Source organism: Corvus kubaryi, unplaced genomic scaffold, assembly GCF_017639235.1.
Source record: "Corvus kubaryi isolate FWS band 111438036 unplaced genomic scaffold, C.kubaryi_AGA036_p1.0 37334, whole genome shotgun sequence".
NCBI lineage: Eukaryota > Metazoa > Chordata > Aves > Passeriformes > Corvidae > Corvus > Corvus kubaryi.
This window is the reverse complement of record NW_024581108.1, coordinates 20,996,693-21,068,781: the sequence shown is the minus strand read 5'-3', so window position 1 is coordinate 21,068,781 and position 72,089 is coordinate 20,996,693. Positions and strand designations below refer to the sequence as shown.

Below are 72,089 nucleotides of genomic sequence, written 5' to 3'. Positions count from 1 at the left end.
TAGAATCCCACTTGACTGCAGGAGTTGCTGTGGGAAGGGCTGTGGAGCTGGGTATTTTCAGGCAGTGTTGGTGCAGGAATGTGTTCAGTGCCATAGACAAGGTGGTTACTCAGTTAGGCTCAGTAATTCCCAAAGTTTCTTTTTGGTTGTGTGTATGAATCACGTTAGATTTTTCTGAGTAGTCCTTTTCCTTGATTGCCTGCTGATGCCCCTCAGAGGAAGTGTTGGCCCTGCAATCCCACCTGAAATCAGACAGGAATTCCATCTCCGGCACCATCCTACAGTGGTGCTTCAGGGGAAACTGGAAAAGGCCCCCAGTGCATGGTCAGTCACCCTGAGCTGTGTGGTGAGTGAAGAGAGCAGAATTCCTCTCTGCCTCCCTGGGCAATCACTTCACATCCTGAAGCACAAGATGTGATTACCCCTCGCTTAGCGTGGAGATGTTGGTTTTGGCCATTAAATTATTCAGTCCCTTTGTAAAAAAATAGGTATTTTGTTTGATTCTATGGCTCCTGTGGCTGTGGATGGTACAGGCCAGGGCATGCTGTGTGAGCAAAATGTTCCTTTTGTTTCCAGCCAAGCTCCTTCTCTCCGGGGTGCGTGTCCTGTTGCTCCCGTGTCTTGGACAGGGTGGAGAGGAGGCTGGCTCCCCCATCACACCCTTGTATGGCCCTGAACAGAAATATTACATAGAGCCAGGAGCCCTCAAATGTAATGAATTAAGGAAGGATAAGGATTTTTTTTTCATGCCTGTGAGAGTATTTATATCTTTATATATAGCTATATATAGGCACAGATATATATTAAAAGGCCCCAAAGGACCTGCAAATTTACTGAATTATGCAAGTTACAATTAAGGTAAAATATATGGTATATATTTATTATTACTATCCAAACCAAAGCAAACTGTGGTTGTAGTACAGTATTAACAGGAAATGTGCAGGCTATTAGTTATTGAAACACACATGCCTGAGCTACTGCCTGGGAATTTTAGTGTATCCAGCTGAGTTCCTGCTGTAAGTTGTTCAGTGTTTCACCTTCCACACAGAAGGCATCACCTTTTAGGCTCTAATGCATTATCTGTTTAATTTGTATCAGGAATGATTCCCCCTCTCTTTTAACAACCTGAGTATCACAGCAACCTAATCAGCAGGCAGATATTTAGGAGAACTAAAAACACAGCTCTGGGGACTGGACAGTTTCGCTGACGAAAATCTCCCCTTGAGCGTGCCAGAGCACATTCACACATGCACACACACACAGAGGGTAATATTTTAGGGACCAGCTTGAGCTGTGAGGATTGTGATGAATATTTTAAGGACACAGATCCCCATGTTGGCCACTTGTGCTAACATAGCCAGATCTTTCTGCTGAGCAAAGTTCTTTCCTAGCTGAAAACTGTGTCTTAACTTACAGGAAACACATTAAATTCCCCGTTTGGGGGAGATGGAGCAGAACGTAGCGGATTTTTACGGTGAAGTGCTCAACTTTGTGAAACTCTCTTGATGCAGAGGAGGCAGCAATGCTCAAGTGTTCCCCGGAGCTGTCAGGGTTTCAGCTCAGGTTCCTGCTCCTAGGATACTGCTGCCCACAGCCAGCAATGTTTGCTGAGCTCCAGCACCGGGGCAGCCGTGCCCAGCGGGAGCAGCGAGCTGGCAGCTCCACACACTGCTCAGCATTCCCAGCTGGAGCAGGGCCTGCACCCCTCTGGCCTTGCAGGGGACCTCACCGCCCTTAACCACTCATCTCAAAGGTTTCGAAGCACGAACCCTCTCACAACTGTTGAGCTCACACACAGGAAAAACAGGAATGCAAGAGTGTGAGTGGGGACAAGCACTGCTTTAAAAATAACAATAAAAACTTAAAATTCTTCTCCCATGGTTAAGATTTAAGTAGCCTCTGGGAGTAGTTAAACTGGGTAGGGAAGCTGGGGTTTTCAGTATTCCCTCAGCTGGATACCTAAGTGTACCATTTTTGTTTGACAAGCAACATGGTTGCATAGAATTTAGAAACACGATGGCCCATCCTGACAAAGCACTCGGAGCAGCCCGGCAGGTCTCTATGGGGTGCTGCGTTTCCCAGCAGTAGCCACGACAAGACATTCCAAGAGCAGGCAGAGGAAACCCAACACAGGCAATTGCATAGGACTCGCTCCCCAGAAGCATTTCCCTCCCCTATTCAGAGTGGTTTCTGGCTCATCCCGGCATTGGAGTTTTTAGTACGTCTTTTGTTTCTCTTTTAAATATGTGTGTGGTCATTACCCATATAAATGTCACTATCATGAGCTCTTTAGTTATTATCTTTCCAACGAAAACAACTGCAATCTTTTTAATCTCTTCAGATAGAAGCATTTCCAGGCTTCTAAGAGCGTTGCTGGCGCGTGGAGGACGCTGTCTCTGTCCCTGTGTGCCGGAGGAGGGGCCGGTGGCTGGGCTGCAGTCCCTGCTCGTGGCCGGGCTGTGCCGCAGCCTCGGCAGAGCCGGAGCGAGGGCTCCCGTGTGCTGGGGCAGCCTTGGCTGGGAGCCGCCGCTCGGCACAGGCGGGCCCGCAGAGCGCCCGCAGGGAACGCGGCTCACGACGGCTTCCTGAGCCCGACCGCGGCCCCACTGAGCCCTCTGAGGAAAAGCTGCGGCCTCAGGGGAGCTGGGCCTGGCGTTTGGCTGCTGCTGAGCAAATAAACTCGGTGTTTCCTCCTGCATCTGCTCCTCAGCAGCGCGGGCTCCAGAGAGCGTTTTGTCCCTGACCTGAAGGGACCACAGGTCGCCCCAGCACCCCCCGGTCCCTTTTTGGCACCCCTGCAGCCCCAGGCCTTTTCCAAACCAGAACAAATAAGATATTTTTCTCTTTACATGTTGGTTCTTAGAATTCGACTTTAGTCCTCCTTATTTTACATATTACTGGTCAGCACTTCCTGGGGGTGGGTATCTTTCTCAGAAAAAAAATTGTTTTCTGGTTCTTGTGTATTTGAGTCAAAAACATCCTTGCCTTCACCCGTCCAGCAATACTAGTTTAATTTTTCAGTTTAGTTTGGGGATATTCAGTCTCTGTGGTTTGTATTATAGGTCGTTTCCTTCTTTTGGGACATAGAATTACTTCAGATTAGGCTAGGCTTAGATCAGTTGATTTAAACCCCTTTTAATATTTAGAGCATCACTGTGACAGCTTTCGGCAGTGTTTCTCTGCCTCCCGTGTTAAATTTGGCTAAGCTGTTGTCACCATTAATTCACAGTTCCCTGTGTTTACTTCTTGCACACTCCCATGTAGTGCTTAGCCCTCAGTCGAGCACAGCCTCACTCCCAAGGTCAATCCAACTGCTCCAAGACGTAGTTGTGCGAAATGATGGTTTATGGTGTTTGAACAGCTTGTGCAGGGGTAGAGGAGACACAAGTGAGAGACTGAAGTTTTTATTTAGTTAATTCTTTGTCTGCCTCCAGTGGTTTGTACTTGGTATTTTTTTCCAGTTTGGTGACATCTATTACAACCTGCAGAGGTTGTTTATTTCTCTGCCTCGGGGCCTGTAGCTGGGAAGTTTCCGCAGGGTGGCTGTCAGACAGTGAGGTGGATTTTGCATCATCTGAAGGTTCTGGTGCTGCTCAAAGAGATGCTTCTTAGGTTTAGTAAAAGTTCCAGAGGCGGCAGAGTGTATTGAGAACTCCCTATGCTGCCTGTGCTATTTGACAGGGCACCACTGGGCTGTGGAGCACAGGGCCCCTTGTCACAGCTGTACGAGAAGCACTCTTTGCTCATCTTCAGAGTGAAACTAAGGCTTTTCTTTGTCTTGGCTGCAGCTTGACCCTGTTACAGCTTTACCCTGTTACAGCTACGAAGGCACTTAAACAATTTACTTGCATTTACTCATTCTGACTACATTTTCCACTTCTGTTTCTGGACATGCATCTCAGCTCACAAAATTCTAAATTAAACTGAGCTGTGTTTAGGTTGTTCACTGAGGAGTGTTGTCATTCTGATCCTGTCATTATGACGCGTACAGGAAGTCAGTATAAAGGAAAAGAATTCCTTGTCTAACTCTCTTTCCTCCTAGCAAATATCTGAAGGTAGCACTGCATTGTTGTCCTTTTTTTTTTTCCAATATAATTTGTACCTGCAAAACAGACTTCTCTATAATTTGGCCATTATAGAAATAGTTCATTCAATATTTCATTTTCCCATGTTATGATGTGATATGTGAAGTTTTTCTGTTTTTTCTTTTTCTAGGCTTGCTCCCAACATAATCTCTCCACTTGTCAGCCCCCTGAAAGCTTTAGTTTCACCCTCCCTCTTGCAGAAACATGGCTCTCCATCATCCCACAGCCAGTCACCCAACGGGCAGCAGTTTTCTGGGATACCAAATGCACCATACACCCCATTTCCCAACCAGTCTGTACAGCAGGGATCTCAAGGTAACTCTTCCCTCTTCCTGTTTTTTGCAACTTTTCTAATTCCTAGCTGGAGAGAAAGAGTTAATTTTCGTTTTTCATATTTGGCTAATACTAATTGCAGTGGGAACTCCAGTTTTTAAACTGGATTGGTGTACATACAGATGGAAATTTTCAGACAGGTCCATGCTGTGATACGTTGTCATAATGGGGAAAGCTGTCCCAACAGCAGATTTATTGCATTTATGCAGGTTCTTCAGTAGAAGGCTGCTGGCCATGCACCTCTCCTGGCTGGTCATCCAGCCTGGAGAGTGACCCTGTAAGAGCCATCCAGTCCCAAAATACATGGGCTGAGGCACACCTTGGCAGTGTCCTGCTCAGTCCACTCATAGAAATGCACAAGACATGAAATTAGACAAAGAAAAAAACGCACTTTTCTATTTATTATTTGGCTTTTTGGTTTGTGTTACATTATATAATAATATGTAAATGCACTCTGTACAACTGTAGAGTGCCTGTGGGATTTGAGGACAGGAATGGGAGCAGTAAGCAGCTGTCCCACAGCTTAATTTAAAACATTTTTTGTTCTAAATTGCTCAGCCTTTTTAATTGGGAGCTTAAATACCTATTCTGGAGTTCTGCTGTGGGAACTAATTAATGTTCCTGAAATTTTTGAGGCACAAATTAGCAAGAGATGTTATTATCACAGATTCTTCCAGTAACAGGAGCTTGCATATTTCAGAAATCTGTTATGCAATCCAGATGGTGAGCTGCTAAAGGGTGGTAAATATTCCCAATAAAGAAGTGTGCAGGACATCTGTCTGCTTGCAAGAGCCTGAGCACAAACCCATGAGCAGCTCTCAGCTGGAATGGGGTTGGGTATCCCAGCAGTTCCCTCTGTCCCCCGTTCTCTGAGTAGTGCTTTTGCTCTTTGGTTGGACAGGCTTAGTCTGAAAAGTTAAAGCATATTATATTTAATGATTTGTGCTGAAGGAAAAACTAACTCAACCTGATGCTCAACAGATTATTCAATTTAAAAAGATTAACTCTGTAAGGGAAAAGTGGCAGATTTATGATAGCATATAATGATATATGATTATGTTGCTATAATGAGCTAAATAACTACAAGCCACAAGAGGAAAGTTTAGCAGCTCATTACTATGGCAGAAACAAATGCATAGACAGAACAAGTTTTGAACCACTTAAATAAATTGACTTTATTCCTTAAGAAAACCACATTTCCCTTTGAATGAATTGTTGCTTTCTAAGTGTTATGTCATGTGGTTTTGAAAAAGCAATAATTTTCCACTTTGGCCAAATGTTGAAGTATTATTATAAATTCATTATGGAAATGGTCATTCCAAAATCAGTTTTTATTAGCAGCCTTTGAAACCAATTATCTGTAACCTGTACTTAGCTGTACTTGCTCTACATTTTTTTTTGCCTCGCAGTTCATTAATAGCACATTTTTCTAATGGAATCTGTAATAATTTGGGAGTTTTGAGTTTTTGCCAAAAAAAGGTACACCACATAAGGCTAGTGTAGAACCAGGCATCTGTACAGAAGCACATAAACATTGTGGAATTTTTAGGAGATGGCAGCTTTGTCAGGCTGGTAGCAGAAATATTGATAATGAAAGAACAAGCTGACATTATTTATATGTTTAAACCTAGCTGTAGTAAGATCACATGGAAATTATTACATGCTGAAAGAATTTGGCAGGCAATGGAATCCTGTAGTTATTTATACCTGACATGATTTCTTGTCAGAAATTTTATGGAATTTGAAAAGCTGAGATTTATTTGCAAATACATGTAAATGACATGACATAACAAGATGGCATTTATTAGGCATATTCCAATTATTTGCTCATTACATCATTCATTTTAAAGCTGCTTGAAGTTTTCTAGGCTGTGCCTTAGAGAAGCAGAGGCAGCCAGTGCACTGTGTGAAGTGGCTAAGTGCAGCTTTTCTGCCACAAATTATTTCAAAGCAAAATTTAACTAAATGTTATGTTTGGAACTCAGTTTATTCCTTTATGAACTGTTATATTTCTACATCTACTGTACATAAAACACTTAACAGTGATCATTTAAACTGACAGGGCATTTAGTAAATTCTTCATGTGAAAATAACCCCAGAAAATTTTTGATTTAAATCAAAACTGAAGGAAAACCTGAAATCCATGTGGCAAAAAAAATATTGGTGAAACACTTATTGCCAAGTTGGTACTACAGATTTGCACTCTAGAAGGAGAAGGGATGTCTGCACTGGACCAGCCTCCTTGCCTACTTTGTATTTTAACCCCTGAAGGGACTCTTTTTTAAGAACTTGTAAAAAATGTTCCCTGTTTAGTTTACTCTGATCAACCATATGTGGTTGTTAATTGAACACTTGGTTATGGGATTTTAATAATATTTTAATTCCTCATATTTTCTCTTTGAAGCATTTCAAGAAATCTAAAGGAACCACAACTAAATGCCATGAACCCAAAGGGTCAGAAATCCCATTTTTAGTGTCCTGATTTGTTCTGCCTGACCTGTGTTCCTGCTGTACCCTTTCCCTTCCTCACTCCATGTTTCTTCTTTAGTTTTCTACCCGCATTTATCCCACCTGCAGGCATATTACAACAGGGAAGGTGCATTTCTCTGTATTTTCTTTGGGAAGCACTTGGCAGAAATCAGGTCCCAGTGAACTCAGTGGTGCAGTAACACCAGGATTTTCCTACATCCATCTCTTCACTGGGTGGTTCCAGGAACACTTTTTCCTCTGCCTTCTCAGATTATCACACAGTGGTGCTGAGGCATAGATACTGCAATCCAAAAAGAGGATTTCATTGCTTATGGCAGTTCTTTTCCAGACTCTGATTCTGAGGCAGTTCTCTGCTTCAGGTATTTCCAGACAGTGTAACTTAAAATACTTCAAAATAACCTTTCCCCACAGGTCTTGGGAAAACCCTGGATCCAACTACTCTCAATCCAGTTCTGTCATGCTTGGCTGCGCTCTGCTTTTCTAAGCCACTGTGCCAGCCCTGTAGATCATGAAAATATTTAATTGATGTTACAAAGGCAAGCCTGGGAGAACAAGTGAAGGACAGCAGTTACAGGGACAGAGAAAATACCTGTCATGCCTTCCCTAGGAGTGATGTCTATAGCAGGCATTCTGGAAAAAGTTCATTTTTTTTTCTCTAGCAATGCATCTGAGTGCTCTCTGCAACCAGTTGTGCCTCCTTTGAAGCCAAGTGTCTCTTTTTTTCACTGCTCATCTCAAAAGGATGTATTTTTAGAAGGCTTACAGCAAGGAGTTTGTGTTTTGTAAACAGAAAGTCAGGATAATTATCAGAGCCGATCAGTAAAGCACTGTACCTAAAACCACATCAAAAGAGGGCTGTGCTACCTCTCATAAGAGCTCCTTGGTTCTTTGAGCCAGACTCTCCAGGCAGTAAATAGAGATGGCTGTCTGTTTATTCCAAGGAAGGACATGCATCATTTAATGCTCAGATTTCCAAATTTTTGGGCCACCTTCTCCATAGTAGCAAATATGAGCAGCCATAGTACAGTACAGAGTGTGTAGTGTCTTTATCTAAGAGTCATCCATTAGGACTTCACTAATCATAGACTTCAACAATTTAGGTATTTTGTAGTGCATCATACGGTCTCAAGAAATTAATCATCTAATCCTTGCAGATTCTGCCAAAGCACATATTAAACTGGGAAACTTCAAAGCAAATCTTTCACCACTCAGTGAGTTTATTGCATTTCTACTCAACAATTGCCTCACTTGGCCTTACTTACTGCCACTTGAGGAAATATGAAGTGACCAGACCCCAAGTTTTGCCTGGTATTGCTTGGTCAGACTTCAGTAGTGGAGGGAAAACGTAGAGAAGTATGGGAGATCTTACTGAACAGGAGAGGGCTTGTACATGGCATAAATTGTAAGGGACACATTCCACCCCATACAGCCCCAGGTACTCTGGGGACAGGCACAGGGATTTAATTTCTGAACAAACAGACTGAAGAGCTGCACAAGCAGCCCAGCAGGGCAAGTCTCTGCTGTGAGTGGGGCCAAGCTGTCAGCTGGAAACGGGGAAATGCGGCTGTGACTGGGATACACTGAACTGCTGCAGGAGTTCCTGAGGAAATGTTTCAGTCTGAGTAGGACTGAGGGAAGAAAGACAACAGCTCCGTATTTTTTCTGGCAGTTAGAGGAAAATCCTGAAGCACTTTCTGCTAGAGTTTAAGCCTAATTTGGTTGACTTCAGCTGCCTTTAAGGGAAGGAGCATTATTCCAGGGAAGGTAGGAAAAGGGGTAGCTGATAGAAATGTGCCGTTAGTGTGCAATGCACCTGCAATCAGGAAGAGGTTATTGAGGCAGGAGGAAGAAAGAGAATTAAATCAGGCCATGGTTGGTTTAAATATTGATATACTTTGAGGTCATCCTTATGGGAACAAATTACAATTTCTTTTAGGATGTTGGCACAACTTGTAAAATTACTTCCTCAGCAATTCATATGTCCTTTACTCTTAAATACCTTCTTTTGTTGTCTACAACTCATTCACAACCTTTGATGGCAAAACCCAAACGGATACCAAACTGGGTACTGATAATACAATACTTGGGGAAAAAAAAGTAGGATCTAAGAAATGTTCAGTATGTGGGGGACGGAAGTCAAAAATGCCCCAAAAGCAGAATGACTGAGGCAAGCAGAGACCATACAGATCTATGTCAGCACTTTCCAGAAGCAGAAGAGCCTCTGGCTGAGCTCAGTCTTCACCTGACATCCATCTGGAGTCAGTCCTGCACTTCCAGGTCAACTTTACCTGCACACCAACTTTACCTGGCCCCCTGTGTCCAGTGAAAGGGGGTTCATTTGAATCAAGAGCAGTCTGGGAAAGAAGTTTGAGGAACCTGCGAAGGTATTTTGGATAAACAGCGCTGTCTCCAGCAGTGCACAGCACACACCGAATGGGAAAAGACTCAACTGAAAACAAAGCAGTGCTATTCATTTAAATACTGCATTCTTGTATTTAACAGTGATTCATTACAGAGACATTCCCTTAGGAGCTGAGCATACTGGACCTGATCCAGTGGACAGCTTTCTACTTAGCTTGGAACCAAGGGTGCTGTTGACTGTGTTCAGCTGATCTATTGCTTGAAACAAAGCCCATCCTTGAGATTTTAGCTTGATGGGGATCACAGTCCACAGCACCTTGTGGGACGGAGTCTGATGCAGCTCTTCTGTTACTGCAGTTGATAGAACAGCATGATCATTTTTCCAAAGTTAAAATGGAGGAACTAAACCCCTCCAACAGTAATGAAATGCTGTGGCAGAAGTGGAGGTAATACCATTGCAGGAGGGTTAAATTGTGTGCAATATCTGCTTTCAGGTTACCAAGGCAGCTTTCACTCCATACAAAACTGTTTCCACTATGGAGATTGCTACAGAACAATGGACCAGTCTGTCAGCAGTGATGTGCTCACAGGGGAATCCCATTGCTTCAATCCTCTGAGGCAGAATGGCTATCACATACTCAATGCACCTTTAGCTTCAACAGGTAATTTATTCCACCTATAAAGAATTATCCATATGATATTTGTAGCAGGAGGGGGAAAGAACACATTTAATACTCAGTGTTAAGACAAAAATGTGTTTGTATAAAAAATAGCCCTGAAATTCATTTTCATCTATAAAAACCCCAGAAAGAAAGCAATTTTTTTTATTTAATCCTGCTGTATTTGACTGATAGACAAAGTCTTTTCCATTCTGCTGGATGTCATAGGCAACACCTGCCTTCAAGAGAGCTGACAAAACACTTCCCACATTTTTTGTATGGTCTGTTCATTGCACATCTCAGGTGTGCTCAGCAGGCTTTTAAAATCTGGTCAAAGTTATAATGGCAACATTACTATAGTACTGCAATATTTTGGTATTCATTTTTTTTCTACCTTTAAAATTAAGAATTGACAGAATTGCTGAAATCAAACAAAACATGAGTATTGTCAGAGCCATGAAACACAACCATTTGCTGCAATCTTTACTTACATATGTCCAAGAAAGTTCTCTTCATGTCTGCACTCAGGAGGGCACCTCGGTTAAGAACGATACTGAAAACATATGTTTAAGTGCTTTTTGAATTGGGGCGTGAGTCAGACCACAAAATTAGAGTTGACTTTCCTGTTTGTTTTCTATTAAAGGAGACTCTGTTCAGAGTGAGTGTGCACGCATTTGTCTGCTGTTCCATTCTGGGAAGTGCATGCATCAGTAACCAACACAAGGGAAATGTTTAAGATGAAGTTTCAGCTTCAACTTTGAATTCTTTAGTGTTACTCATAAGTTTGATGTTACTAAAACATAGGTTTTTTTCATGTTAACATCAAATTTCAAGTTTAGATTGACAGCCTGCAATATTTAAAGAACAGACTAAATAAACTTTCCAAAAGAAATTGCAGTAAAAGAATAATACTGTGGCAAGACACCAACTTCAACAACAGTTGATTTTTCTGTCTAGGCCTAAACTATCATGAAATGTTTCTGTTTAGTATTTTTGTTTTTAGAGTGGTTATTGAGCCATGCAAATACTTAAAAGGCTGAAACATAAACATATATGAAATATATAAATCTCATCTCATCTCATCTTTTAGTGGGTAAAATAGAACCATTCAGGTTTGTAAAATTCATCAAGGCTGTGCATTAATTTTTTTCAGGCTTTTATAGCACCATTAATATTAAATGAGATCTCATCTCACAGGAATGCCAAATGTGACTGGCAAACAGCTGTTCCATGAATCACATTAACAGTCAATAAATTTTTATTTTCTGTTCAGGACTTTGGATAGTTTACTCTATCTGGAATCTAATAATGATTTCTGGGGTGTATGCTTATCTTGGGTTTTACCCATCTGTGGTTGTGTATCCACCCTGTATACAGGCTCATCAAATAGAAATTAGCATAACATAAACACTTGCAAAACTTACCAAAATACTGGTCACTCCACTTGGCCCGACATAGATAAACACGCCGAGGTCGTCCTCCAGAACCTCTGGACATTCACTGTGTGCCAGATTTCTGCAGACAGCAGAATCTGACCTGTAAACCAACAGTAAATTAATAAGTCTTGGAAAATGCAGAAATGTAAGTAAGTAGAGAATTTGATCTCAAATAATAAAAACATACCTAACAGTAAAGTAGCCACAATTAAGTGGACAGGTTTTCCTGCAGCCAGGACTGGCTGTGTAGGAGGCATCTGTCCCTGGCTGCTGGTGTGGTGCCACATGGCCTTGAGGCCCCTGTGGAGCCTGGGCAGTGTTTGGCTCAGCCCCACCCAGATGTGTTGGCTCAGCCCCACCTTGCAGAGGTGTGGGCAGGTGGAAGAGACAAGGGGAAAGCTAAAGAGAAGGAATTGCCTCATTTTCCACTGAGGCACAGAAAAGCAGTGATTTCCCAATAGCCCCACAGACCCCTCTGTGGAGCAGAGAATGGAGCCAGGTCCAGTGCTTCAACCATGAGGATCGGCCATCCCCACATGGAGTTGCCACTCTGTGTAAGGGCTTGACTTTCTATGTGAGGCACACAGGCAGAGGCATTTGCTAAACTGCATCTTTTTCCATGTGCTCCCTCAGCTGACGATGCTGCTGCTGCTGCTTATTCCAGTTGTGGTAGGTGGGCTTTGGCATCCCTGGGAGCTCAGTCCAAGGGTCAGAACGTTGTGCTGAAGTTCACACAGATGCTTTTCTAAAGACAAAACCCAAATCAGGTTGTACAAGGGAAATCAGAATATATATAAAGGGTGTGAAGGTAAGGGGGCAAACACAGCAGAGGAGAAGTAAGGAGGAGCTGGACTGCAGTAAAATGACCATGTGCATGACTGGCCAGTTGCAAAAGCTGGTTATAGTGGGTCATAATTTTCATGTCCTTTGGGGTACACAAATCTTTGTTTTAGACTCCAGCTGCCATAGCATCTGGTAGCACAGCAAACCTGCTCATTTCCACAGGGATGTACAGCTCAGGAGGTTTGTAATAGCTGTGGAGGTTTGGCATTATGAAAGAAAGAGAAATTCTTCCTCACCACCATGGCTTTGTGGTAGCCTGGCAAGCAGCAGCCAGCTTGGCCTGGGAAGGGGCTGGTGGGCTTTGATGGGCTGAGGTTCACAGCTCCTTCCATGTGTCCTGTGAGCCTGACCTGCCCCAGCCATGCTTCCTCAGGCCTGCACTATGTGGAGAGCCAGTAAATGTAGGATCCAGATTTCTTCTGGGTCTTAAGAGCATCTGGGAGACACATGGAATATTTTTTCGGAGTGCTATTAGAAGGAAGGACACAAACCAAGAGGACTGCGTCACTTTAGTGCACACTTAGAAGGATCGTTGCCCTCTCACTGTTTTGATGTCCTATTCAGATAATGACTGTGAGTCCCAAGAGAGCCATGCTCTGATACTTGCACTTCACTTGCAAGTGCACAGCTTTCCACAGAAATGAATGGGAGCACCAGCCACGATGACACAAACACCCACTGAAGTTTGTGCATCTCCTGGGCAAGGCTTTGATGCTGACCACTGTTGTCTTCCCTTAATGCTGTGCTTAATGCTGAAAGCATTAATGCTAATGCTTTCCTTAATGTCCTGTCCCGTGTGATCCCAGGCCAAAGCTGTGTTGCCCTCCTCACATGCACCGTGGCACTAACTCATGTCCATGCCCTTGTCACTCTTCCAGGCTATGAGGGGATCTCTGAAGCACAGTGTGTATCTGAAGACATGGTCTCCAATGGAACGGATGAAAATGGATTCTTCCAGAACAGCGCCTTTGATCACTGCTTGAATCACATTCCTTCCATCTACACAGATACCTAAGAGCAGTGCTGGCCTTGTTTCCTTTATTGTACCTATAACTGCGTATGTAATAACAAAGGTGTTGTTCAAGTACTTTTATTTAGTCTGTATCCCTATGTGTGCTCATTTAAATGAACACCTCACATTTACCAAACCATTTTATACATGAATAGTCTGTATAAAATAATATTGGAACCTGTTCCTTTGCTGTGGCACTTTGAAATTCATGCTTTAAGGGAATGAGGAGCATTTCAAGCAGCTTGTTTTGTAAGTTCTCTCAGTAAAGTGTAAATGTAAGTTATATAATAAACTTGTAAAGAAGAGGTTTTTCTTCTTGGAAAGTATGTTTCAATTTGAGAATGTTGTTCCCTTTAATCAGTTTTCATTTAACTTGTTGGCTCAGTCTTCTCTTTTTTCTTTTTTTTTTTTTTTAACTAAAAGGATTTTTTTAATCACAGACCTCATGTATATAAAGATCTACATTTGCTCAGCTGGTTTTGTATTTTCAGTTTTACAAGAAAGCATTAAAAACTGGAAACAAGTGTACTGTCATTTCTTAACACCATTGGGCTCCCTGATACTGCATTCTTAACATGCCTGAGAGGGATTTTAACAAAGCAGTGACATCTCAGTCACTGTGACATTAAAATAGCCCACGTGTAAGTGAAGAAAACCAAGCAGCTTCCAGTGGAACAGGGGTCATATGCAGCAGTTTGGTTCCTGTCACTGTGGCCTTGGCCCCACTGGGCTGCACTTCCCAGTGTAGTGATGATTCCTGGGAGAGACACATCCTGCAAGGGGCCCGGTGCTCCTAGTTTGTGCCAAGCAGGCCTGTTGGAGCTGAGCTCCTGAAAAGTGTCCCATGGAGGTCTGGGAGAACAGTAAGGAAAAACTAACTAAAAAAAAAAAGTCTCATTTACAAACCATTGCAAGTTAGGCTTAAAGAGCGGTGTACAGACTGTGCATCAGTCCATGTCTGCTCACTTACAGAGCTACCCAGGCTGCCACAGGGCACCACTGAAAAGCCCAAACTGGGCTGAAGCCAGTCTGTGGCTGAGGATGGTGCTTTCGTTTTTTCGTCTTTTCTCTCCCCAGAAACGTGGAACACAGCTCAGGTCCAACAGGGCACCTGTGTCCCAGTGCCAGAACCCTACAGCTTTGCTGCTATGGGAGCATCAGGATCCCTGGTGTTCTGTGCCTCTCCTCAGCCCCCACAGCCTCTGCAAACACAGAAACCCTCCCTGTGCCAAGATTGATCCAGGGTAACCACAGAGCCTACACGGTGCACTTGCATCTCCAGGGCCAGGTTGCACCTAGTTAGTGCACTTGAAGGGGCCTCTGTATCCAATTTAGCTTTCTGTCCTCTAGAAATTTGAATGAAACTTAGACATTCAGGAAGTTTTAGTCACTACAGAACAAGGTTTGTGGGGTTACGTGACCGGACCCCCCCTGTTTTAGTAAGGGTTCCTCAAGCTCTCTGGCTCTCAAGGACACCCAGTGCCAGCTGCAAACCCATTAATTGTGGCCAAGCAGCCCTGGCAGCACTGACTCATCATTCCTCTCCTAGAACTGAAATGCAGAAAGGCTCCAAATTGAGCTCTAAGCCTGCACACGTGGCTTTGCTTCTGATCATGGCCACATTTGGCTTTCTGTCCTGTTTATTTATTCTGATGCATCAGAGTTTGGGGTTTTTTTGGTCTCGGACATAAGTGGGCAGAACTGTCTCCCAGAACATTAAACAAGGAGGCAGGTAGTTTAACAACTGCCAAGAAGGAAAAACTAGGGCTTTTGAAGGAACACTTTGAAAAATATCCAAAGCCCAACAAAGCTGTAATGTCTGAGAGAAAAATCAAAATAATTCCTGTGCTGCAATTAGTTGGAAATACAAAAAGGAAATCATGACTTAAAAACAAGATTAATTCAATTTCCTAAAAATTAAATAAATTCTTCTTAAAACGACTTTTTTTTTGTTAAAAATATAAACCAACCAATCCTAAACATATTTGATCAATTACAAAAATACTTACGTCACAACAACCAAGCTGTTCAAAACCACACAATGATTCACAAAGGTTTGGGAAACTTAAAGCATCGCAGCTGGGGTGATGATTTAATTCCACAATCTGTGTGAATCAGGTTTTCTGTAAATTAAAGGATAGATTCAGAGAAATGCAAAGGCACTTGTTTGAGTCTGTATGGTTTGGAAAGTTATCCATAATAAAGCCATTAAAATACACAATAGCACAAGTTAATGGTTACTCATGTGCTGTGTACCTCATTATTTCCTTTTATTACATGTAAGTAGGGAAGTATCTCATGTAAGCTTTTCCTAAAGACACAAAGAAACCTTTCAATAGAATTTATTGCTTGGCAAGTTTCTCGTCGTGGTGCTGTAAAAACCCCAACAACTAATATGTATAATAACTGGAGTAAGGCTTTATATATAATAGTAGAAAATTATTACCCTGTGGAATTAAAATGGAACTGCTGGTTCCAGATACTTTTTCAATCTAAGCAATAGAATTCAACTAATAAATTACACTACTACTTTATAAATAGCTACAAATCATTTCCCCAGTGAATGCAAACCCCATTTACCCCGTGCATGTACTCTGTGTATGCAGGACGCTTTAGGAACAACTGAAATAAGATGACCTTCAGTGGCTGATCAAGCTGGGAGAGAGAAAATTAATTTCAAGTTGACACTGAAGCAGCAAAGGCACTTCTCTGCACTCTCCACCAGCTGGGCTGGAAGCCAAACGTTCAGCAGGACTTCGAAGCTTTTAATACAATCAAGCTCAGGCTTTTCATTGTATAGAAAACCAAAATGCTTGTTCTGTTCCTGTCGTGCTGCAGCACCTCACAAGCTACAGAAGTGATGGTCCTGCCGTGCTCCAGAGGGGCCTTTGCAGGTGAGCTAATGAGATGTGCACACAGAATCACAGCATCGTTTAAGCTGGCAAACACCTCCGTGATCATTGAGTCCAACATGTGGCATATAATGAGAACACTCTTGTAATGCCCTCATTTCGATGTGGCAACAGGGCACAGGAATGTTCAAGCCCAAAGGCTCAGGTCTGCAGCAGGAATGGCTACAGCCTGCAGCAGGGATCGGATGTGCTCCCAGGGAAAGGATACAGGCAGTGAGTACATTTTCAGATCATATTCTCTACTTACGTGCACACCCAACAGCAGGAACAGCAGCTGCTGCTTGTGGAAAGGCTCCCCTGTTTCTGAGACTGTCCTTTCAACTGGATACATTTTCTAAATGGTAAAAGTCCAAAAAGCCAAATTCCAGAGCACATTAAGAGCACCGGTTTGATACTGCAATAGCTCTAAGTTACGCAAGCAGTGCAAAAAAACCCCAGTGCTTAAAACAACAACCAAGTATGTGAAAATAAACAGCGACTGTAAATTGAATTTAAATTGCATAAGAGAGAAAGATTTCAATGGGTTTTGTTATGATCTTATTAAAACCTACATGATTTTAGTTCAGCTCTCCAGTAATGTATTTGTATTAAATTAGGTCAGTGCAACAGAAGATGAAAAAACAGCCATCCTATATAATTTAATTCACTGACAGCACAAAGCCATCAGAATATTCCCTCCTGAGATAAGCCCTTCTGAGATCTGCAGAGTTACACTAAAAGCTCCTCTCTGCTTAAATTTCAAAGCAAACTGCAAATTCCCTGAGGTGATTTGGAAGTCCATGGTCCAGAGTCAGCAGAAGGAGGGCTGTAGCCATAGATTGTCACAGCCTTGCAAGGCAGCCTGTCTCGGTTCCATGGGCTGAAAACCACTCAGCCATGACAGAACTTTTCTTTAAACCATCAAAACTGTACAAAGTCCCAATGTAGCTAAAGGCCTTACAAGACTGAGCTTTTTACTGGATTCCTACTGCGGTGAAATTTGCCCACTCCTTTGGCAAAAAGATTTTTGTAGTGGTAGTGAAGCCAGAAAAAAATAAAACAATTCTTCAAATACAGATTTGCTGGCCAGAGCCAGTTACTCTCATTCAAAACCAAGTGACTCAACTTTAAAAGTGCATTTCTGGCCCTGTATTACATAGAACTTCTCTTCAATTCATCAAGGACACCAAGAAAAGGATTATGCTAATTTTCAAAACTTTTGCAAGTTTGGGCCTTCTTGATTTGAAAGAGTTTCTCCCTCCTTTCTGAGAGTCTGCAACTCTGAACCCTCCAAGTGTGCCTGTGTGGCAGACACTGGACTAGAACGAGCTGTTGGGCACAGGGACAATACAGAGACATGGCCTGTGGAGACACTGGCCTGGGACTGGGCTAGAAAGGGAGTGCTCTACTCTGCTTTATTGGAGGATTAGACCCATCTTCCCATGCTTTAAGATTCCCTTCATTTCAGAAGGGCAGCAAGACATCTCCCATCCCCAGGGCAATGGTAACCCAGAGAGCCCCAGAGCAGCTCTTCCCCTCCCAGCGCCTGGGATCAAGTGTGTGGGTCGGACAGCAGAGCCAGGGTTTTCAGTAACTAAGGGAAGGCTTCCTTTCACCCTACTCCAAGTGTCCATGAGTGGTCAGACCAGCACCTTGGCTTCCCCTCAGGTGCTCAGAAGGAAAAGATGCCTCCAAAGGGGGAGTCAGCCTGTCCCAGGAAGGTGTTGAGGAGCCACTGTCTCCACTGATGGACATCAAAATGCAGACCTAATAAATACCTCCCAGCACATCTCCTGTGATAAGGAAGGCTGAGCCTGTGCTGTGCCAGTATCCTCCATCCTTTCCAAAACAGCCAGTGCTCCTCTCCGAAACAGAGCATGCCCCACACAGCAATCTGAGCAAACCTGGACACCACTGGGACCAAAAGAAATCCCTCTAAATCAGAGTTTGACCTGAATAAGTGATATTGCTGAATTGCAATGGACTGAGGAACAGATTTTTAAAGGTGTCTGAATGCCTAAAAACGAAAAAAGAGGGACTAATTGGTTTGGGTTTGTTTGTTTGCTTGTTTTTAACACAACTGCCTTAAATTGCTTTAATTTCATGTTCAGGGTTTTATTTCCTTCTGAGAAATCCTCTTAGGTTCCTATTTGCATCTTCAGGCATATTCTTCAAATCTGGGCTATATTGCATAATGAGTTTTCCTTCCTATCTCTTTGAATTGAGAATCACACATTTGCCTAAGAAATTCTCTGTGGAGCTGAAATCTGTTAGGATTATAAGTACAGGCTGAGCTGGGAACAGGCACTGGAAACTGCCATGAAGACCATGTACAGAAAACAGGGATTCTAGTCACACAAGATACCTGATACAGTTGGCAGGAAGGCAAAGCTAAACAAATGCAGGTTTACATTTTACTATTTAAAGAATAAAATATTCAACTTGAGTTCCATTAACACCTGTCAGGACTTTGGTACATACTCAAATCCACATTTCTAATTTTACTGCTAAATAATCCCAAACTTGGCAGTTAGAAGGTAAAGCAAAATACCCAAGCTAAACATCTGAAGCAAATTGTAGCTCTCTGGAAGAGCCCTTCTGCTGTATAAATGAAGGTCACATGTATAAATGATCAGAAGCTTAAGGAAATATGTCTTCTGCTTTCCTAAATTGATAGCATACATATTGCATTAATATTCCCATATCAATTATTGGACATGCTCCCTGCTGTAAGAAAAACTATAATTTTTTTAAGTAATCCTGTGGAATAAAATTCTTATACTAGCACAATTAACTCTTGCCAAGCAGAGGGAAAAGAGGTTGGTTTAATAAACTACATCCCAGAAAAGGAGTGTGTCAGTCCCTGGAGATGCCACCACCTGGGTGCACCCTGGTTTTAGGGGATGGTCTACAAAATGCAAGAGCTGTCCTTTGCCTGGTGACAAAGGGACAGAGGTGACAGCACCTGGTGGGGATGCGGTGGGAGGAAGCAACCCAAACACTTCGGCTTTGGTGTTAAAAGTCATGGCAGCTGGACCAATGGCAAACCCAGGAGCTCTGGTTATTTATCATCAGCAAAATAAACCCAACAAATGTTGTAGAAGACTCTTTAAACACTTGTTTCCTCTCTGTAAGGAGCAGCTCCTCCTTGGCAGTGGGCATGGGGCAAGGTGTGACCCCAGCAGGAAGGTGGGAGGACCCCCAGTTCCCAGGCTCTTATGATGGATGGGCTGTCCAGGCCCTGCCACAGCTCTCCCCAATGAAGTCACGCAACTGGTGACTGTCACCCCTTTGGCTGTCACTAAATCACACCTGCCAGAAAGAACTTAATCCTAAGGCTCATAAAAATACTTCTGAGACACAGTTTTTCCCCTCTGAAGTGTACCAGATCTCATGAAATACCAAGTATTTTCCATAAATGTTCCCAAGCTAAAATACACCTAAAGACATCTATAAGGTCTCCAATTTCATTCTACTGGATAATATATCCCATTATAACCTGAGCACCCACTGCATGTCCAGAGACCCCCCTTTCCCAAGGGAGATGGTCTTGGCATGGACATGAGGGAGCCCAGCTCTGGTGCTCCGTGCTGAGGATGGCAGCAGAGTCACCAATTCATCACAGCTGATGCTGAGCGCAGCGAGCACAAAAATGCAAACAGTATTTATCACTTCTGACAGATTCCTTTATTTTCTGCTTTTTATTAGCTGACATAAAGTTAGGCTCTTTTTGCCAGAGACAAAAGTCACTGGGGGGTGTGGAACTGGGGAATTTTTTCCATTGAAAAATACCCCTGTATTTTTATCATGCATCAGAACTCTGTGACAGATCACAGCTAAGTACAAATTATGGCACCACTTTCCAATTTTGCAGGCTGGTAGCTTCAAATCCCCTGTTTTCTTGTCCCAGTGGATGGAGGTGTGTGCAGACTTACAGGAAAGGCTACCAGGAATTGCTTCCCTGCTGAACACCACCTTCACTGCACGCTTCCAGCTGACAATCCTGGACTTTTCCGATATTTCTCACAAGAGGGAGCTCTGGCTCTGGCATAATAGTATGAAAATGTCCTGCCCAGGCCCTGCTGCCTCTGGAAAAACACCCATCTCTTATTCAAGGTGAGGCTTGCAGGGCTCCTTTGGCAGTTAAACACCCTTCAGTAAGAGCTTGAAAATCAACATGAATATCAATGATGAAAAAAGCTGCCATTGTTATAAATTTTCCAAGTGAATTTAATAATTTTGAACAGTGCCAGAAAGAGTAGTGATTGTATAACAATTTTTTTCCTCAAAAAACAGATGGGTGTTTTGGCTGAGCAATGAAATCTCATCAGTCAGAAGTAATAAAATGGAGCTATTGAACAAGAATACCAATAATCCTTATAATCTCCATTTTAGTATTTTTCTGATGTTAAGACCTCACAACAAATCACAGCTAAAGTAACATTTTTTACAGTTTAGCTTAACCCCTCCCTCTATCCAAGTCCAATCCTGCCTCTTACCCAGACTTATGGACAGGTCTGTGGTCAGCCAAACTGGTGCACCAGAGGGTCATGTTGGCACACCTTGGATTTTTGTGCTGATCTCATTATTAATAATACTAAGAAAGAAGTCTCTTCCCAAAGAGATTCCTATCAGTAACAACTCTGCCTCTAAGCCCTCCTCCTTCCAGCACAACCCAGGTGGCCCCACGCAGCAGCTGCACAGTTTGGGGGCTTAAAAATAAGTTATTGCAACACTCAAAGGCAGAGAGTTTATGTCAGGAACACTTCAGCACCCAGAAAACTGCATTGGTCCGAAATCCTCAATTGAGACTGCGTGTCCTTGGGCTCCCTCTGCTGATCCCAAGCTTATTTGTAGATCCAAACCCATGAAGTGCGCTGCCACCACAGTGACGTCTCGAGTATCTGCAGTACCACAGAAAGGCATCCCCAGGCTGGAACCAGGTGCACAGGGCTCCTCTGGGGCAGGGAGAAGGGAGATGTGCCGGAGGCTCCTACTTTTTACGGAAACCGAACATGATGGGCCCTACACATGACCCAGGCAGGGGCCAATGCCCCTCAGGAGCTGCAGGCAGCAGTGACAGGGGAAGAAGGTCGTGCAGCCCAAGGCACTGTGCCCTCCTGCAGAACGTGCTGGATCAGGCACCGGCAACTGGGCGTCCCACAGGAATTGACAGGCAAAGCACGGACGGGCTGCAAATCCTTCTGATTTATTCTAAACAACAGATCTGTCTTGAAAATGTAAGTCTGCTAGGATTTTCTGCGACCAGCAACCCAAAGAATTCCGTATTTGCCTAAGCCTGAGGTAGAGAAGGTGTAAGGGGGTCGGCTCGGCAATTGAAGAGCCACATCCCCGTCTTGCGTTCACCACCGCACACGAGCCGAGTCGCGGTAATTAAATGCAGCACAGATCTGTGACAGAGTGTGAACAGAAATATAAAAAAGATTAAAAGGCGACTGTGGAAAGCTAGCGTGCTCCTCACATAATTAAAACAAGTTGTTCAAAGGCTGCTGCTCGCCTGCTAGCACAGAGGCTCGGGCAGGTTTGCAGGCCGGAGGGCGGTGCTGGGCTCGGCGGCTCGAGCGGAGGCAGCGCGGGCTCCTGGGGCCGGAGCAGCTCTGCCTTGTCCTTAGCACAGCGCCAGGGAATTGACAGTCTGGGCCTGCCTCAGTTTCCCTGCATGTAACACATGTTAACATGCTCACTCCCGATTTTAGAAAATGATTTTATATCCGTGGATTAAGGATTTATATCCATGGATTAAGGGTCTAAACTTATCTCACTGCCTTCCTATTCAGCTCGGCTTTGTTTAATTAAGACTATGATTAACTGAGAGAGGGAGTACAAATTCGGTGCTGGCTAAAGGCTTCTTCAGACAATGATAAAGTCTGTCTTTAAAAATACCCATTTTGTTCACAGTCTATGGCAAATACAAATGCAATAGAGTCTATTTAATACAAAATGGGTTTTGAAGTACTATTAGCACAACATAACAGCTTTAGCCATGCAATAGAGTCCCTCTAATCCTATTTTATTTTTTCTAAACATTATACACTATTTCTGTGGAACATTTATTATACAATAAATACAGAATATTTCACTGCAGCAGTATTTCCCAACTGGCATTTACATTATGCAGCATCAAACACTCTAATCAACATAAATACATTTTTCTATATTATGTAAGAAAAACATTGGTTTAAAGGAACTTTTAAAATATTTTTTCTCTTTTTCCCAATAAAATTAATACCCTACTTCCTTTCTCAGATCTATTTTAAACACCCAGCAGATTCCAACAGTTACAAGTTAAATATTTGAAAACGACAGAATTCACCATCTCTCTAAATTTAAGAATATAAAAACCACATGTCGACATCTAAATAAAAACTGTCAAATGTTGAACTTTTTGCCAAAGTGGTTCTAGCAGTTACAGAAAATCAAAGTTTATAGGAAAGGGTAAAGCTCACTTTGGGGAAAGGAAAAATAAAAGGAAATTCTGCAGCTCATATTGAGTCACTTTATTTCCCTCCCAATTTGAAATTTTAGGGAAAGGCTCAGCTGGCTGATCGCATGTGATGAAGCAGCTACCTGAATTCCAGTCAGCTCCAAGCTGAAGTTTCAGTGTATTTTAGCCAGAAAAATTCCCTAGTCAAGAGACCTTTGTGTCCCTACCCCAGAAGTTTGCAGCGGTGCCCAGGCTGTATCTGAACTCACATCCCTGATCTGAGCTGGCCGTTCCCAGCACTGCCTGTGCTCCCAGCACACCCTGATCCATGGAAACTGCCCGAGCAGCTGCAGGCTCAGGTAGAGCTGCAACGTGGCCAAGCAAATTGCACCATTGTTTACTTAATGATGCAATGAAAATCAAAGGACAACTGAAAAATCCAGATGCGTTACGGTGGGAAATTCATTATTTTCTAGCATGGCTGAAAGGACCTCAATTTTTATTTAGGGATTACATTGGTGAAAACAACTGCTCCCCAGGAGCAATGAGCAAACCCGCCTGGCCACCTCTGTGAACTTTGTAAGTGGCAGAGCCTGTTGTGTTGGGTCTCCATTTTTTGCTTTTCCAGAGGCAGAAATTCATCTGCAGGGAATGTCAATAGAAAACTATCCTTTGAAACACAGCTACCACCTCTCTGCCATTAGAGCCACTAGCCTTCATTTTTACAGCAAGAAGGAGAAAAGAGGCTGAAATGCACAGGTAGGTGATGGATTCGAATGTTGTGCTTTCAGGATTAGACTTCTTCATGCTAATGTGCAGTTTCCCATCTTGCAAGCTGGCTCGGACTTGACTGCACAATGAGTAACAGGAGGCAGCACCAAGCATTTCCCTTCCAACCACCACCCTGTGACAGCAACACTCAACATTTGCACTGGAATTCAGTATTACAGCAAGAATGGAAAAAACCTCGTCAGGGAACAAATTAGCCTAACTGGAGAAATGTCCCTGACCCATTCACTGCACCAAAACAACACAACTTTCCCTCTGATCCTGTGTATACCCAGTCCTCTCACGGAATTTTGTTTGAAAATCAGCCCAAGTGGGACACTGAAGTTTTGATGCTGACGTTTTGCTCTTGAATTGCTTAGCAAAGTAGTTGCTTTTGAGAAACTGGTGGAGCAGAGATTAAATCAAACACAGAGGCAAAGTATTTTTAGTGAGAGAAGTAATTAAAATCGTGAATGTACCTTACTGCACATGTGCACTTCTGTATTTATGTTCATTTTTGTAGCATCTAAAAATTATGCCTGCCACGTGTATCTTAAAATTAAATGCTGTATTATTTCTCCAAAAGAAACCATAATGGTCTTTTGTAAATAATTTTATCTACTGGTCAACCTTTTACTAGTCTTGCTATGTTATACTATAGCATTTATTGTTTTACAAGTGTTAGCATTCTCTGGTGGGAAATGCTGTATAAAACAGAGAAACTGAAATCATTTATTTCATCTCCTGGATTTATAATAAACATGGGACTCAACAGACAGTTCCTCAAGCTGGAAGCCATTTGGTTTGTGTCAGGGGAAACGCTGGGTAATCAGGACAGCCTGCTGCTCTGCACTGGCTAAACTAAGGGAAACATGCACAAAGTTAAACCTCTTTCCCTCTCTATTTGGGATTTTACAGCTAATGCAGCTTAGCAGATTGCCCAATGCTCGCCCAAACCTCCTAGCTGAGCCTTTATGGATCATGTCCTAGGAGAACAAGGGCAACATGCCTGGACAAAAGCAATTCTCAGTTCTGGGCATTTGCTCCCAAAGTCTCTGTGAACTGTTTGGAAGTCAGTCTGGCTCTGCCCCATCCTGCACTGGCTGTGCCATGGGATTTTCCAGGACTCTGTGACATCCCTCCCCTTGCCCAGGATGGCCCAGGTTGAACAGTTCATGGCACTGAATGAGCTCCTGGCACAAAATCCCACTCCCAGTCTGATGGAGGTGTATGGCAATGGGTCACAGCTCAGTGTCAGCGAAATGAGGTTTCACTTTTTCACGCACTTTTAGAGTATTTCAGTCCTAGGCTTTTCTCTTCTTTAAAAAGCAACAGATACTTAAATTCTTGGATTTATGAACTGCAGTTCCTTTCCCTGGTATTTTTGGCGTTTCTGTATGCTGTACACAGTCAGATGGCTTCCTACTGTTATTTCATCTTTTATTTTCTCATTTCCTCTGGGGTTTTTGGGAATTTTTTTTTTACCCTTTCCCCTGCACTGTGAAGCCACCCACAGGGTCCTAATATTGCTTCACCTTTTCAGCATTTTCTGCCCGTAAGGTGCTGGTGCTTTAAGCTGTAGATCAGCAGCAAATGTTGCTCTCTGAATTGTTCATAGACTCTAACAAATGCCTTTAGTAGGAGCATGAGTTTTGTTATTAGCACTTTTAAAGTTCATTGTGCCAGTCACAGTGAACAAAACCAAAAAACCTCACAGCCCATCTCTGCCAGAGTGAAGGATACCTGGAGATACCTGGACATCCCACTTGGGGACACTCATTAACAACCAGGAAAGCACATTTTAATTTTGGAAGGCTTTTTTCCTTCCAAAATCATTACTGGATCTTGTAATGAATGAATTTGGTGAGACATCTGCCTTGCCTGGGGGCAAGGAATAGCAGACCAGGGCCAGAGGAGGGCTCATTCCCAAACCCAGGGCCCAGCATACCAGGACAAGCAAATGAGGGACAGGGATTTGGGTAGAGAGCCTGAGGCACAGCCCCAAGCTAGGATTCATTTTTAATCTGGCTCTTTGAAAATCATTTCTAGTCACTATGCTGCCACAGGGGGATACATCCCCCCCTCTCAGCAGCACATATTTTCCAACATTTCATCAACTTCTTTCTGAAATAGAAACTGTCATTTTTATATGATTTCTCCCAGTATTGTTAATGAATTACCAACACTGATGTGGTATTTTACCGGTTATGGTGCTCATTACTAAAGATTTCAGATCTCATTTTCAACTGCCTGCTTATGTTTATTTAATTAAAAATATGATTGATTTGAGGGCAATAATTGTTAAATGTTATTTTCCAGTTCACTTTTAGATATTTTGCTAATGAAAACCACATTACATTCATGGTGGCACTACAGCCTTTGCTTATCCCATACAATATACTACATTTACTTCATGTTCATTGTATTTAATCTTCATGTGGCCCCTACCTGAAGCAGAGGTGGCATTTTGGAAGGTTAAAAACTTGTAATGTGAATAAGTCTCCTTCTCTACAGCAGCAGATTTGTGGGGGTTTTAGTGAGAAATGGGTAACACTGCAGAGATTGCTTTTCCACATACAATTATTATCAATATAGACAGTAACTATTAACAGAATGAATCGCTTCAGATCAGCTGACCACATCTTTAAACAACCCCTTAAAAATGACAGGTAAAGTCACTAACTATTCAAAATATCAGAAATACCAAATTTTGAATGCTCATCTGAGAAGAGACAAGATTGGCACTGGAGGTAATGCAAGAGGCAATTAAAGGTAATGCAAGAGAGATGGAGGAAAAAAAGGATTATGGATATGTGGAAGGAAGCCAGAACTGGTATGTGGGTGTTTATGCTGTCTAGCTAATAGCTTTCTTTAATGAATATATTATTAGATGACATTTAAACACAACTTAATAATGGCTGTATGTCAGAAATTATCCTAAAATTAATTGCTTCTGATCTAGTAAGTTAATATTAATTTAAGGCCAAAACAATGATGCCAGAAGATTCCTAGAAATGTTGTGGAAAGAAAAACAATCAGAAACTCTTCTAAGTTTCTCATCACTGGAGAGTCTTTGAAACAGTCAGAAATACAATATGACAGCTTAGAAATGCTGTTGTCAGACCATGCTCCTTCAAATAGAAAGCAAAAGACACAAAGACACCTTAAAAAAGGTGACAGATGCCTTTGATATTTGTGTCTGTTTTCACACTGGCTTCTCAAACTACCTCAGCAATAATCACTGGATTAAGTAAAGCCTTACAAGTGCTAGAACTGGAAGGTATAGAAACCAAAAGGAAAGGGAAGACAGTTTATGTCCTCCAGGCAGAGTTAAATTCTGGCAGATTAAATTGGAGTGAAAACATCTTGTCAATTAATTAGTGCCTTTATTATTTTAACTGACGCTCTGCTGGCCCTGAAAGGTTGTAGCTTTTAAACACCAAAACTGAAAAGTGAAGCTCCTCCCTGAAAACCCAGTGGGCAAATTCAGAAGAGAAAATGTGATCTGACATAAAGCCACAGAGGCTGCTGAGCACCAGTGATTGACTGGGAAAGGACGGGACAGTGCAGGATGTGGAGGGACTGGAAGGAGTGGGACTTGCCAGAGGAGTTGTCCTAGAAAGGAGCTGCTCATCACAGGCAGGGGAAGCTCAAAGCAGCTATGCTGGTGCAGGAAGGTGAGTGGGAAAGTAAACTGGAGCAATTGGAGGGAGCCAGAACAAGCAGAAAGGCAGGATCTGAATGTGAATTCAGGTCCAAAACCTGTAGGTAACAGAATTAACACTGAGCCATATTGTGCATGATTGGAAGAACAAGAGCCAGTGTAGCAGCAAGAAAGATACTCCTACAAAGTGGGCATCTGAGGAACCATCCAGAATGACCCATCCCTGCTTCCCAGTCAGCCTGCAACAGAGGGCTGTGAGCTAAGACTAGGGATTGGGGCTTTTAAAGTTTCTTTAGACAAAAGCCAAGTTTTCTTAAGTTTATTCAGAATGTGCACAAATGCACCCAACTCTGTAACACGCCAGAAAAGAAAAGGCAGGTTCTGCAGGCAGCTTTTCAGAATATGACACTCTCCTCCTATGTTTGTGTTGAACTAATTCCCAGTTTGGTGCTGGGGAAATTGAGCTGCTGGAAAGACAATCTTTCTTTTAAAAAATACAACCACAATCTTGACCATTTATTTTTCAGCAATTACATCATGGTACTTTAAAAGAAAGTAAGAAAGATGAATTTTAATCTTAAGGTCTTGGCCAGCTTGAAATTTCTTCCTCACCAGAAATTTCAACAGAAGTGATTCCTCATGGGCTGTTGGATGTGTCAGGAGGAGAGAGCAGCCAGATTCTGGCTGGCAGTGATGCTCCCCTCCCCATGGCTGACGGCAATTTGCCCCATGCTCAGCAGTTTTAGGCCTCTAAAACGAAATTAATCAGCTGTAAAACTGGTTTAATAAACTGGATAAACCAGGCTTAGGGCTGCACAGACACCAGCAGCTCCAGCAGAGTCATCAGGTGATGACAATGCTGGTAACAGGCTGAGAACTGAATGGGATGAAAGAAAAAGAGAGGCATCTGAGAGCCAAAGAGAAAACGTAGGTTCTCTGCTGGCACCAGTTCTCCCTGGGATGAGTAATCTGGATGCAGCACTGGTGTTTGGAGTCAGGGAAAAGCAGGAACACAATCACAAGCTGCACCAAATGGCTGCAATGCTGTGAGAAGCTTGGGAGGAAAGCTGGGGAAAGAGATAGAGAAGCCTCACAGAGGGAAAATTCAAAGGGGTAAAACCAAAATACAGGGAAATGCAGTATTGGTTCTCTGACCAAGGGTGGCAACAGCTTACTGTGTGCATGCTGCCAAAAGGAGAAAATGAACTGTTTTCCATTAAAAACAAACTGATGAACAACACTAAGGAAGCCTTAGCTCCTTCTTCCCAAAGCAGACTCCACAGAACTACATGCAGAACAAAGCCCGAGGTGATATCCAGGCTGCCAATGAGCTGCCCTGGCTCTCAGCATCCTGCTCGGATTTGTGTGTTTCCAGTTCCTTTCTTCAGTCTTCTGCTGGTTTTGTTCATTTTGCCAATAGAATTTTTAGAGCAAAAGGATGATGGTGTTGCAGCTGTGGCTTAACTGAGTCTTAGATTTGCTCTCAGTGCACACTCCTATAGCACAAATAAAAATCTATGATAATGACATGCAAGTGTCTTATAGATGATCCATTCCTGGCCACAAATGAGGTGCAAATCTCCATTTTCAGGCTTCCAGATTTCTTCATAGTATCTGGTAACACTGAGTGATGCAATTGTCTTGCCTTCCATATCCCAGAGGGACAATCTCTAGAAAGCCCACAACTAACTCCACTTTTTATCATCCGAAAGGGGTTTTGTTTTCTATTTTGGGGGTTTTTTACTGTACCTATTGGAGAGCTGGGCACATAAGCAGGATGTGCATAAAGGCTGGGCTGCACAATGATATATATGAAGTCAGAAACTGAAAGAAGCTTCAGTACATTCAATATCTGAGCCTGGGCTCGTTCAGTGTCTGGTACAGTTGTTACACAAGCAGACAGCCAAGTGTAAACATTAAGCTGTGAAGTGTCTCACTACTTGCCAGGTCTTCCCACTATGCATGAGTTTGCATTACAGAACATTTAATTACAGTGTTTTGACTAGAACCAGCTTTTTCCTTTCAGCCAAGCAGAAAAGTAACAGAGTAATTAAAAAAGTAATGAAAACTCAGTAAAAATTCCTTAAACCAAGGACCCACATTCAGTTGTGATTTCAAAGAGCATATGTCAAGGAAGACTCCTGCTAACTGTCATTTAGCAGGTTGTTAAAAAGTTTCAAAAATGAAATAAAAGTTAATCCAAGTTATGAGGTTTATTCTTTTGTCTGAATTTTTAACTATCTTTCCTATATGGAGCACAAGTAGAAAGCACAAAACACAGTCAAAGTAGTAACTTAGAGAATTTCATCCTGTGGCTCACAAGGTTGTTTTATGCAAAAAGCCATGTTGGCTTCAGTGGAAGAATTTGCACAGCCAGTACATGTAGGTGGCAGAATTTAGGCCCAAAGCTTTGGAATATTGATTACACTTACAGGTAGCTGCTTTGCAGGAAAATCTTCCTAGGAAGTGTGGCTGATATTTCGGTATGCCAGACTTGCATTGAAAAGCAGTGAAGAAAGCTTCCTTTCATGGCATCGGGAGGTGCTGAAAAGATGATGGTAATTGAAACCATCATCACAAAAGGTATCCAGCCTTATGCAGATAGTCATGTCAATTTACTTTTGTTGTCAAAAGCTTGCTTTTAAAATAAGCCTTGACTTAGGATAGCATGTAAAATAACATTTTAGACTGAATTTTTAGGCAATAACCAAAGTCCTATTCCTCATTTGCAGTCAAAGTCATAGTACTTCAAAACATTAATTTAGTTTAGTGTTTCTTTCTTTTATGGGAATTTATAAAATATTATATAGGAAAAACACAGCAATCAGGCTTAGCCCAGAATACAAGGAGCTTTTAGGTCCTCTAATGAGTTGTGTAAGAACAGTGTACTACAAAAAGGCCTGCATGTCATATATCTCTCCCTCATTGTAAAACATTGTTCTAAGCTTTTACTGCAGCCAAAACAACTTCATCTTTTTAATTAAAAAAAAAAGGTATCCAATTTCACTATGCTTGTGCACGACAAATACGTTCTGAGTTCTTGAAATCACACTGCAGCACCAGTGAATTGAAAGAGTCAGGAGTGCAAGAGTATGGAAGGGACAGCGTGAGCAAAGCCACTCTGATGCTCACTGGTGCCAAGTGATGCTTTCCCACACATCACGAAGTCTCAAAATAAAATACTATGTAAAATGTAAAAATCTCACCTTTTCTGGAAAAGTAAGCACCATTCCATTCCCTTCCTCCCAGAGCTCCTGGAGGAGCGTGCTGTGTCCTCAGCATACTGCCCATGCCTGCCTTTCCCTCCCAGTGCTGAGCATCACTGGAGATGTGGAGCTGCCTTTGGCCTTTAGGCATTATTAGAGCACAAAAAGAGCACAAAAAGTTGCTTTACTCTCACAACACAGGAGAGCTGCCCAGCTTTAGGTAACGAAGCCACCTCAGTGTTAAACACTTCATGCTAAAGATGTCTCAGCTATCTGGGACACAGGGCAGAGAAGTGGCATAAAATAAACAGGATGTGTTTAGGGCTGTAAGACTCCAATTCTAGTAACCACCAAATAAAGAATAATTTTAGGGTTTGGGTTTGCATGTGTTTTCAGAAAATGTGAATTTCTGCCCATTTAGTTGTGATTCGTTCTGTTTTGACTTTCTTAAGATTAAGTGATGGAGGTCAGAGGTCAGCAGGTCAGAGTCTGAAGATACCCCCACACTATTTCACAAAAATGCTATTTCAGTCACTGCAGTGAACAGCCTTTTCAAGCAGTGCTGGATTCAAACACTCCATTCTTGTAACAGGCTAAATCCCACCATTAAGAGGTTTAGGCCAGCTATGATTGTCAAAAGCTGTCAATCACAAAGGCTCTTTCTCCACCATTCAGAGAATTAACAACAAATACACTTTTTGACATGCTAAATGAGATTTTGGGACACTTTACAAGACTTGGCTCAAAAGTGCTACATCAAGAAATATAAAATGCCAGCAATGTTGACACTGTATGACAAATTATATGTTCCTTAATATACTGTGTCACTCCATTCAGTTTTATAATTGGCACTGACTGTAGCTGAAATCTGATCCAGAGTATACAGAATTAACTGGCATTTGTTTTGTCCCTCAGCATTTTCTAGACTACAGATCTTTGTAAATATTTACTTAACAGGGTAGCATACTAATTTTTCCCATAAAATATACATGTCCAGATTAATGGTATAATTATTTTTTTTCTGTCAGATGATGGGCTAGCTGTGTACAGCCAGCCCAGACTGCAAGTGATGCCTATAGAGTACAAGCAAAGACAAACCTATATAATAAAGATTTTTGTACCATTTGACTTCTGCCCACTTCATTAAAAACATTGAAATTACAGAGGTTAATAGCCAGCCCATACTTGCCCAGCAGAAAGACTTTCAGGGAACCACTGTTCCAGGGAGAAGCACCATCAGCATTAAGTCCAGGGTCACATCAATTAAACTCCTATTCAGCGTTCTGTTCTGGTGCCCTGGATATTGTTGTGTAATAGCTCTCATGGGCCTCTCCCTGTTATTTTGTCCAATTCCCACTGAAATAATTTCATCTTTTTGGCCTTGGTAGGATCCTGCCACCTAACACCATGTACCCTGGGGTCTCCTGACTTTTTGCAACTGAGTGTGTTTTGCATTTGCTGGCTCCCTGGTGATTAGGGTTCTGTAAGCCTCTGTTACATCCATTCCCACATCTCTGACAGCTCAAGTCCTAACCAGCTCAATCCCTCCTAGCATGGAAACACCTCCATTACACTGCCTGCCTCTGCCCTCTCTCTGGGTCAGCCTCAAGTGGATCAATCCCAGGAACTGCCCCGGCTCTCTCCAGCTCCCTGTGCTTCAGGAAGAGTTGCAAGGATGGGCAACAAAGTGCTGAAAATTCTCATGGATGTTGGGAGGACCTGAAGTCAGGACACCACCTCCTCACTCCACCCCCATTCCCTTTCCCCAAACAAAGCCACATCTGGACACAAATGACTCACTAATCCTATTAGAAAACAGCATTTCAGACCTGTGCTGTAGTCCAAGCTCCATCTGCATTCACAGCAATGTAATTCAGGAGTGACCCAGATTTAGAACAGATAAAACAGTGATGTAATGCTAATATGAGCTAAGAATTATATCCTCATATATATATATACACACAAATAATTAAATAAAATATATACATTTCTTAGAGAACATTGCAAACTCCAATAGCCTCTCAGTAGCAAAATCAAAGCATGTAGTTTGCACTTTTCTGGAACATTAGAACACCATTTCCTTCCTAACAGAAGAAATTCAGACTATGGTTGGCTTTATTTTCCCCAGAGCTGGTCAGAGTCATTGTGGAGATTTCCAGAAGTTTTGGAAGTGCAGAGCTCTCCCTGGCACACCAACCAGGATCACTGCTCAACAGGTTTGTATTTGGACATTACTTTTAGAACCATTTCCAAGGATTTTTAACTGGGCCTGAGGATGTGCCAAACAAGTGAAACTTATTATAGACTCAAGCTCCTAGCATGAGAATTGTTTGAAAGGGAGAAAATCTGCACTGGTTTTAATTTACAAAGAACAGAAACAGCCTTTTGGTTTCATTTTGGTTGCAGATATTTTCAGGAATTAGAATTATTCATATATATATATCTGACCTCTAAATGATGCTGGTCTTGTCGATGCAAATGTTTCTTAAATATCATTTTCTAAGCCAATGTCTGCTTACTTCCTCAACTCTTTCCCATGCAGTTATTTGGTTCACACTTTTTGGTGCTGCCCAATGCAGTAACATTTTGGGCAGCAGCACACAGTGATCAGCAAAAAGGCAGGGATTATTCAGGCTGCATTATATGACACCCAGCATGTGCATCAAGCCACTTCCAGGACATCTACCCTGACATAAAAGAACCAGTGGAAGATTCCTGAGCTGTGCTGAATGCTCACCTCATTCCTACAGCCACACCATGCCATCACTATCTTTATTTATTCATTTTTTATCATAATCACTTGGGCCTCTGGGTAATTGGAACAATTAGGGTGATTAATTGCATGTTTGCAATAAAAACAGAAGACCAGGGAGGGTTACATTACAGGCTAAATATTTTCAGAAAACTCTATCAGCTGGTAGACATAACAAATGCGATCAGTTCAGTGCAACATGAAGCTGAGCACATTGTGCAAACTGGTTTGCTCTGGAACTCGAATCTCCTCAAAAGAAGCCAAAGTGTTTAAAAAAATAAACGAAGTCAGAGTGCACAGGGGGAAAAGAAATATTGACATGTGAGGCTGCTGTACTTCTAACATAAAGAAACATTGTTTTCCCTTCGGTCCTTTTATTGTCTAAATAGAAAGTGCAAAGAACTGGGAAAGCGCACAACAAGGCAGAGTGCACAAGTGAAGGTCAGGAGCTTGTGCTTGGAAGCAATGAGTTACACTGAAAGGAAAACTGGAAAAGCACACAGCGGGGTATCTACAGAACCAACACATTCCTCACTGACAGCAAGAGGGCAAACTAATCTGCCTGCCACTACACTCAGACACCAAGGGCTTTGGAGAGGGAGGTTAAACACAAGAACAGAAGATACTCCCACTGAAAGTTTCATTTGTTGAATCCTCTCTTACAAATCTGGGCTCTCTTGTCTCCTCAACAAGATGCTACTGAAAGGCAGCTTCAACCCATGCCTCTTTCTGGATTTCTTTGCAACCACCTGGTCCCCAAAGATCCACTTGAACTAAATGGGGCGTGAATGCTTGCTTACACACACTGCCCAAAGGAGAAACAAGAGTCAAGAACAGGCATTGCCCATCCCTGCCATTAAAGCTGTGCCAGTATATGGCAAAATACCAAATTCCCTGTTCCAGAGGGAATCTCCCACAGCAGTGCCAGACATGGCTCAGCTATCACAATGTTGTTATCGTGGCCATCACCTTCCTGCCTGTCTCCTGAAGAATGTGACCACTGCCAGGGTTGTGCAGCTCAGGTGTGCCCTGCAGGAAGGTGCAGGGCCTACAAGCCAGGGGATGGCTGCACACTGAGGCAGGCAGAACCACGTCAGCTCAGCAGCCACAGCTCTGCCCATCACCCACAGAGAGATGCCTGCCCCATGCTCCAAACCAGTCTTGGACACCAGTGACTCTACAGGATCTGCTCCATGGTGCTCATCAGTTAAGAGTCTTATCTTTGGCTGAGCCTTCACCAGGCTCCTCTGTGAGGCGCACTATCAAATTTCTACATAAATAAAAAGCCAGCTTCTTATATTGCCCACACTCCCACATACCTGCCTGGTTACATGGAGAAAGTGAATAGTGAAAGGTTTTATGTTCCACTTGTATGATTGGACACTTTGTGCTTTAACACAAGCACAGGGTCATAGGTCAGGAACAAGGTGTTTTCTTTCCAGTCAGCATGAACCTGACATTTATTACATGAGGGTTTTGTTCTACTTGTTTTAAGTCAATTACATTTTAACTCAGTTCAACAATGCTGGAAAACCTGACAAAATATTCCAGAGTGTTTAATCAGCATGAATGGACAAACATCCAAAAGTTAAAAGAAGAGCATATTGCAATTTGTTCTTTACACCAAAAGGTCTTTCTTTTTCCAGTCCCTGACAAGCATTTGTGTCTCTGGGACATCTGTCTTAAACATTTCTCTTTAGTTGGGAAAAGACTTTTCAGAGAAATGCCAATATTTCTTGTGATTAATTATTGAAGAAATTGGCTTTTATTTTCAATTTAACTGTGGAATTTTTGTCAGGCTCATTAAACTGCCAAGTCCTCACATGTTTAAGAGAATAAGCCACATGAACGTGTAAAAGGAGTGGAGGGCAGTGGAAGAGAGCTACACATCAGCATTATTTCTGTACATACCCTTCAGAAGGGGCCTGTATTTTCCATATGTGTTTTAAGGTATCATCACATTCAAGTCAAAAAAACAAACAAGGCAAAATTAAAGGACTGGCTTCTCTGCAGTCAAATGTACATCTACTATCAATCCGAAACAGGTTAAACTCCAAATTTCTGAAGGCATTTTCTTGCATTCTCCCTGGGAGTCTCACTTCCTACACAAGGGTAAAGAGAGGTAAACTACATACTAAAGCTTTGAATTTCCTTAGCCACAGGTTGTTACTTTTCAACACAAATAAATCTGTAGATGGGAAGAAACATCCTTCTCTAGCTCAGACCAAACTTTGCATTCAAATATCCAGTTTGTTATGGGGATATTGACTTTGGTTTGCTCACTGCAGGAAGGGGAGAGAGTACCAAGAGAAATGCTTAGTCCTTTAATGTTTCAGCACTTAATTCACAGTTACAGAGAAAAGTGTTCTGAAGGCCATGGAGCTCTGGCTTCATGTAAAACCAAGGTCCAGAAAAATCAATATAATCAACAACAACCAATTCAGTCAGAACTTCTGCAAACATTAGAATCATTCATGAATATTTGATTAAAATGGTTATTTCTAAAAAATGCAAAGCCATTTCAATTCACTTCTCACTTATTATTCAGTACACTACTCCTAACACATTTTTATCTTGTAAAATGCTCCTCAGCAAGGAATAGAAAGCTAAAAATTCTGCTTTTCTGACAAGACAGTTTTGTAACCTGTAAAATATACAGTCTCTCTGTTTAATGGGTAGCATTCTAAAATAGTGAATAAAATTTGCTACTTGATGTTGCTCACGTGCACGTAAAATTAACCACCTGTTGGAAAAGATCTTATTTTCCCAATCAGGGCACTAAAACCAGCCTCTCAAACATGAGCTTGATTATGTAAATATACACGGTGCCTATTCACACAGGTAGTGTTACCTGAGGATACAGCACTTCGTGGAGAATTAAATTTAACTTTTGATGATCCAAAAATTATCCTTAGAGAAGATACCAATCTGGCCTCTTTATTTCCATCACTGCTCAGATTGAACAATTCTATCACCAGTCACTCAAAAACCTATAGATTATCCACATTAAACACAGTTTAATTATTCTACTTGCTCAGCAACCTGCTCTAGTGGAAGACGTCTCTGCCCATGGCAGGCGGGTTGGACTAGATGACCTTTAAAAGGTCCCTTCCAACCCAAACCATTCTGTGATTCTGTGGCAAGACGCAGCTCACCCAAAGTCAGACACTTCTGACTGTATCAGTTCTGCACGTGTTCTCCAAACAGTGACTCATTCCTGCTCCTACTGAGAAACTGCCCCTCACCATCATCGTGCAGGTGTGTTTTATGCTTTTAGCAAGGATTCTACTGAAAATGGTAAATTCTGCTTTGGAATTTCCATTTCAGAGTAACACTGCTGGGATATTCCAGCTAAACATCACACACTGTCGTTTGCCAGAGATATTTACAGCTTTGCTTTCGGGATCACATGTTGCTTTTCTCCCAGGGAACAAACATCTTGTAAGGCTCTGAGCCTGTGTTCTGGTTGTAGTTCAATGTATAGTTTTCCTTACATTTTTTGAGAGCTAGCCTATGTTTTTCTTGCCTCTTACTGCACATCTCTCCAAAAGGCACTGAACTCACTGGATGAAACACTGGCCCTCCAACCACAGTAATTTGCTTTGCAAGTTTCTGGTTTCTTCACCAAATTTATTCCTCTCAACTGCGGCTCTCATTTAGTCAAATGTAAAAGATTTGTGTTTGAGGGGAGAAAGTCTTGTGTCTGGTATGGATGAAGGCAATCTTCCAGAACTGCTGTGCTTGAATGTATCAGAAGACATAATGTAGGAAATCGCACTTGAAATACATTAAGTTGAGAAGTGAACTGTGGCCAATAGTAAATACATTTGTGTGACTGCTGCAAGGTCCCCATTAGCTCCTTGTAGACTCTGAGTCCTATTTTCTCTACTACACTGTGATACATTCTAGCTCTGTTTCTGCAAAGATTCTTCATTTCCTCATTCTCTCACTCAACTTTGACAACAGAATGCCTTTTTCTTGGAAGGGAGGTTTATACTCTAGGAGAAAAAAAAAACTTTAAAACTGCCTTTAATTACAACCCGCTGCTCTAGAACACTAGCACAAAGGACACCATGCACAACAAGTCTGTACACAAGCTGTGCTTCCACAGGTTTATATAATTTAAACAGCTCTCAGACATCATTTTTCTGCAAACATTTCAAGTCCAAAAAGGTTAAGACCATTGATCTGACAAAACCAGGACAAGAAGAGAATTAACTGCCTGACTTTACTCAGTGGGACTGAGGTCAGGTATTGAACAAAGCTTTCCTGACTCAGCTTCAACTACTACAGCACCCTGCCTCATGAATCACCCACTAAGAGCTAGCTTATTTAACATCTACTTAGAATCTGTATGATTTAAACACTGTAATAATCACTAATCAATTTGACAAGCTTGAGCTTAGAGGGGGAAAGCCTGAAACTTGGTATAAAAATATCTTTGACCAATTCTTTTCCTACAGTTACACAAAGAAGGTAATTTCTTTATATTGCTATACAAATATATGTAACTCTCATGCAGAGAAGTCCTCAAAAACAGAGACTTGAACTGAAAGTAACACAATCACACTGAAACAAATGGACAGTCCTGAAGGCACAGCACTCTCCTCCTTACAGTGCCCTTTCTTACAGCACTGGATCCTTTCAGCAGGCAGATTGAAAATTGCTTACCCCAGAAGGCAAGTGCCTTCCTGAGCTTCCAGTCCTTTCTGTGGCTCTAAGAACAGTTTGGATTATCTACTGCATGAAACACACATTTCACAGAACCCACCTGCATGTTTTCTAGAGAAACTTGCTTGCTTGGTTTACACTTAAGAGAAAAGGAAAATTCACACCACCGTGTTGGCAATCTGTTCCCCTGGTTAACTCTCTTCCTCTAAAATTTTACTTTTGAACTTGGAAACTGGTGTCAACAAACCAAATTAGTTTAGCCAGTATGAAGCACTGTAAAGACATAAATTGGTCTGAAAGAGTCAGATTTCATTTGACCTTGAATCTTAGACTGAAGTTCAACGTGAATCAGCACAAGTCTCATTAGGGTTAAATGTCCATTATTAGCTAACTTTAGGTCCACAGAATCCAAAGCCACAAATAATTGTGTTGAATTACTTAAAACATAAAGGTATTCTAGGTTAGGTTTTAAATGTTTTCCTTTGCTGTTTTTATGCTACAGGTGTGGTGTTTTCTGTATTAAGACTTCTCAAATTGTAGTAATAGTCTGAAAGCAAGAAGTTTTTAAATGGGCGTCAAATGCAAAGCTGTATCAAGTATGGGTAATGTCTTTTGGGCTTGATTTATACTGTGAAAGTCCAATACCATAACTGCCTTCCAAAACTTGGTTATAACTGTAGGCTTGGCCTGGGTGCACCCCTTCCCTGGAGCACTGTCAGAGGGCTGTTTGCTCTGCGCTAGGTAACAAACACCAGTGTAGCACGGAATAACCTTCTCCATGGAAATTCTCTCCTCAGAATCGCCAAGGCTGTAGAATCACAGAATATTCCGAGTTGGAAGGGGCCCACAAGGACCATGGAGTCCAGCTCTGAAGACACTGGCCCATGCGGGGACAGACCCCCCAGTCTCGGTGCTGGCAGCACCGCGCTCTACAGCAGCTGAGCTGACAGAAGGGCAGGTGCTTGCCCAGCTGCGAACCAGCAACTCCACCCCAGCACGAAGCCATCGCTGCGCTCTACCCGAACCTCTGCCCACACTGAGGAATTGGGCACCATGTGTGACTACCGCGGCAGCAAAACTCCACGGGACTCAAGACTCAACCCCCGAGCCTATACCTGTTTGCCCAGTGGCGTGAATGAACAGTCCATTGCCGCAGAGCAGGGGCGGGAGCCCGACACCCACGGGTAGCAGGGGCAGGACCCGGGGAGGGGCCGTTCGCTCATGAGGTGAGAGCGCCATGGCTGAGGCCTCGCCAGCGCCCCCTAGCGGAGGGCCGCCCCTTTTCCCTCTCCGCCATGACTCGCTCCCCAAACTCCAAGGAAACGAATCGGTATTCTGATTTTCCATCTCCCTCCGCAGCGTTCCCTTGGAGTACGCCAGGTGATTTGCGTCTTAAGGTGAATATTGTTATTCCTCTTAATTTTTTTTTTTTGGAGGGTTGGCTCTCTGATTCATTTGTTGCACTGGCCATGCAAAAATACCGTGAGGTGTTTTGAGGGAAAACAAAGCGCAGCTGCCGGCTGGGACAGCAAGGAAGGTGACCCAGGTTGGTGTGGGCTCTGTACATCCCTGAAACTCCACACCCTGAGATCTCCAGCCCTGTGTGTGCCTTTGGAGACAGGCAGGAAGGATTTGTAATCCCAGGATTGAGGAACATTGGGAAGCGAACAGCCATTTCACAACATGAGGGGGTACGTGAGGAAGGGGATGTAACAAATCAGCCATCTGCAGGTACACGAGGTTTTTGAATTTCTGGAATTTAAGTGTATATTTACTGTTGGAAGAACATGAGAAACAGTCGATTTGCACCTTGATCAAAGAATACAAGTCTTAATGAAAAACAGACTTTTGTGAAAAAAATGGTAAGGTTCTCCCAGGGAACTATGTATGTGACTGTTATTTAAACCACATTTTCTGGAAAAAAAGGACAATTTTTTAAAAAGAAATGTTTCATATTTGCTGTAGCTTATGTGGCTTGGGCACTTTTGAATACTCTGTACCAGTAAGGTTATAAAACCCTGACAGTAATTAGTAAATGAAACCAGACATGCCTCCAGTGAAGGTGGTTGTGTAAAACAAAATAAACCTGTGTGAAATCACAACTAGATCTATAGGGGATGACCCTATGGAATCAGAAGCAAGGTCACCACTAATGTTGCCTGGCTGAGGACAATATCCAAAGAGCCAGCAAGAAGAAATGAGAAAAATGTTACCCATTGTAATTAAAGGTAATACCAAAATAAATCTGGTTTTTGTGGGGAATCTTTCAGAATTGTTGAAGCCAAGCTTACTTGTGTATAATAAGATGTACCTGTAAGGATATAGAAAAGTCAAATGCACAAGGTGGTTGTGTGGACATGTCACTGCCTGGGCATCTGGGGTGGATCTGGAGCTCTCCCTAGGCTGCAGTAAAACAGGCAGTCAGTCCTTCTCTGATTTCAGGAATAGTTTCCACAAAGTCTCTCTTTACGTTTGGATTTCTCCCTCACATTCTGGCAAGCTAAGCAGAGACATAACTCTGTGACTAATGCTAATGTTGCAGTAGTAAAATACTGGGCAAAAAAATGGGAAAAGCAGACCCACTTGCCTATAAGAATGATTTAATTAAAGTTTTCACTGTTCTAAAATAGTTATGTTTCACATCATAAGGAATTTTTCTGTCATGAAAACTATTTTCTTAAGGGGAAGGAGATTTTTCTTTGCAGCAAGCTGACTTTATTGGTAAGCAATTAAATATTTCTTTGGATTGCAGTTTAAAATTAACTGCTCATTAATGTGGAAAAACCAGCTATAGTCTTGCTATGGATTCAGAGGTTTCCAAATGGGTGCATCTAATTCCAAGAAGAAAAAAACCTAGAAGGAGTATTATAATTACTGTCATATGAAAACCTGCTTCAGTCCAGATGTAGAAGCCGATAGCCTGAGAGTGTTAACATTGAGCAGTCTGCTGCAGGGAAGTGACAGATGAATCCTACATATGTTTGCAGAATGGACATATTATACTATCCTTGTAGAATCTCTTGGGTTTGTTTTCATTTTTTCAGAAGCTCCTACAAAAAAATATGCAGATCTTCAATAATCTGAGGGTTTTGAGTGTCACAGACACCTCTGTATAAAATCTGGATCCTAAACTTGCGTATCTAACCAATGCTGTCCACTCTCTACCCTCACAAGGAATTCCACTGAAAGTAAGGAAATTAGTGCTGGGAGTAAATGTTCAAGAACTGCCTCCTCATTCCAGGTTTTCTTCTTCAAGGAACAAACAAGAGCTTGTGGCTCTGTGATGACCCAGGGACTTGCAGCAAGGACAGAGAATTGACAGAAGGGTCAGGTGTTAGGAGTCCCATCTTCAGAAGTTCAGCTCAAGGGAGTAAATCCTCAGAAATCTGAAAATAGTGATGATGACAACTGCATATATGCAGATTTCCTACTGCAACCAGTAGCAGCTTGCATGCAGAAAGATTTCAGAAGCAAAAGGAATCCTTTCCTTCACAAATTTTATTATTTCAACCAAAGTCTGTGTGGCTTCAGCCTTAATAAAAAACAAAAAAATTCTGGGATGATTTAGGCTGGAACAACCTCTGAGTGACTTGTCTAATCCAAATCATTCCATTTCAATCCAAACTGATTTCATTATCCCTAAGTCATTTATTTAAATAAATGGAGTCAGAAGAGATCACAGAGTTTAATTATTGGAAACACTGGTTGGCACTAAGTTTGGAATTAAAATTACTCACTTTGAAGTATGACAACACCAGTTGTCAAGGAATTTTTTTTCCTTGGTTAAAGAGGACAAGCTGAGCACAAAGTGGAAGAATGAAACCTTGAATTACCCACTTAAGATAGTTCATGCTGTCAGCTGGAGAGTTACCCACTTTCAATTCTCTTAGCAAATCATTTACTTTTCTAGGCAGGGATAGGTGCAAGAACATGGGGACAAGTTTCCTGAAATGTACAAGTCTGAAATGACACCACACGGAGTTTGACTGATGATATGATTAAGCATATTAAACAGGATTGGCCTGTTTACCTACAGCTGTAGGAAAACCAGTTGACTCTTTGCCCCTGGTCACCTTCTTGTCCTTCAGTGTATAAAGCAGCAAGGTTTGGTAATGGTTTTACAGCTACTCAGCCACACCTGACATGTTCTAAAACTGAGTCTCCTCCCCAGACTGAAGAATCTTTTTTAGGATTCCCCCAGTGATCAACTTCTCCATCCTTTTAGTTTAGTTGACTTTCTCTGGCTCTTCCTTAAACTCACTACATCCCTCTGGAGATGCCCATTTATCTGCAGCAAAGCAGTGAGAGAGACCCTCCTGGAGTGCCAGACCATCCTTCAAACAGCCAAAGTAAAGGCTTTGGTTCACTTGATGATAGTTCAGAAAGATGGAGGAAAAGGAAAATAAGGAGTTTGGCTTGGCAATCTGGAAGCAGTCACCAGCCCAGTAGAACAGAGAGCAAACAGTGCTGTTTGTGCAGTATATCTACAGTGTGTTAGAGTCAGTGAAATAGGCTGGAATCCACCTTACTTTGAGATTTAAGGAGTAATACAACACTGAATGTGACTTTCCAAAAATACGTGGGAAGGAGCCGGTTCAAGTATTCATCCTGGACCTTAGTATTTTCTTAAATCATTATGTTATAAAAACCAAACCCTCCATCCACAGAGGAACTTGTGGGCACTTACAGTATTTCTATTTGTAGATTATTCTGTTTTGAAAACAAAGAGGTATCCAGACTTTTCCAAGCAGACAGCAGTTCTGGGACATTCCTGGAAGCAAAGATCCTATTGTGAATCTGATCTATAACAAGCTGTACATCAGATTCTTTGCTATAGAGAAACGTGTTTCTCTTTTTTTTCTCTTGGCAGTTCTAAATTTGCCACTTTCACTTTTGCCCCAAAACACAGTGCTGCAAAGCATTCCAGCAGATCATCTACTACTTTAAAGAAAAGATAAATGTTCAGCCTAGCAGAACTTCTTTACTTCTTGCATTGAGCAGGGAATTATTAATACAAGTATCAGAAAAGAAGTCTGTTTATTTTACTGTGCTCACCTCTACAGAAGCAGACAGACTAGAAAAAAAATACTGAGGCCTAAATCTCTCTCCAGACAAGTCTGTTATACAGAGCTGTTCAGGACAACATCTTGACATTTGGCTAGAAAAATTACATGCAGACACACATCCAACCATAACAACAGTTTAATGATCTTTTTTAATTATACAAAAGTCCCACCCCAATTATTCAAACATTAACAACTGATCCACTTGATACAAAACCAATTCGTCCAGGCAAAACAGTAATGTCCCATTCATTTTTAATTAAAGATTATCATTGACAATCATAGTATGGATGGATTTGACTAATGATTATTCTAACTGGTGTTTTGTCCTGGGCAAATCTCTCCACACCTTGGCTACGCCACAGTGCACTTCCAGTACACACGTGTAAAGCTGTCTACAGGAGCCCTTTAGAAACAAACAGTACTGCTTAGTTTCAGCTGTCATGAGTTAAACAACATTGAAATCACATGTAAATCATCAAGGACATTCAAAATGTCAGATGTGAAGCCTGTGTGACAAGAGGTGATTCCAAATAACTTTGTCCCCAACCTACACACTACACAGAAGGTGCCTTGAAGGACCCAGAAAACAACGTGGAGGCACCAGGCCGTTCCACGAGTTCCTGCCATGCCCTTCCAGACCAGCACCTACCCTTCCCTTGCCCTGCTGAATCACGTTCTTAGGCAGCCAAGTGCATCAGCAACCCAGGCTGTCTTCACATCCCCTCTCAATCAGTCATCAGGCTCCACATCACTTAACTCTTCTGTAACATTCAGAACCAGACTTCCTTTACAGCAAACTGATACAAACAACATCTTTCTGACTACTGTCATAAACATGAAAATGCTGCAGAATGCACCTGGCTCAGAGACCATGTTCTGGGAGCCAGGTAACCTCAGCAGAGGAACAAATCTGGAGTCATAATCATTTGTTGCTTCCACTGGAAAACCTTTTAGGAACATGGGCTTTGTAGTGCTTGGGAGGCAGAGCTGTGAGCCTGGTAGTTTGAACATTGATCATAAAGTAAGGCAGGGGACTAATCCCTTTCTAGCTGTTGTGACTGCTCAGTGATTAAGGTTATTCTACCCTCATTAACTAACACTGAGAAATGAAAACAGTGCTGCCTGCTCTCAGCTCTTCTCCAGCCCATTTACTGTGTATAATATACAGATTGGTCTCTTCGTGTTTATTCTGGGGAAGAAGGAGGTAGGTCACGTTCATGAACCACCCCTGAATCCTCACTGTCAGCTTCAGTAGCTAAAATGAAGAATAGAAGAATGTCAGAGTTAAACTCAAACAAAGAACCCAAAACCCCAAACCCTGTTTCAGTTCTTGTTACACCTGGAATCAATCACATTTCCACATTTGAAGCTGCACTGGAATAGAAGTATGAGGCAGACACTTCTGCCCACTTACCCACAGTGAACCTGTGCCATGCCTTTTTAACACTCTGTGAATTCTCAAAGGCCTTGACAGACTGATTCATAGTCCCTTTTTCAAATTCAACTAGGGAATTTCATTTTATAAAGTATTTACTTGCCAATTTGCATGAAAAGCTCCCTCATCTCCTCACAGGCAAGTTGGGTTTTGGTTTTCTGTGGCTTGCTCTTTTAGAAAACCAACCATTTGCAATCAGTCTACCATCAGATGCTTTACTGGCTGTTTTACTGGACATACCCTGTGTTTGTCAAATCTCTGTAACATGACCAGTCAATACAGCATGAAATTGTGTAACAACATGGTCTATACTTCACACCACCCCTGCCCTCATATTAACTCAAATCCTTCAGGAAGCAGCTTCTAGCCTAGGAACGGCATTTTCAGGTAAGCCTTCAGGTTTTTTTATTTTTTATTTGTCTTCATCTGAGATTTCCTTTCAGGCAGAGATCACAGACATTTCTCCTCACCAGCTGTCACCGTGGTAGGGCTTTCTATATCCATTTTCCTGCAAGAGTTTTCCAGAAAGCCCAATTCACCTCAGTTCTGGAGGCTTCTGGAGAAAGGATGTTCCCAAGTTTAACTGCAGGTTGGAGCCAGTTCCATTTTGGAAAAAAAAGACATTATGCAATCCTAACACATCCTTATGCACTACACATTACAGCTTTTCTCTTTTTTCAAGCATCTTGAATTCCAGAAAGAATTATTCGCTTCACTCTTCCCTTTACATCTGCATCTTCTGCTGCCAGACTGTTTTGTATGACCTCATGCAGAATTATCCCCCCTCACTGGGTTACAATTGCAAATTCCTACATATCCTGGAGCACAAATGCTATGCAGTAGAATTAATTTCTACTTTCTCCATAGCACGAAGGAAACTGGATTGTTCTTTGAGCAACACAATCCATGATGCATTGTTTCCTATGGCACTGCGCCTGGGCTGTGATTTCCCTGGTGTGTGTTAAGGGCTGAGGTCATTAGATGGCATTTTGCTCCCTGGGGGAGGCTGCTCTCCTGGTGTTTCTTTATCCAGTTGCCTGTTGTCATCAATTTTTGGCCAGTACAACTTCACTCTACCAATGCAGGACTGGATTTCCTCTGTTTCCCTCACGCAATACTGTAACTTCACTCCATGTCCCCCATGTTTGTGTGCTACTCCCAGTTCCTTCCTGTTCCCTCAGAGTCCAGCAGAAAAGCTACAGCTCCCTTCATGTTCTCTGCCACTGCAGCATCCCCCAGATTTTTGTCCCCTCCAAGCCACAAAGCCCAGTAATCCTCACACATACTTCCTGATTTGCAGGCTAGCCCTTGTTTTCCTCTCTTCCCCTCGAACTCAGCCCATATTATTTCACCTCTAGTGCACCAGTATCTCCTACGCACTGCCTTTATCAGTATCTTAAAATCACTTTACATTTCTACAATATCTATACACCCCCACACTGCCATATTCTCCATATTCCCATTGTCCACCACATCTCCTGCTTCCTTTTCTTTGGCCTTCCAGCCAGACAAGGAGCAGGGATGCCCCGAGTGTGTCCCCACTGCTGGGCTGACTGGCAGGCAGTTGCTTGTTGGCCCAGGGACACACACACCAGTCAAGGACTGAGTGCATGGTGACAGCCAGCCACACACCACGACACGGCTGCAAGCAAATGCTTTGGTGGGAGGCATCTGCTTCCCTTGCACACCAATATTGTGTAGGCATGTGATCACAACAGATATGTTTGGCTGAAAATAGCTAATGGGTTGAAGAGTTATGAGAGGACTGACATTAACAGAAAATGAGGTTGCACGAGCCTTATGTTGTTGAGGAATCAGACCAGAAAAACCCCAACTTATATTTTGTCCCACATAACCACCATCAACATCTTTTCAGTTCAAATGAGATAATTATACTTCTCTTATTTCTCCTCCCTCTTGATTTTTCAGTGGGTGATTATTGTAATTTGTTTCATAAACAACTTAATTTTTTTATTCTCGTTCAAGAAGAGAAGTTGTATTTATTTATCATCATTTTTAAAAATCTAAAATAAAAAATAAATTTAAAACTAAACTGGCTATTTGCACATCCAGTATTAGTGGTTAATTCTCTGAGCAGCTCTACCCTCTTGTGGTCACAGCTAAGCTGCAGCCAGATGAAAAACTTGTGAATATAGTCACAAATATGTCCACATGTAGGCACAGTACATAACATAGACCTAAAACAGAGGGGCACAAAGACTTAATCTATGCCTGAAATTTAAAATCCTGTGGGAATTAAGAGATTTTGAAGATTCAATCCTTCTTTTCCAGCAATTAAAATCTAGGATTTTCAGATGAGCAAGAAATTTTGTATTAATTATGTTGTGTTAGTCCGCATTATTTTTTAACAATTTGTCTAAATTGAAATACAGCCAAATAATTTTTAAGATATGCCCTGCAAACTAGCTATGTAGAAAAATATTTGCTTTTTGAGAACATCAACAGATCATTTTCTGGAATATCTCTGTGTCCTGGGGCCTTTGACATCTGCCTGAGATTGAGGTGCCTGTCAGTTGGAAAACCCAAACATGTCAGGCTGTCTTTCCCTAGGTCAGCCTTTCCCAGAGCTGTACAATCTGTCACAGGATTCAGGACTTCAGGCCTGGCTTCATCACAGAGGTCAAAACTAGCTAGGATCAGGGTCTCTTGGGTTTCCATCTCTGTGGTTAGATACTGAAACCAGGTTAACAGTGAATCTCTCAGGGCTTATCTCATACTTCCTTACCATGTACTTCCTTGGTTGTTTCAGCCAGGATGTTCAGTGAAACTGGAGCTGGAATGTAATGAATCCCTGTCAGAAAACTTGGTGGGATGAACTGATGCAGAGGAGTGTAGTATCCTTGATGGAAATCTCCAGCTCCATCTGGAACCTGTGGAAACACGTGAAGCAGATCACCTTCCATCTAAAGACTCTCTCCAGGATGTATCTGCATGATCAGACCATTTCTGGGTTTTTGTCCATATGCTGCCATGTCAATGCACATACTGGCACGTGGGAAGTCTGTGCAGAGGGTAACATGCTGCAGCTGAGGAGCAAGAACTTCTCAGACCATGTCACAGCAAAACTGACCTATTAAGTCCTTGTGACCTGTTCTGGGATCTCATTGGACTAGTTGGTTTAAACCAGGAGCAGCCATCCTCTTTCTCAGTAACCCCTAAAACATGCCAGGGAATTTCTATACAAGCATAATAAATCTATTACTTATCATCTTGAGGCAGATCACTCTACCTTAACATCAACTGATGAATTGTACTGAAAGGAGGTCAGATAATTAACATCAACATTTGCTGATGTTTTCTTCAGTGTAATGTATCAAAATGCCGTGAAGTAACTGATAAGCAGCGTGACTCTTCATGGTTACTTCAACAGAGAAAAGGCAGCTAAAATAAAGCAGTATTAAAAAGGGTAATTAAAAGCGTGCTACTCACCGATACAGTGGTTGCATTCCCTGGCACACAGTTGCCAGGAATGTGTCGGAATCCTCTCTGAAGGGATATCCCTGGAGGTGATGGTGCTTCCCCACTGCTTGACTCATTGATGGCAAATCCCAGGGAAAATGGGTGGTAAGGATATACCCCAGAACACCCAGGGTACACTTTCGGGATTTCTCTCTCAAGGTATTCTGGATTGACAGTGTATTCTGGAGGAAAAGCAGGGTGAGCTAGGAAACAATGAGAAAAGAACAAATAAAAATATCCATGTAATTTTATGCAGTTATGTAGAAGTAGCTGCAGGAGCAAATTCCACTCTCAGGAAAATCTGGTCCTTTGGTTTCATGTTTAGCTCCCCATGATTTTGTGATTTTTTTCAGGAACTAAGGAAAGGTACAGCAGACGACACTGTAGTGCAGTTACTCTGCATTCTTTTCTGCCTTGTGCACTGGAAAGTTTGTCCTTAGTAAAGTAGTGTCTGCAGAATCTTATTCTTTCAGTACATCAGCAGGAGCAAAACAACCTGCCTTAACTTTTGACTCTAGTGGCACTTAAAACAAAATTCCACAGAAACAGCAGAGTTCTAACTTTCGAGTTCTAATAATGGAGTCCTATCTGTCACTTTTTAAGTTAATTTACAGCACGCTCAGTTTTAGGGTCATACACAGGCAACTTCAGAAGCAGAAATCGGTTCACTTTTTATCTTGCATCTTGAATCTTACATGGCCTCTCCGAAGTCTTAAGAAAAGACGCAGAGTGGCTATTTGAATGTAAATAGGGTCTTCTTCCTTGTCTGCCGGTCCTCCGATTGGTAGAGAAGGCAAAGAATTTCCTTTGAAAGTAAGTTTACTTCTGGAGTACTATAATTTGTGCCTAATCTTTTTTCTGAAGTTGGTCAGCAGGTTAAAAATGTTAAGGGAAGGACTGACAGACATCTGTGTAGCTACTGTCATCTATAAACAATTTTATTCCAAAACAAAGCTAAAAATGGGAAGTTATTGACAGTAATGTGTGGCGACTACAGATGTCCAAAACAAGTCCTTCCCCATGGCTTCTCTGGACAACATTTTGTCTTGCAGGCTGCCAACTCTCCAGAGACTCAGATTCATGACTACTGCAATCAGGAAGGATTTCTGTAACATTATTATAGCAACAGAATGGAGTTACCATAATACATAGTAATAAACTAGACAAGTCACATGAAAGACTCTATTAAAGGAAGCAATTTAAGAGATGAGAGACCATACAACTGCTCCACCTGCAAAGTCTATGCCCTTCTCTTAAATACCAAATGCACTTTTACATCAAGTCATTCCAGCCAAATTTCGGTTTTGCTACAGGTATGAATTAAGGCCAAAGGTCTTTTTTTTTACACTGCTACCATAAAATGCTTTAGACAGCTGCAGCAGTACCTTCCCCATTTACCTGCCATCGCTGAGATTTTTAGCATTTTTGTTATTGCAGTCTTGTGCCTGTGAGTTTATAAACAGTGCGACAGCACTCAGAGAAACATGTGGAGCAGACCCAGTTTGGTTGCACTCCCAGACTGATTTCCCTCTCAGTGAAAAGCCACTCGCTTAAGCTTCGAGCTCGCAAGCGGCGGCGAGGCCGAGCACGTTGTTCTCGCCCCGCGCTGCGGAGCTGCCCAGGGTCGTGATGATCCAACACGCCAGCCCGGTGCCCGCTGGGGAAAGAAAGCGGGACAGACAGAGGAGCGGCTCTCCGGGCAGCCGGAGCCTGAGGAATCAGCGAAGTGCACAAGTGGCAGCGTTTGATAGGGGAAAGAGGAGAACACAGGAAGATCTGGGAAGAGGCTTTACGGACAGGTCCTTACCGTCGTCCCTGAAGGGAGGCGGCGGCGGCCCCCAGCATGCCGTGCCCTTGCCGCCGCTGTCGGGCTGGGCGCCCTTCTTCCTCTCGTGGCTGCAGTGCTCGGGGGCACCGTCCTCCCGGCCTGCCGCCCCACGGCCTTCGCCCGACGGAACGGGCTCTGCGCCTGCCCTGGCTGGCGGCTCGGTCTCCTGCTGTCTCAGGGCTTTCTGGGCTGCCATGATCTTCTGCCGCTCGGTGATGAGCGAGCACTTCTCGCACAGGCACAGCTTCCAGCGGCAGTGCCCGGCGTGGCCTTTGACGGGCACCACGAAGCCGTGGTTGCGGCAGCGGGAGCACTTGGGTGCTCGCAGTGCCTTCGCCGTGGCCTCGGCCGCCTCCATGGCACCGCAGCACCCGGGCGGATCCCCCGGCCAGGCTCCCCCCTGTCCTCTGGGCTGTTATATGGGGCCCGGGAAAGCCCACGGCAGCGGGTGGGGAACGCCCTCGCCCCGCTGCCTCCCTGCCCTGCGCCAGGCACGGCTCCCCCGGGCACCCCCTGCGGCTCTTTGGTGCGGGCGGGAGCCGAACCCCAGCCACGGGGGGCTGAGCCTGCAGGAGCTGCGGGGGGAACGGGCGCCACGGGCGGGTCATTGCCCAGTGCTGGTGCTCGTAGGGATCGGGGTTCGGATGGGCCCGGTGTGCACGGACAGGAATGCATGCGCTGTCTCTTACTGTAGTACCCTAAAATACAGCTTTCCCTTTTGGCACTTTAACATCTGCACCCACTTTCATACCCCTCATGCATTCGCTTTTAATATGCACAGAACTTCAGTCCCGTTTTGTTTCCAATTTGCAGCATGCTTCTCTTGATCAGGAGGAGTGACTGCCTCAGCAGAAAAAGAACTTTTTTTTTCATCATTCTGTTTTTCGAAAGAAGGTACTGAGATGAAGGTGGAAAGCATATGTCATTTCAAAGACCTGTCTCCTTTTCTCAAAATTCCTTATTCTCTGGAAACAAAGACTGGCTAACAATTAGAAATACAGGACTGCTCCAGTTCTAGTACTGCTTTAAAAGTACTTGTTATTTGTTACTGCTGGTAGCTGCAAACCCACAGTTTACACAGTAGCCCATTTCAGGAGAAAACTCCCCACTTTGCAACTTAAGGCACAATGCTGCTGAATTTTCTCACCTGTACAATAGTTGTTTTAAAATCTTAAGTTGGCAGTATCTTCTTCTATGTTAAAGAGGACACCATAAAAATTAATCACCAACTAGTGAAGCTTTCTACTAAGTTTCAAGAGAACCAGGTAACATCTATCTGCTTGCTCTGAAACAATTCTAACTGCAATGGAGTTAGTTTCGCAGAGACCCTTCCAGTGTGGCAAATACTCCTGCAAAACCTGGGTGCACCCTTCAACACTCGGGGGGTGAGGCCCCAGCAGAGCAGGCCCGTTAGGGATTTGGCAACAGTGTTGTTTGGCAACAGTCTTGTTTGCAGTGAGCAGCCAGCCCCTGCGTCCACCAAAGCTCAGCCGAGATTCCAGGCTTCTCACTTTGCAAAAGACCCATGTTATAAACATGTATTATAGTATTGGCTTCTCGCAAAGTATTAAAGTAGATATTATATAATGTTAGAAATGCTTTTTGCTGTGTGGATGTAGTTTTCTCTCGTTTTAGCAAGAATATTAGCAAGTGTGAGCAAGTAAGATAACCTCCAAGCGACCAGAGGATGAGGCCCAAGGAGCTGCTAATCAACACTTTGTCCAGAGAACGAAAGGGCCCAAAGGCTACTCTGCCCGGAGAACGGACGGCCAGGAGGGTCCGAGAGCCGCTATCACCGCTCTGCCCGGGGGGCAAAGAGGCCAAAGCTGCAATCAGCCCTGACGGTCTGAGGAATTAAGAGATCCACCCTACCATCGACTCTTACCTAGCGGGCCCAACCCCAAGAATCAAAAGAAATAAAACCACAAGGCCGAAGACTACGCATGCTCTAAAAAGGCGGACCCAAGGAGTGGCCATGCAGATCAATTCCTAGAAAAGTTTTAATATGAATAGAGAACAGACAGTAAAAATGGTATAAAAAGGACTCACCTCGGGCATCAGGTGTGCTCTTGGCAGAGCGCCAAGGCACCCGGCCGTTATCCCTTTGCTTTATTTTATGTGTCTCTTATTGTCTTTATATTAAACTCTTTAAATTCTAACAGGAGAGTGAACCTCGTTTTTCACAACCCAGTAGGACTTTGCACCTAAGTCCTGCAGGTTTCCAGTAGGATTTTGCCTCCCGGGGAGATGTTTTGTTAGTGCAATACCGGCATTGGAGCCCGGACTTGCTCTTGAAAGCAATTCAGACCCAAATCCTCAAATGGATTCAATCCCTCGACCACTCAGCGCCAATCCCAGCCTGCAGATTTCTCTATTCCAGTCGCAGACGGAGCCCTCGGCAGCTGCTCTTCGGGAGGGCTCTTAGCCGTGCCTTTGCACCCATGCAGTCAGGGATCCTGTGCCCACTCTCAGGGGAGTGCCAGCAGCTCCTTGTACCCACTTGGAGCCAGTTTTTCCGAGATGGCTCCCAAAGCTTGGTGTGGAGAGCCAGCTTCATGTGCATGGGCATGTGTGTGTTACCATTTCTTCCCAGTTCAGTAAGGCACTTGCTTGATGTGCCTTCAATAGAAGCTGTTCTTCAGTGCAATCTTGAAGTGCTGATTGCCTGTGCCAAGGCCTTGATCTTCCCATACTCATTCTAAACATTGACTGTGTATTAAAATATAGACAGATAAAATATTCCTAATTTTATGCTCCATATTTTTACTATATGCTGGGGATGTGCTAATTTAGCTGTAGAAGGAAAGAGGATGGATGACACATTCAAAAAAACTGTAATTATATCTTTTCATAGATACCCAATCTGTGTTCATTTGGATACTTGGAGCAGAGGGGGAGAAAGGTAGGCTACATGTATTTTCCCCAGTAATTTTCTATTCTGAGTCACATAATACTATTCTTCAAGACATTTACTCAAATACACAGAAATTTATCTCTTCTCTTTCAAAAGTGGTGTACCAGCCATAGACTGTACCAGTTTCTCCACTAATTAAATCGTATCTTTCAATGTGGATTTTTCTTTTGAACAACTTTCACCTAAACATTCAGGATTTATTGTACTCTCCATATAGTTTATTTCAAACATAACTAGACTTGCTTTTTGTAGAAAAGTGAACATTTTACTTTGCTTGTGAGGTAAATCCTTATTTCTGCAGGCAGTTCAAAGAATTCTATTACTACAATCCTGTTATGTATATACATTTGTATATACATTTGAGTTAACCTAATCACGCACTGTAAGCAAGACCATAACAGAGAAAAGATAGAACAACTTCAAAATACATTTTTGGAATGAGGTGTAGACTTCTATGTGGATGCAGCTTCATGTCTATTATAACTTTCTTCTTTGTTCATATTTGAAAGAAAATGAGGGACAATAAAGACTCTTTTCTTTAAAACTTAGTTTTCTCTAGCATTTTATGTAGCATATGGTGGGAGCGGAACATAAAGTGTGTAAAGAGTTGTGTATTAAAGTAGAATTTATAAGAATTATTATCTTGCCAAAATGAAAGGAAGGCAACCTGCTGACTTCATGTTACTGAAATCAATAGCAATAATATCTCTACTCCTTTCCAACTTCTGAATCATATAAAGCGTGTGGTTTTGGTATGCAGTTTATTTTGTACATGAAACAGTGAGGAAAAACAATGGCTTAGCTAAAAGGGAACAAATCAAAAGACTGCCATAAAAGTGAATAGCAGAAAATTGGTGTTTGAGGTTTTTTCCTCTTTCTCAGACTTTCCAGCTAATATTCATACAGTAAATGGGTTTTTTTGGGAAGAAAATTGGTCTGACAATTCACAGAGCAACAGCGACTTAATCAAGAAATTTGTTCAGTCTGAGATCTCCATTAATAAATATTTCCACACTTGGTTCGAAATACATTTTCTTACACATAAAAATCAAGAGTATCTTTCAAATTTTTAAGACATCACATATGAAGATAAAATCCTCTATTCAAAAATTATCTTTGTAGTTTGGAAGTGTCCATTATGTACTTTCTTAAGTCATTACATAAAAATTGTTATAGCAGTGGTATTATCAACTCTTCTCCATTATAACTGTGTAGAACTGTGTTTACAGGTCAGTCAGGGCAGAATCAACATGTGGAGATTTACCTGCAGAGACAGAACTGCCCAAGAAGGACTCTCACCTTCACCTGTCCCAGAATATCATTTTAAGAAGTAGCATATTTAGCGTCCTCATACTTAGAAGCTCCTGATAAAAAATATGAAAGCATTTCAAACATCCTCTGGCTGACCTGCAGTACCAAATCCCCCTCTCGCTGCTGAGCTCACTGCAGCACGCATCCATCAGTGCTGCCACAGAACTGCAGGGCTCAGCTCTCTGCTGACAAGCTCACGAGGTTGTCTGATCCTGCCCAAAGCAAGCCTACATGACAATGAATGAACTTCAAGCCACTTCTGTACACTGTATTTTCCACTTTTCTAATCAGTGTGAAATTGTACTGTAGTAAACATCTTCTTTTTAATGTGAGGAAAAGTGCAGTATAGAAACAGTGCAATATGATTATACTTTATCTACCTTAACATTTGAAATGGCTGAAATTGTTTGGGTTACACCTTTTTTAAACCTGGTCACAGTTAAATCATTTAAATTGAAATAAACAGATTTAGCTTTTCAATTCTCTTTCAGCATCAATTTCTTCATTTTAAAATGTTGTCTTCTGTAATGCAAGCAGGAATCCCACTGAGGTGGGTTTTTTTGTTGTTGTTGTTGTATTTAAAACAGTTTTAACCAGAGCACAATTAGATGTTGACTTTCATCTGCTGTATCAAAAAGGTGAAACTCTATGCTGTGATCAGAGAAAATTGGATGGAGTTTATACATATTTTTAAGTCTTGAAAGTGTATCAAAGTTACATAAGCACTTCTGGTTTCTTTAACAAACACAACTAAAATAAATCTTGAGTACTTAAAATTCAGTATTTTTTTAATATATAACAGTTCTTAAATATTAACAGCAGAGACTTTATTAGTAACGCTGCTGTTTGTTTGTAACAAGATCTTTATTTAAGAGAAAAGAAATAGTGATTAAACTGGAAACTCTGTGATCTGGTTATTTCATGAGTTCCAGAAGGGTGGGGTGGGGTGGACCTGGAGAGAAATCAACCCCAGCAAGGAAACCAAACACATAGCAGTTCTTATTCTGCATCAATACACCTCTCATATAAGCAGGAAATAAAATGCATCAAGGGGGAAAGAGTGAGACAGACATAAATACACCTACACGGATGCTTTCCGTGTAGGTGTATAGGGTAGTTTAAAGTGATAGAGTGTTTAAAGATCCCTGTCTAGAAAAAAATAGATCCATGGCAAAAAACTCCTGTGGGAGATGTTGAGTCAGGTTGCAATAAATAAGGATCACTGTATAATCGAAGTCTGATTGTTTGCTTGTATTTCCATGTCTAAGACAATAATTAACCCTTCCAAAGAAATCTTTTGTTTCTTTAGAAGGTCACCTTTGTTGGCATTAATAGAAAAAAGAGAAAACCCAAGGAATAGTCCACTCTGGTAGTGCTATGGCAGCTGCAGGCGTGCCTTTGTTACAGCACCATTTTACATCAGTAAGCTCCCAAATTTAGTGAGTTTTATCCTGGATACCACTAGGCTTGTCAATCAGTCTTCTGCCTAGAGAAATAAACACATTTCTAATCCAGAGTCCTCATTCTCCTTCCCCTCAGCTATAGTTCTTGTCATATTTTCTTAGATACAAAGAACAGAAAATCACATTTGAATTCTCCCAAACAGCAAAAAAAGGATTTCATGCAGAAACAGTCACGCTCTCCACAGTAAGTAGGTGGCCCGTTTAGAGTCATCTTTGCTTAGCACCTATTTTGTGCTGAAATTGTCATATTCCCTTGTCAGCAAGCCTAAAGCAATGCTAATAGATGGAAAAGGCAGGAGACAGCTGAAAGACCACTACAAACATCAAGTGTACTTGCTGTGGGCAGGATTCCATTTGTGATTGTCAACACTGGTACATATCCCACATTTTCTAAATGCATTTCTCCACCTCACATCTGAATTAGATTTCAGAATATCTGAAGTAACTTAAACAATGCAGAATAAATAATGCCATCTGTTTGCCATAATTTCTTCCTCTTCAGCCTGGACCCTTTGCAGATACTTCAGTGAAGCCAATAAAAATGAAATAGTGACCAAATAGTGGTTACTTACCAGCATAGAATGAGAGACTATCATCAAAATGTTTACCTTGGAGACAGAACAGACAAGACTAGTGATGATTAATCTCTGGCATGCATGCTAAAATTGATTTCTGGTATTCACACCAGTAGAACATCATCTGGTCTTTGGGGATGATTCTGGGAATTGATAGACTCCCAGTGAGATGATAAAGCTTCTTGCCGGCTCCTTAACCCTGTATGTCAGAGAGAAATTGTGGTTTGTAGCGGGGAAGAGAATACAAGCACCAGCAGTGATGAGTCTGCATTAGCTCTTTCCATCCAGGTATACTGAAGGAGGCTGTTTAAGAAGCATTCCTTCTCTTTGTTATTTCCATACATTTTTTCTATGGACAATGACAACATAATCTTTCCAATTTAGTAGAACCTTCTAGGTAATATATACAGTATATGTACATATATTTGATGTATATATTCTCAGGAGAGGACTTCCACAAATATGAACATAAAAAGATAAGTCTGCCTGTCTCCAGACTGAGGGAGTAAAGCTCTCCTGCCCTGACACACTTACGTCCTTGCTGTGTTAAGACAACTTACACTTCTCTCTTTTCAACATGGAATGTGTTGGTGAGCTACCTCAGCTGGCTCCTGGAACTTCAAAGTCCACTAACACAATGTAGAAAGTAAACTGTAGAATAGAAAATAAAACCAATGCATTGATAGGGCATCATCCTCTTTTCTACATCCTTGATGCAGCAAATTAAAAAAGAAGTCCACTTATTCAACAGGGGACAGCAAATCACCTGTGGCAGCAGAGATATGGACAAAGAAGACATGAAAGTAGCAGACAGCTGACCAGCAGCTATGACAGATATAATGATAAACATGCACTGGTGTGAAGCCATAGTAAAGTATTTTCATTGCAGAAACAAGAGGGAAAGCAAAGAGGCACATTTTCTTGGCATTTCATACTTTGTGATCATGAAATCAGACTTTCATCACAACAAATGTAAGTATTTGGAAGATTAGTTATTATGAAGGATAGAAATAACAGAATCACTCAATAGGTTGTTAGTAGTATTTCCTTCAAATCTAAACCAAAACTGATTCTAAGTCAGGAAAGTTTAGTTTGATCAATTCCAGAAAACAAATAGAAAAAGACACCAAATCATCTCTTCAATTTCCCTGGAGCTGTGGGACCCAACTGTCACAAAATGTTGCCTGTAGCTGCAGGGTCGTGCTGTTGGAAAGACTGACCTCCACAGCAGTGGCTGCTGCAGGCAGTCCCTTGCTTAGCTCTTTCCTGGGCAGCAGCCTGTTCCCCTGGGCGACTGCTCCGCTCCCAGCCCTGGCCCCTGCAGAGCCCTGTGCTTAGGGCAGCCATGGCAGCCCTCAACGCACCCTGGCTGCCCAGAGCAGCGGGAGGGGGAGAAAGGGCAGCCGAGGGCCCCACCGCAGAGCACGCGGCCTTCACCCATCCAGAGCACTGCTGTGAGGAACCTCTCGGACTTCTGCTTCCCCAGCCTCTCCTGTGCATGTGAAATAACAGGAAATACAGGGTCAGCAGTGGTGTGAAGTCATGGTACCTGATGGTTGATGATGAGCAATGATCCCTCTTAAGGATTTCTAGTTTTGGCTGAACAGCAGCAGTTGTCTCTTTCTACATGTGTATTGTCATCTTTAAAATGACAGCGCCATCAAACACACACGTTTTTATTTAAAATGAAATACTGGAGGGTTGAAGTCTTATCAAAATCACGTATTTAAGCTGAGGACAGGAGCTGCATTTCTGGCAGGTGGAGTGGTACACCTGCTTTGACATTCCAGTGCAATAACTGCAGGACAGGGAGTAGATTTCATGCCCAGTGTCCCATCCCTTGGGTGCACCGAGCTCTGCCTCAGCCATCCTCGGCCTCTACCACCAGAAATGTCCTTATTCCTGAAGGAGAGTTTGCTTTCAAAGCAGATTGAGCCCACAAATTTCACACTGTAATCAGTTTGCACACAACAGGACTGTTGTCTTAAGGTTTATTAGGATTCCAGTCCCTTAACATATGATGCCTGTTTTCCTTGGATAACGAATCTGAAAATGTTGACCTGGAACACACTGTTTTTCAATATTATAGTAAACTTCCTCACATATTTAATATAAGATTTATCTTTCAGTATTTAAAGGAATGAAAGCACTAATATGGCTACACATAATAAAGTTAATTCATATAGTCACATAATGATGAATGTTCCTGACTAAAGTGTGTTTCTACAAAGTTTATTGAAATCACATATTTACAGTATTTGTATTTTATTTTAGCATTCTTTACCTTATAACTCATACAAAACCAAACAAGTTTGGTATTTTTGAGCACACTGCATTCTTAAGGTTGAAGTGTTAATGATAGTGACTCTTTTTTGCAGAAATATTCACAGAATATTTACTGGCAGGCACCCATAGATTTCCTGCTCTTTAATAGAAAACCTATACATGTCTGTACTGTACAAATCTGCACTGCATTTTAAGTTATTAACCAGAGGTAGAAGAGTAGATGTAATATATGCATCAATTAGACACAACATCTATCTTTTACAAAAATCACACAAAAAAATTTCTTTAATAAAAGAATAAGACAACATCATAACTAAAATAAAATAGTTGTGTCTATTCTTGATTCAGACAAGTCTCAGTCAGTACACAGATCTTAATCTTCACTTTTCCCAAGTGTTATTTTTTATGCGTTACCCTTCTAAAAAGAAATTGTTAAAAAGCAAAATAAAACCATCATTATCTGCAGGAAATCTTCTCTAAATGAGTTTCCCTTAGTGTAAAAAATAGAGATGATAAGGAATATTTGTGTTGGTAGTAAATAAAGTGGGATGTGGATCTTTTAGGGTGATTACACAGGGCCAATAATTAGGCAGCCATCCTTGCAAAATTACGTATTTTAGTGTTGATTTATTGGCCACGTTATCATGACATTGATCTATCCAGCAGTCTTGTGATTCAAAATGGTGAACTGGTGAATATTACAGATTTTTAATACCTTGATAACAAGTCTGGGGAAAGAAGATGAACTGTCTTCATTATCTCAGTAAGACAATCTTTCCCGTTTTACACCACTCTTTCACCTGTCCTAGCACTCAGACATGGAGAATAAGAATAAAGATTTGACATGAAATTTCAGGAATGTCTCATGCAGTTGTATTAATATTTTCATATACCTATTAGCAATACCAAACCTAGAAAATTTTAGGATTGTGTTCAGCTTTGCCACAGATGTCCTCACAGCAGTGACTCAAAGGTAGTCTGTTCAGCTAATGGATCTCTTCTGTGTTAGATTTCCATGTGCTGAGCTCTTGCTGTTGGTTTTTCATATATACATTATATGCTGTTAAATTTCATTCCATTTCTATTATTCCAGTTGTCACAGTATCTATTTCTTTCCTGTTTGAGCCTTTAATCCTCTTCTATGTTAGTAATATCTCTCAGTGTTTGCTCTCAGCAGAATTTCATTAGCATACTCTTTTCATGTCAGTCATTACTGCAGATATTAAATAAGGCAGATTCCAGTATTGATCCTTTAAGAATTACAATAATATCTTCCCTTGAGACAACAATTCCTCTTCTAGCACAACCAAGGGGTTTTCCTGCTTTAGCATTTTATTCACAACTTTCTTTGCAGAAGCCTGATAAATCTTATCTGCATCACTTTCTACTGATTAAAGCAGTGGTTTTAATCAACAGAGATACATTCACTCAGCCTGCTTCACCTTTGGTAAACTTAGCTTGCATTTTGTCCTATTTTCCATTTTTTTTTCAACTTACATGGATGTTTTTCTTAAAGAAAGAAACTTCTAGATTCTTGAATATTGTTGAGGTCACTCTAATGTTTTCAGGTTATCCTTTTTTCCTCTTTCTGAAATCCTGGTTTGCTTTTCAGCAGTGCTCTACTACCAGTCAGCAGCTTTATTAAAAATTCTTGCTGCTGGACATGCAATTTCATGTGCCAGTTCTTTCAGAACCCAGGGGTAGAGATTATCCTGTCCTTCCAATTTCAGTGCTTTAAGCTCTTTTTTTTTTACTTCACATATGATAATTTCCATTTCGATATCCACATTCCATTTACATGTTACCTTTTTTTTTTTTTGTGGCTAGTTTTATCTTTAATTGCAAAGTCCCTGACAAACCAATTCTTATTAGGATTTATTTTCATAATAAAGGTCCTTTGATAAATCACATTTCTATGTTTGTATATTTTGCCAAAATAAATTAAAACCCCATATTTTTAGGGTTTGTGGGCTTTTTTAGAACCAATTTTATATATAAAGTTTACTGTGAAAAGAAACAGTTACACATCCATGCATGTAATATTTCTGTGGCAATGTCACTACTATCAGACCATGCCCTGTTTAGAATACAAATACATTTGAAAATAACTTGATTTGTGAAGTGCAAATGGCAGAACTGAACAGCAAACACTGCAATGAAATGACTTGCAGGATTAGAGATTTGTTATCAGAGTATTTAATTCAGGAGCCTGCACTGCATCCTCTAAGCTCCACAGGACAGAGTAAGGTTTTTTGGGAATTACAGAACTTCACAGATGTATGAAGTTTGCGTACTCTATACTTAATAACAAGGAAATAAGGAAAAATTGCATGACTATGTACCTGGCAGAAATTACACATAGGTTTTGAAGTTATTAATTTTCTCAGTTTGAGCTCTGGGCAATTGTAGATGAAAAATGATGAAGCAAAGTGTCTCCCTTTTACACTGGTTTCCATGATAACTGTGGGGTTTACAGGGAGAAAAGCGTGAGAACAAAATGATGAAGAACAGAGTATGCGGTGAAGGAAGACAGAATAGAAATGGAGTACATGAGGAATAATTTAGAAAGAAAAAGTGCATCTGAGAAAAAAAATGAAAGAGAGGGCAGAAAAAACACTGGAGGCTATTTACAGAATTTACAGAATGAAGTGAAAATGAGAGATCTTGTGCTCAGGATTTTCAGCCTGATTTAGATCAGTACTACAGTAGACAATTAATAAAAAAATAAAATTTATGTGGGGACCTGCAGGAAGAGGCAATTTATATTTTTAATTTCTTTATGCTCATAAGAAGACTTCCAGAATATAGGAATATATTGTTAATTAAATACATAAAAATAAGTTTAAAAAGGAAACAATAGACTTGTTGCTTAGAAAGAGCTCCCCTCTCTAGCTGGCAATCAGCAGTGGAATACTGTATAACAGTTCTGGTGCTGTGGATATGCAGTTTAGGCAGTGTTAAACCAGAAGAAAGGAGAAACGGGTTGATATCTATCTCTTTTCAGTAGAGACTATTGAAAACAAAAATGATTAAAGACAAAATCAGACCTTATGTATAATCATTTTAGACAATTATTAATCATAATGCAGAAGAGTCAGCTCTGACTTTTCAGTAGGGTAAAAAAAAGGCTCTACTAAATTTAATGAAATTGCACTAAATTGATATCAGTACTGTCAAGAGAAACAAACAAACAAACAAACAAAAAAACTCATGAAAGAATCATACTGGTGTGCATTTCCAGCAGGGCAGAATCTGGCTCACAGATGTTCACGTGCAGGCAGATGGTGTTTGTATGTAATACATGTACAGACAGATAGTCAGGCATAAATAGTGACTGCTAAAAGCATTATTTCCTATAAGACTCAAAAGGAGAGTTTCACTATATACTCAGTTATTTTTTTTCTAAACTTTGGTGCTCCACTAAATCTTTTCATGTACCAGAGTGACTTGACTGCAAAGACAAGGAACATCCCCAACTGTGGCATTTTCCGAAAGAAAAAATGTTTCTGTGTAAACCTGGAAGTGGGGCACAGATTATGTGGAAATTTTAGTCAAAATACTGTGAAGGAAACCACAAGGGCAGTTGACTCCTCAAATTCAGCCCCTCAAACTCACCAGGGGAAAGCAGAGCTCCTGCTGTTGATGTTGCAGCTTTGCAGCCCGGGTGCCCTCACTATTCACTGTTCCTTCTGTCTGCACAATGAAAGCCTGGATTAAACAAACGCAGGAGTTCCATTTAAAGAGCGCGGCCCTGCAGCAGCGGAAAGCTCTGCCTCGGCCTCCCTCACGGCGCCGCTTCCCGCCCTGCAGCGCAGCTGCCATTTTGCCGTGCAGATGGAGGTGTGAGGGCAGAGCACTCTCCCCTCACAGCCTTCAGCTGAACCTCTCTGACTCTAGGGGCTGGTGTGCACCTCAGGGCAAGGCAAGGCACATTTTTATGGCAGTCGGCTTGCTCCTAGGCATGTTGGGGTTGCTCAGGTGTCTCTGCACACCTGCCAGCCCAGGTGCCTCAGCAGGACACTCCATGCACCTCAGCGGAGGGGCTGAGGTGGGGAAAAGGAACATGGTAACTGTCATTGTAGTACTAAGATGGCGCAAAGAACGACACGGATTCAGGATCAGGTTCAAAGGCCGAAAAATGACTATATTTAATTATATAATTCCGCTTATATAGCTTTGTTCCCAAGGGTGGCATAAAACCATTGGATGCTTGACCATCCACCTCCCAGAGGGATTGGCTGAACGGCATAACATTCATTTCCAAAATATTTTTCCCAGTGTGGAAAACAAAGACACAAACAGCCTGCACCTGTGAGATAGTTTACAGAAACTCAAACTGTTTTCCCAGGTGGTTAGCATGAGAAAGGAGACTTTCACAGGTGGCTGTAAAAATAGGAAAATCTCTCTGCCACCTCTCTTAACATCTACAGGTAACCTCAGAGGGAAATGGAGCCTGGTGCTGCGGCGGCTGAGTGTGGCACCCCTGGAAGGGAAAAACACCCAGGAAGAGAGGAAGAAATAGAAAAAGAGACACAAAATATGGAGTAGCTAAAGTGGGCATTGCAGTCCTTCCACAAAGGAAGCATGAACCCATCCTTCATGGAGGTGCTGCCCCAGAGGAAGCACATCGTGGCCACCCAGGCAACAGAAGCACTGTCACCAGCCTGGCAGACGATGCAGGGCAGCAGTGTCCAGGAGGAGCAGGCCCAGGCTGAGAGGACCCCAGCCTTTAGGGGAAGAAGCTGCCGAGGAAAAGGTAAGTTTTTTTTAACTGAGGTGTTTTTTTCTTCTGGCTCTTCTGGCATTGCATGGTGTAGCCACCATCATGGCGCCTACTGTTTTTGTAGTACCTGGGGTTGAGGCAGCAGTACACGGCTGTTGTGGCTCATTTGACCACAACTCAGGGGCAAAAATGAGAGGATGAGAGGAAAGCAGGCTAAACCTGGGAGGTTACATTCTCTCAAAAAATAAGTCTCCTGAAGCCCTCTGCTCCTCAGCCTTTCCTTGGGCCAGCAGGCTTCTTCAGCCTCCTTAGCCCTTGGCAGAGTTGTTCTCTGCTGTGGTTACAAACTCTTTTGAGGATGAAAGGGCAGGGGCAGGAGGGCAGCAAGGGCTACCAGCCCCTGGCAGCACTAGCCCTGCTTGGAAGCCTGGCACCAACAGCTTCATCCACGGCATTGCCAGGTCTTGTTTGCCAGGCGGGACCCTTTCTCTTGGGAGCTGATGTGCTTTTGCTTGCAGTCTCTGAAAGCTTGCGACAGAATTTCTCTGTATTGCGGGTGGATCTAGATAAAGAATCCATGCAATGGGTTGCGGGGGGTGGGGGTGGGTGCTTGTGCTTTCTCAACAGAGTGCTGTTTCTAGAAATTCAAACTAAACTAGACAGTTCTGTCAAGAAAATGTTATAAGCTCCTGCTAGATCTTATTTCTTTATGCCAGGCATTTATGCTTTGTTTCTGTCACAGTGGCAGGCTGAATTTTCATAGGGATAAAAGTATTCTTGGCAAGGAATAATTAGCAGAATATTATGGATGTAGGTGGGTGTTCCCTGTGCAAGGACAGAGCCAAAGCAAAACTTGTGAGGAGAGAGAAAAGACTGCAGTGACAACTTCGTCCTATTACTGGTTGTGTTCTCAGTGACCTGTAAAATCAACAGAGCTTTTAGTGTTTACAGTGCATCAGGCATTAAAAAAAAAAAAAAAAAAATTGTACATATACAATACATTTGGAAAGAATTGAGTTGAAAGCACTGCTTCAGGAAGCACAGCCATGTTCAAAAGAAGCTGCTGTTTTGTGCATGCGAGGTCTGCGTACACGGCCCTGGATTTCAGAGTACAGTACTTGTGCCCCAGGGGCCCTTGTTTTACTGGGTTCTTGCGACAGCTGAAAATCGTCTCATTAATGTCATTATTGATAGCAAAGGAAATGTACTTAAATTGCTTTTCAGAGAGGATAAAACACATAATTAAACATATTTCAGAATTCTTTTTAATTATATGGAGTCTATTTTTTTATCTTTTACTTGAGCTCCTGAATGTCTTTGTCTATCTAAACAGACAATACATTTGTAATTAATAGCCAGTAAAGACCTCAGGACAGAAATAGAATCCTACAAAAAGATTTCTGTTTTGCTTTATTATATGAACAAATCTCCAAAGAAGACTTTTAATGTCCTAGTTTTTCTCTTTGAATATTCTTATTCCTCTGAGTAGAATCCAACTTGGACAGAGGTTAGTGTACTTGATGCCTGGCTGGGTCATTTTGCTGTCAGGTGTAACTGCACCTGCATGTAGCATTCTTTCTCTTTGTTGGAAAAATCGTGTATTTTTGACCCCACACATCCCCTTTTCTCTCTATTGCCAGCAGCCTGTGTGCAGTGCTAGCACAGCCATCACTTTTCCAGAGATTTTTCCTGCAGTGAATTCCTCATAAAATTCAGAGTTGAGCAGGGCACCCCAGGCTATGGAGCAAAGTGTTGCTGCTGTCCGTCTCTTCATTGTTACTGCAGTGATAAATATTCCTTTTGGGGACTGCTCTTAACACTGGGAGCTGTGTTCAAGATGGCAAAAGACTGAGTTCGTTTGGGCACTTTGCTTATAGGGCTGCAAGCAAATGAATTAATTAGAACTTCTCTAATCAATGCAAGATGCCACGTCAGGGAGGTACAAGTCACATCTCATCCATCCTTTCTCTAGAATGGGGAGACAATAAGATAAATGTATTTCCAAATCTCAGTATGCAGCCACTGCTCTGTCTCGATACAGTTAATTTCAAAGAAAGTGTTTGTTCCTTCTGCCTTGTTTCCAATATTTGGAATTTCAGATGTAGTCTATTTCCAAATGCCCCGTTATTGTTCAGGTTTAATTTTCCTTAGTCTCCCTCTAATGATCTAACTTGATAAAACAATTTAGTTAATTTTAAAGAGAACTCACATTAAACCTGTTTTGATTGCTTTTCATGCTGAATCCCAAAGATGAAGTCTTGAGTGATTTCTGTTTTCTAAAACAGAGTGCTGAATATCTTTTAAGAAAATGATAATGGACCAAAGAACAATGACTTTAATACATCTCATTTAGTCCTACTGCAGTGAAGGTGGAGCTGTCTGACTAAAACCTAATGCAAAGATACTTTGCTTTCTACAGAGAGATCTATTTGTCTTCATTTTCTAAAGAAGCTTCAAAGTGTGTGACAGATATTAATTCACTCCTAATGTGCTCAGTCTGGGCAGTGCTTTCCTCAAACTTGGGGGGCAGGGGGAGTGTGAGGAACGAGTGGGTGAGCTATGCCTTAGTCCCAGCCCCTGGGACCAAAACACATCAACACCGTCTGAATTAGCGTCCTGTGTTCGCTGAAAAGCCTGGGAAGCGGCTGCCCAGGTGTGACTGTGGCACCGGGCACGTGCAGTGGGGGACAGAGAGGGCAGAGACCGATGCCTGTCAAACCACACGTGGGTTGGCTGCAGCAGCGCAGTAGGATACACCCATAGCCCTACTATATGTACAGCAGCTCTCAGCGGGGTTTATTTGTCGCTCCTTACAGTGCGATTTACCAGGTTTGAACCAGAGCTCGGGTCTGAAGGCTGTGGGAAGGTTCCTAATAACGTCGTGCCGCCTTCGGATCAGTAGATGGAGCTCCAAGATAAATCGTTCCAGCCCTGAAGCATTGCAATCAATTAAACATAACAGCTGTTAAGAGACCGCAGTAATTACAAGGCTAAATGATATCCTTAAATAATCACTTGGGATTTATACATCTTATTCCTTAAATCTTATCATACATACATAGAGGTTTGTTAGAGAGAGAAATAAAATTAATTCTGTGCCTCTCTGCCAGATCTCTCTAGTGTCTTTCCAAGTGTTTAGAAGACTGAATGATAGCCAAAGTCACAAATGTACTCTTGGCTACAGTGCTTTTTCTTCAGCTGCCTACAGAAATCCAGTTTATAGAAACCTGCTTATGATAATGTGCTTTATTTTTATCCCTCTTAAATTCACTGCATTTCTCCCATATAATAGGAGTACCGACTTCTGTGGTTTTCCCACTTTACCATGTTGGCCCTTGGTCTCCCAAATTATAGCCTATACTTAGTGCTATAATAATTGTTCAGAAATCTGACCCTCTAGTTCAGGGTACTTTTCATTATTATTTAAATTGTCTCTGGCCTCTAGCATTCACATATATGCTAATTGTTCCCAGTGTTTAAATGCATCCCTTAAAACTTTGGGAAGAGGAGGCTGTTGAGTTCCTGATAACAGAAGAAACATCAACAGTATGAATTGCCACCTTAAATTGTGGTGTCTATAAAAGATACAGTTGTACAACAATATTTTTGTTGTGACAGCACTAAAAGATAAACAATCAGGGCTCCAAAAAAATGGTCTTAAAGTTATTAATTAAATTACGGGGCATATGACAGGAATGACAACTTGTTTTATGAGAATTTGAGCTTTGATAAAATAATTGTCAGAGAGATAGTAACTAATTAGAACACAGCAAGAAGATTGTCATGCAGCTTCTTTCCAGGTAAGTGAAATTAGGAAGAGTTAGGTGGCTATAAGAACAGGCCCAGCATTTTGGAGATCAAAGACAAAATAGGGATTTACTCTTGTAGGAAACCTGGATTAAGTCTGAATTAATGTCCTGTTGTTCACGACATGGGATGGGAAATGCTGCTGGTTTTGTCTTGTATTTGGTTCTCTGCTAACCTCAGGAAATAGCAGTGAAGCCAGGGCTACTCTATATTAATTTATTGAGACTCTGTTTGCATCCTGTTAGTTAACTAAACATGTGTTTGCTTCTTCTGACATGTGAGAAATCCACAGAGAAGCATTAGCCATATTATATATTAATGTAAAATGAAATTAGTAGTGATGTGAGCTAATAGGCTGGGCTTTGAACTTTGGCTGCAAGAGGGAAGATTTCTTGCTTGTTCTTCCGACTCAGAGGGATGGTAAACTTCAGGCAGGTGATGGGAAGATGCTGGCATCCAGTAGCAGGAATTGCTGAGATGATTGATCACACACCTTGGGGACCTATTTCCATCTTCAGTAAAATTCCTTCTCATGATTTTCCTAAGGCTGCACCTCACACTGCAGTTTACCTTCCTGTCCCCTTGAAGGAATGAAACCCAGCGTTGTGAGAAGAGCAGGTTGACAGTGAAAATAATGGGACACAGATTTATTATGAATATTTCTCAGAGAGGTCATTCATTGAAGTACACAGCTGACAGTGAAAGCTGAGATAATGTTTCTTCCCATGGGAACAATGCCAAGCTGGAGAGGACAGAACCCCTCACTGAACTCCCAGCTGCCCCACACTGCAGGCCCTGCTGCAGGTGAGCAGGAAAATGCACCTGTGTGTCCTGCTCCAGGTCTCAGCTGCAAAATGGCAGCAATTTAGGGGACCAGCTCCCCCCTTCCATTGATCTTGGACAATGCTGCAGAGTCAGTGCACATCAAGAGCTGAGCATAAGCTGTGTTTGCTAGAGTTTTGCAGTGGAAATTTTCTCTGAGGTTCTGTAGAGTTCACATGCTGTGACCTCCTTGCAATATTTATGGACATGTTTGGCTGAGCTTGTGAGGATCTGTAAATCCCCAGGAGATCTTCATGAAGTATTTCCATTGATGCCACTCACAGTAAACTTTCACCAAAATCCTTGAGTATCTGAAAAAAATAAGACCTTAAAGAGGAAGATTTAAAAAAAAAAGAGAGGAAATTAATTGGGTGGGAAAAGCAAAACGCCTTCTGCTGTTTGAAAATTCAATTCCCTATAACTGTAACCCTTGGTACTCAGAGCAGCAACTTTAATCAGAACTGTGGCTGATTTTTTTAGCAATGTTTTTTACTGCAGTCCAGCTTTGCTATTAAAACCCATTCTTCTGTTATGCCTTGGAGGAGAGATGGCTCTGTTGGGAATAACATAAAGCATGTATATTGGATTTCTTTTTTTAAAAAAAGAGGTTAAAATAGCAATAGCAACCTTGTCAGAGAGCACTGGCTGGGGAGCAGCTTGGAGACGCCAATAGCCCTTGGGCTTGCCTTCAGTGGTCCAGTCTCACAGGTGGTTGTCAACCTTTGAAAATACTGTCAGTATTGATTGTTATTTTTAATTATCAAGGTAAACACTGAAAGTTAAGTGAGAGCTAAGAAGCATGGCTTGTCAGTTAAGCTGAGATCTGAAATGCATTAATGGTGAAATTTCCATCTTCTAAAAACCCTCTGGGATTTTTTGAAAGAAAGGAAAGGACAGACATGTATATGATGAAGTTTAAGCAGAGAAGTAATATGATTTTGGTAAAAAATTGATGTGGAACAGAACCTGAATTCTTAAGCCAGCACAGGTGAGTTCGACTGTGAACTTTGTGATCAGAGCTGGTTCAGTCTCCGTGTACCTGCTGAACAGCACCTTCAGGGAGAAAAGCAGATAATGAAATTATTTCTATTTAAAACATTTTATTCCTTCAAGCTGAGTCTGGTTGCCCAAAGTGGAGAAGTAAGTTGAATAAGAATGACATCAAGAAGCTTCACAGGTAAAAAGAAAATACAGAATATCAGGAGAGTCTGACATTTTCACTTGGCATAAACCAGCAGAGTAGCAAGCACTCATTATAAGAAGTAGTGCTGTAGGAGAAATTCTCCTGGAAAGATGCTGAATGTTCATTTTTTTCATTGCACCACCTGCCCCAAGGCCAAACCTGTCCAGAATTTTAAACATGTAGTCCCAGGCAAAAGTGTTAAAACCAGGTACAACTTATATAGCTTTTCTTGAGTAGGTACAGTCTGGATATAGACACTGAAGTTTCAGGGAACTTGCTGTCATATGTTTGTTAGTGTGAGTAAAAAATTCAGTGTTGAGCCAAAATCTAGCAGCAACAGAGGGAAAAACAATTAAGGGGAGGGGCCTGTGTGCTACTGAAAAGAAAAAATGACACTATATCCCATATATCTCCTACATCCTCTCAGAAGGACCCACAGACATGGAATGCTCTCTGGCCAGGAGGCAAGGGAGGCAAAGAGCTGAAGCACAAAACTGTATAACAGAACTGTCGCTCCCTCCTAGTGCTTTGTCTTTCTGCAGCCTCTGCCTGGGAATCCTGGAGTGTTCATTTACCAGTACTGAAATCTCTCCCTGGAAAGGTTTTAAAGGAATTAGGGAAGAGCAAACAAATACGGAAACAAATCTAGCAACAGAATTCCAGCTCCTCTCATAAATTGCATGCTGGCCTAAGCTTTAGCTGGAATTTCAAGGCAAATGTTAATGGTCTGGTAAGACTTATAGTCACAGGAGGGGTTTTTTAAATGGAAATAACATTGATAATACAGTGAATGGTTCAGGAAATGATTCACTTTAAACTAAAACTTCAAAGATAGACAGGTGAGGCTCATTTACTGGAGAAACCGCCCATGTAAAATAATATGCCTAAATCTCTCTGACCAAGGAGACAGCTTATTTCAGAGATAGTCATCCAAGACCTCAGCTAGTGGAAATCAGCATAGCTCGACTGATTGAATCCTGTGGAAACATAATTAGGTAGAGTATCCCCTGCATTCCATTTCTTAGAAAGAGGTAAGGACAGGTCCAGTTCTTGTGGCAAAGAGGACAGAAGCTGTGACAAGGAATAATCTACAGGAGAGACATAACGAAAGGGAAATAAATTTGTCTGTCAAAGGATTCAAAACAGTTTGGAACAATAAAAAAATGCAATATAGCTGTTCATTTTTGAGACAGTGTCATAAAAAGGCTGATCAAAAACTCCATCCGACTTTGCAGTAGAAAAGATTAAGTAAAATGATACCATTTTCAGTAGAAAATTGTAGGGAGAAAAAAGCAAAAGAGCTCAGCTCTTGCTCTGCAGAGTGATTACTAAGAGATACCTACTCAAGCTTTGTTCTGTCAGAGATTGTGATAACACTTACAGAGATACAGCCAGACTGTCTGTTTGGCTAGACAGCATTAATATAAACCACGTAATTTAGAAAGTACCTCTCCAGATTCCATCTCCAGATAGAAATCTGCTAATGAACCATGATTCAGTTATATTCCTAATCAGGAAAATGTTTTTCAAGCTGTATTCTAACTGGGCAGTGTTTTGCTTCCTACGTCCCAAAGACCAATTAAACATTTTGTATGCAGCTATGCTATAGATAACAAATGTGCTGTACAAATTAAATCAGTTTTGATGAGAAAAATAGCTTATGTTCTGCTCATTTCACTAAAAAGCCAAACTGCTGATTTGCAGGACCCCTCTAAAATGGAGTCCTACAAGGAAGAGCAGGGATTGTAAGTCTGGGTGGCAGCATGACAGTTCATGGGATCGGTCATTGGAGAAATTGGTGCCTAATCTGATTCTGCAGCATGTCAGTCACAGAACAGCAATACCACAGTCTTAGTGGGCCTCCACCAGAGATAGATTTGGCCCACTTAACTCAGCTAGAAGGTCTGGAAAGGGTGAACTCCTATCAGTAAAACCTGGAAATGGCTGGGAAGCATAAATTCATTCACTATTAGAAGGCAGGACTTTGTAACCCTCTTCTCTCATCACAGCCACACGGGTCTACTCCACTGCTTTTTTACCAGGTTGGAATTCTGCATTAAAATCTTCACTGCCTGAGTTTAAATTAAATCCTCTCCATCCTCGCAAAGAGAAAATACAGAGGAAATCCTAATGCAAGAATATCCATATAGTTTAGAATCAGGAGAGAATCCAACCTCTGCCCCAGACTTCAAACAGTGAACTACTATTTTAATAAATAGCATTTCTCAGGAAGATCATAAAAAGCTTTCACAGTGGTTCTGTCCTGGTGAAATCAGGGAAGCCAGTTCACTTCAGTCGAAGAAGAGTCTTCCTAGCAGCATCTTAATATTAGGATTTAATTGACATCAGACCTTTTATCAGTCCTGGTTTCTCCCTAAAGATTGAGTTTATGTATTGGTCCACCAAAGATTTAAAAAAAAAAAAGTGTTCAAAATACAGGGGGGGAAAAAGCTATTTGTTTGTATCTGTGAAGGCCTTTTGTTGCCAGATATTTTGGAGCATCTTATTTTTTAGGCTGTTTCCTGATGGCTTGAATTCTGATTACTTATCCTCAGGAACTCAGTATGATATTAGTTCCACTGATCTTGTTGACTTTGCTTTCATGTGCAGTGGGTAACGCTGGGGAAAAGCAGAAAGGATGGAGTCATTATGGATTCTGAAAGAAGTAAAAACAAACACCCACCACAGAACACTTGGAAGAACACGGGAGACCCTGCAGCACAGTTCTGCTGTAACAACCCACTCATCCCCACAAGCTTTATCTTTTTGAGGGGAAAATGTGCTGGCAATAGAGACAAGCTTGTGTGAGAGGTGCAGGCTAAGCCTCCAGGTAAGGGTAAGTAAGTCAGTGCTTTCCCACAAAAGAAAAGACAAAAGGAAATGAACAGTGCTGGACTGAAATTCCTGAGAGACTCCAGTTCCCTGATCTACCCAGTCTTGAGGGAGGTGTCACTCTAGGAAAGCATTAGTCTCTGTCCCTGTGTACTCAGTCCATATTTGAGTTTTTTTAATCAGCTGTAGAATGGACAAGATTTGCAGTGGTTCTTAGATGTAGATTTTAATTTTTTTCCAGGCCTAGGGAAAGAAGATACTTAGGTCCAATGGAAGTCAGGCAGGACTCTTTGAACAGATTGCCCAGACAGTTTTTGGAGTCTCCCTCATTAGAGATACTCAAGAATAGTCTGGACACAATCCTGTGCCATGTGCTCTGGAATGACCCTGCTTGAGCAGGGAGGTTAGACCAGGAGGGACCACTGTGGTCCCTTTCAACCTGACCCATTCTGTCTTTTTGTGATTCTGTGACTCTGACTTTCCTGTTTGGAAAAGCATGACACTGGATGCACATCTCTGTGATATGAAATTATTTTGAAAATCTGACCCTTGTTTTGTTCAGCTCACACTGCCAAAGCCCTTATTCTAAACACTGCAGCTCCCAGGCTGGACTCAGAAAATCTAAGTTAATAGAAGTTGATTAGGAAAGTGGCCATCAGGAAATAGAAAGCAGGCACACTCCCTCCTATTCACACACCCCTCTTATCAGATCCATGTGGAGCCTGCCACTTACTTACCTACACATCTT

General features: G+C 41.9%; 2 protein-coding genes across 4 annotated transcripts in view; one reads left to right on the top strand and one right to left on the bottom strand.

The window, feature by feature from the left end:
* Nucleotides 1–13,743, top strand: part of GLIS1 (GLIS family zinc finger 1) — a 181,899-nt gene extending 168,156 nt beyond the window's left edge. For all 3 annotated transcript variants that reach the window (XM_042030734.1, XM_042030733.1, XM_042030732.1), the window contains exons 9-11: nucleotides 4,216–4,400; nucleotides 9,764–9,931; nucleotides 13,086–13,743. In XM_042030734.1, the coding sequence (XP_041886668.1) occupies nucleotides 4,216–4,400; nucleotides 9,764–9,931; nucleotides 13,086–13,222 (490 nt within the window). In that variant the 3' untranslated portion in view covers nucleotides 13,223–13,743. The remainder of the gene's footprint in view (nucleotides 1–4,215; nucleotides 4,401–9,763; nucleotides 9,932–13,085) is intronic.
* A 29,057-nt stretch (nucleotides 13,744–42,800) lies between these two features.
* DMRTB1 (DMRT like family B with proline rich C-terminal 1) lies at nucleotides 42,801–49,837 on the bottom strand. Its single transcript, XM_042030731.1, has 4 exons — nucleotides 49,405–49,837; nucleotides 47,568–47,800; nucleotides 46,864–47,008; nucleotides 42,801–43,937 (listed from the first exon to the last, which is right to left on the bottom strand). Exons 1-4 carry the CDS (start codon nucleotides 49,781–49,783, stop codon nucleotides 43,867–43,869), a joined length of 828 nt encoding a protein of 275 aa, XP_041886665.1. The 5' UTR covers nucleotides 49,784–49,837; the 3' UTR covers nucleotides 42,801–43,866.
* Nucleotides 49,838–72,089: the final 22,252 nt, after the last annotated feature.

What these genes read in the sequence shown, in the direction of transcription:
- DMRTB1 (XM_042030731.1), bottom strand. Translation starts at nt 49,783, where the DNA reads ATGGAGGCGGCCGAGGCCACGGCGAAGGCACTGCGAGCACCCAAGTGC. An exon ending in GCCTCCCTTCAGGGACGACG is followed by an intron (nt 47,801 to 49,404) that starts GTAAGGACCTGT and finishes ATTGTTTCCTAG; the next exon opens with CTCACCCTGCTTTTCCTCCA. An exon ending in GGAATGCAACCACTGTATCG is followed by an intron (nt 47,009 to 47,567) that starts GTGAGTAGCACG and finishes GTGTTTCCACAG; the next exon opens with GTTCCAGATGGAGCTGGAGA.